Source organism: Neomonachus schauinslandi, chromosome 2, assembly GCF_002201575.2.
Source record: "Neomonachus schauinslandi chromosome 2, ASM220157v2, whole genome shotgun sequence".
Classification (NCBI taxonomy): Eukaryota; Metazoa; Chordata; class Mammalia; order Carnivora; family Phocidae; genus Neomonachus; species Neomonachus schauinslandi.
The window spans coordinates 132,617,911-132,689,999 of NC_058404.1; the positions used below are offsets into that span (position 1 = coordinate 132,617,911).

At 37.8% G+C, this 72,089-nt stretch overlaps 1 protein-coding gene and 1 pseudogene across 2 annotated transcripts; both read right to left on the minus strand.

Moving 5' to 3' along the window:
* Positions 1-20,824: 20,824 nt before the first annotated feature.
* LOC110591438 lies at positions 20,825-21,569 on the minus strand (annotated as a pseudogene).
* A 35,181-nt stretch (positions 21,570-56,750) lies between these two features.
* On the minus strand, positions 56,751-63,163 carry DMP1 (dentin matrix acidic phosphoprotein 1). Of its 2 annotated transcripts, XM_021702341.1 has the most exons (5): positions 63,106-63,163; positions 62,395-62,438; positions 60,220-60,252; positions 59,988-60,035; positions 56,751-58,124 (listed from the first exon to the last, which is right to left on the minus strand). In XM_021702341.1, exons 1-5 carry the CDS (start codon positions 63,161-63,163, stop codon positions 56,751-56,753), a joined length of 1,557 nt encoding a protein of 518 aa, XP_021558016.1. The 2 variants fall into 2 exon arrangements, with proteins under 2 accessions (XP_021558016.1, XP_021558017.1); XM_021702342.1 differs by lacking the exon at positions 59,988-60,035.
* Between the last annotated feature and the right edge of the window lie 8,926 nt (positions 63,164-72,089).

A 72,089-nucleotide genomic window follows, 5' to 3' on the forward strand; every position in this document is an offset into this window, starting at 1 on the left:
CGTGCTGGTCAGTGAGAAGCATTGAGTCTTTTGACTGGCAGTGGATTTTCAGCAGAGGCTCTTTTGAAGGAGGATTAGTGCTTCCTGCCCCTTCTAGCTTCCCCCAAGTATCTCTATTTCAAATACCAAAAAATCCCTCATTCTCTTCAATAATGCACTTACTATTTTTCAGATCTCAGTGAATTTGGTGCTTGCAGTCCAGCAAGGCTTTGATCATCTCAAGCTTTGCAAACTCTTATAACTAGCCTTAGACAGAAAATAGCTTTTCTTCACAAGGCTGTGCACTTAATCTGATGTCTCTTATCTGCTTTCCAACAGGCTCAGCTCCAAAGGAAGCTAATCTTCCTTTGTAGCTCTTGCTGAAGGCAACATTTCCTACAGCTTCTAAACACATGGGCTTCCTGCCAAATTGCCCTCAGGCCTCATTGCTCCAGCTTCATGGGCCTGAAGTCTTGAGTCCCAAGAGACAGCAGGATGGTGTAGCTGCCTGTTTTGCCCCCATACAATATCTTCAGTTTCTCATTCTGGCATAAGGGGCAGCAGAAATCTCAGTTCTTCTCACATGAACTATCAAGCTTCACATGCTAGGGTCTGTCTTTTGCAGCACCCGACTTCTTACATTAGTTTCTAATTCGTAATTTCTGTTTGCAAGTAAGTGAACCAAATCTAGCTAGCTTAAGTAAAAATGAGAAATTGATTGGAGGACATTAGTATAATTGATAAAACCCAATGACAGAAACGCTTCTGGGCTTCAGGAACAAACTAAAACCTGGAACTCAAAATTGTTAAAATTTTCTTCATCTCTCTTTTCTGTCCATTTCTGTAGGTTAGCTTCATTTGTCTTTCTCTCTCTCTCTGCATCCCAGTTTTGTTTCCCAATCTACATTTCAAAAAAAAAAAAATAGCCATTGACAGCTTTGAATTTTATAAGGTATAAAAGGTCTGACCACCTCTCTTCTGCCCCTGCAGGTGCTGCCCAGCAAAGGTCACATGACTCAATAAGCCAGTCAGTTATGGCCAAGGACCATAGTGCAGGAATGGGACAGCGGTCATGAATGGAGAGAGGCATGTAGGGAATGGTTCTGAGAAAAGAGATACTGAGTAGACAAAAAGAATATGTCCCTAGTTGTTGAGTTGTTGTAGTGATACTGTAGCCAGTGCTGTCAGAACAGGTAGAAGAATCTTACATAGATTCACCCTCTGTTTAACTCAGTCTGTTCAGTAGTGGTATAGCTTGTTATAATAATGTGTTTAGAATAGTGGTAGCAGGCAGACATGGTAATTCACAGAAACTTATTTAATGAATTGAAAAAAACCCACAGCAAATAGAGGTCTCCTTCAACTCAGAAGAAGACATTAATTTTAAAGCACTAGTACATTAGGTACTAAACCCCACTTAATTGGCAGAGACAAGAAGGATCTTAGGATTTGCTCAGAATTTCGTTCTTCCCAGAAACCACAGTTCTGAATTTGTATTCCAACATTTGGGAAACATGTATAGAGGTATTGTTCATCATAGTCATGGAATCCAAGGTACTTGTTGCTTTCTTGCTCTATCTGGCTCAGTCTCAAAACATCTATGCAAAGGAGAATCATGTTAAGCACTGATATAACTATTATTTCTGTAAGAAAATGAGGTAAGTTTTAGGTATTACAAACTGTATTAAGAAATCCCCTCACACACTAATGTGGTTAATATAAAAGGACAGTTGCTATTTATTAACAAAAGATGTTGACAAAAATTCTTACACCTATAAATTCAGGAATCTACTATGGCGTCCCTCACATTCCATACCTCCCCTTCTTCCACCCTGCTTTAAGAATGGGCGTGAAATTTCTCACCTGTTACGGACAAACACCTGGGAAGGAAATTCATTTTCAGCATGATTAGTAATATCAGGGAATTCTGTAGCTATTCAAAGTGAAAACGCTGCTCAGATTGGAGCTCAGCTACCCTATGACCCAGCAATTGCACTACTGGGTATTTACCCCAAAGATACAGTTGTAGTGAAAAGAAGGGCCATATGCACCCCAATGTTCATAGCAGCAGTGTCCACAATAGCCAAACTGTGGAAAGAGCCAAGATGCCCTTCAATAGATGAATGGATAAAGAAGATGTAGCCCATATATACAATCAGAAATATCACCATCAGAAAGGATGAATATCCAACTTTTGCACCAACATGGATGGGACTGGAGGAGGTTATGCTAAGTGAAGTAAGTCAGGCAGAGAAAGTCAATTACCATGAGGTTTCACTTATTTGTGGAACATAAGGAATAGCATGGAGGACATTAGGAGAAGGAAGGGGAAAATGAAGGGGGTGGGAAATCGGAGGGGGAGACGAACCATCAGAGACTGTGGACTCTGAAAACAAACTGAGGGTTTTAGAGGGGAGGGGTGTGGGGGGATGAGTTAGCCCGGTGATGGGTATTAAGGAGGGCATGTATTGCATGGAGCACTGGGTGTTATATTGCAAACAATGAATCATGGAACACTACATCAAAAACTAATGATGTACTATATGGTGACTAACATAACATAATAATAATAATAAAAAAGATCGGAGCTCAGCTAGAAGTCTGAGCTTTGCCTGGTTTGGCTATATGGTCCTTACTAAAGGTGCACTGATGCTCTATATGGGACTACCTAACATCAAGGAGAGATCCTTTGAAAGGAAAGTGGAGTGGATAAATTTTATATAATTGTGCCTTGATTTTTTAGTCATTTATTTTTTTAAAGAAACTCTTATATCTTAACAATCTCAAACTTGCAGACAGTTATGAAATGGTGCAAGAAAGACTGTTATACGCTGAACCATTTGAGAGTAAGTTTCTAAAATGCCCCATCACTCTTGAATACTTTAATGTGTAATTCCCACCAACAAGATTACTTTCCTATATAACTACAAAATACCATCAATATTAGGAAATTAGCATTGATATATGACAACGTCAAATCTCCAGAGTCCATTACAATTTTCCAGTTGTCCCAATAATGTCTGTATAAAGAAAGTATCCAGGCCAAAGTCCCATGTTACATTTAGTTATCGCATCTCTGTAGACACCTTCAATTTGGAACAGATCTTTATAGTTTTTCCTTGATTTTCATTACCTTGATACTTTTAAAGGTGACAGAGCAAGTTACTAACCTATTATAGAATGTACTTCAAGGTGACTTTCTCTAATGTTCCTTCAGGATTAGAGTAAGATCATAGAAGTGATGCTGTGTTCTCATTGTCAGTCAGGTAGCGTATAGTTTTGATTTATCTCTGTTGTATGAAACTCCAACAAAACTGGTGTGGGGTTTTTTTTTTAGTATTTTTTTTTTAATATTTATTTATTTGACAGAGAGAGAGAGCGCACAAGCAGGGGAATTGGCAGGCAGAGGGAGAAGCAGGCTTCCCGCCGAGCAGGGAGCCCAATGCAGGGCTCGATCCCAGGATCCTCAGATCACGACCTGAGCCGAAGGCAGCCGCTTAACTGACTGAGCCACCCAGGCACCCCTTTTTTAGTATTTTTTAACTGAAGTATAGTTGACACACAGTGATACTCAGTTTCAGGTATGCAATAGAGTGAAACCACTAGTCTGTACATTATGCCATGCTCACCAGAAGTATAGCTACCATCCATCACCATACAATGCTATTACAGTACTTTTGACTATATTCTCTATGCTGTACCTTTTATCCTAGTGACTTATTCATTCTATAATTGGAAGCCTGTATCTCCCACCCTCCTTCATCCATTTTGCCCATCTCCCTGCCTCCCCTGCTCTCTGGCAGCCATCAGTTTGTTCTTTCTATTTATGGGTCTGTTTCTGCTTTTTATTTGTTTTGTTTTTTAGATTCCACATGTAAGTGAAATCATATGGTATTTGTCTTTCTCAGTTTGACTTATTTCACTTAGCATAATACCCTCTAGGTCCACCTATGTTGTTGCAAATGGTAAGGTGTCATTCCTTTTCATGGCTAAGTCATAGTCCATTGCATACATATATATTACAGTTTCTTTATCCATTCACCCATCAATAGACCCTTGCATTGCTTCCATATCTTGGCTATTATAAATAATGCTGCAGTACACATAGGGGTGCATGTATCTTTCCAAGTTACTGTTTTTATTTTCTTTGGGTAAATACCTAGTAGTGGAATTACTGGATCATATGGTAATTCTATTTTTAATATTTTGAGGAACCTCTGTACTGTTTTCCACAGTGGCTGCACCAGTTTACATTTCTACCAACAGTGCATGAGAGTTCCTTTTTCTCCACATCCTTACCAACACTTGTTATTTCTTATCTTTTGATACAAGCCATGCTGATTTCTCATTGTGGCTTTGATTTACATTTTCCTGATGATGTGTGATGTTGAGCATATTTTCATGTGTCTATTAGCCATCTGTATATATTCTTTGGAAAAATGTCGATTTAGGTCCTTTAATTTTGGGGTGTGGTTTTTTTTTTTTTTTGGTGTTGAGTTGCATGAATTCATAAAGATTTTTTATTTATTTACTTTTGCGAGAGAGAGAGAGAACATGAGTCGGGGGGAGGGACAGAGGGAGAAGCAGACTCCCTGCTGAGCAGGGAGCCCGATGTGGGACTTAATCCCAGGATCCCAGGATCATGACCTGAGCTGAAGGCAGATGCTTAACCGACTGAGCCACCCAGGCTCCCATGAATTCTTTATATTTTGGATATTAACTCCCATCAGATATATCACTTGCAAATATCTTCTCCCATTCAGTATATTGCCTTTTTATTTTGTTGATGGTTTCCTTCGTTGTACAAAACTTTTTATTTTGATGTAGCCCCAGTAGTTTATTTTTGCTTTTGTTTCTCTTGCCTTAGGAAACATATCTAGAAAAAGGTTGCATTGGCTGATGTCAAAGAAATCACTGCCTATGTTTTCTAGGAATTTTATTGTTTTAGATCTCACATTTAGGTCTTTCCTCCATTTTGAGTTTATTTTTACATGGCATTAGAATGTGGTCCAGTAGTATGGGGTAGTATGGACATTTTTTTTAAGATTTATTTATGGCGCCTGGGTGGCTCAGTTGGTTAAGCGACTGCCTTCGGCTCAGGTCATGATCCTGGAGTCCCGGGATCGAGTCCCACATCGGGCTCCCTGCTCAGCGGGGAGTCTGCTCCTCCCTCTCCCACTCCCCTCTCTTGTGCTCTCTCTCTCTCACTCTCTCTCTCAAATAAATAAATAAAATCTTTAAAAAAAAAGATTTATTTATTTGAGCGGGGGACAGAGGGAGAGAATGTCAAGCAGACTCCCCACTGAGCATGGAGCCCAATGCAGGACTCAATCCCATGACCCATGAGATCATGACCTGAGCTGAAACCAAGAGTCAGATACTTAACCAACCAAGATACCCAGGTGCCCCGGGTAGTATGGACATTTTAACAATATTCAGTCTTCCAGTCCATGAGCATGAAATATCTTTTCATTTGTTTGTGTTGTCTTCAATTTCTTTCATCAATGTTTTTATAGTTTTCAGAGTACCAGTCTTTCACCTCCTTGGTTAAGTTTATTTCTAGGAATTTTATACTTTTTGGTACAGTTGTGGAACTGTTTTCTTAGTTTCTCTTTCTGCTCCTTCATTAGAAATGTATAGAAATGCAACAGATTTCTATATTTTAATTCTGTATCCTGCAACTTTACTCAAATCAGTTATTACTTCTAATAATTTTTTTGTGGTGTCCTGAGGGTTTCTCTGTCCTATATCAAGTCATCTGTAAATAGTGACAGTTTAACTTCTTCTTCTTTTTTTTTTAATCAATTTGGATGTGTTTTGCTTTTTTTATCTTCTTTGGGTAATAAGTTATTAGCATTCTGTGACAGACACTTATCTGCTTATAACCCATCAACTATTCCACTTCCTGTACAAGCCAAAGGCAATGCAGCTCTCTCTCTGAGGATCTTTTGGGCTACAGGAGCGTGGTGCCACCCTTACTCAGGGCAAGCTGTAATACTTGTTCCAGAGGGCAATCCTCAGTCAGTGAAGGATGAAAACTCATTGGTCACAGCCTCTGCCAGCTTCCTTGCTCCACAGGTTGGATAACTCTAAGCATGTTCCACACTGTCTCCCAGAGTTTTTCAATGGAACTGAGCCTAGTTACCTGTCTCAGTACATTGCTGGGTAACATACCCTTTATTATTGACTTCTTTCTTTTCTTGTTTGAATTTCCCACCCTTCTACCTCAGCTTCCTGGGATCACCTCCCCAAAAGCTACATTCACTCAAATCCTTTTCTCAAGATCTGCTTCTAGGGTGCTCATCCTAAGACATGTGATGAGTATATTATGCTAAGCGAAATAAGTCAGTCAGAGAAAGAGAAATGATTTCACTCATATGTGGAATTTAAGAAACAAACAGATGAATATATGGGAAGGAAAAAAAGGGAGGGGGGGAACAAACCGTAAGAGACTCTTAACTATAGGGAACAAACTGAGGATTGCTGGAGGGGAAGTGGTTGGGCGATGCGCTAAGTGGGTGACGGGCATTAAGGAGGGCACTTGTTGTGACGAGCACTGAGTATTATATGTAAGTAATAAATCACAATTCTGCTCCTGAAACCAACATCACACTATATGTTAACTAGAATTTAAATAAAATTTTGAAACAAACAAGACACATGTCATTCCTACACTACGAAAACTTTGAAGAGGGGTGCCTGGGTGGCTCAGTCATTAAGTGTCTGCCTTCGGTTCAGGTCCTGATCCCAGGATACTGGAATCGAGCCCCGCATCAGGCTCCCTGCTCAGCGGGAAGACTGCTTCTCCCTCTCCCACTCCCCCTGCTTGTGTCCCTCTCTCGCTGTGTCTCTCTCTGTCAAATAAATAAATAAAATCTTAAAAAAAAAAAACAAAACAAAACTTTGAAGAGATTTTGCTGTGTTTGCATCAAATTCATGATCTGATGATTTGGTTATTATTTAGTTATTCTTTCAAAACTTTGTTTTCTCTATATGAATGAAGGAGTACCTCCCCATAGTATCAGTTTCCCCACCAAAGTGTAGAGTCCAAACAGATGGACAGGATAAATCTGTTCTGTTAAAATGCTCTCTGACATCAGGCCAACCTTGTGTTTGCAAAACATTGTTAAAATAAGGTGTTCACATGCCATCTAGTCAGTCAACTCATTAAGGTTAGAATGCTGTGCAATTATTTTCTTATTCTTTTGTGTTTCCATGTTATGTTATAGTGAGTCCCTGAGTCTGACCAAAGCATCTGTTTCCCGTCCTCCACAGTGTGCTTCTACCGGGAATTACCATTTTTACTTCATAAAAGTAAATGCATACAGCGTGTGGCATTTTTTTTTTTTGAAGAGAGGGCTGAAAATAATAATAATATACTTGTTCTTGCTATTCTTAAACCCCCCTCAAAACCACTCAGTACAAACAACTTCTAGACCAACTCCGTCTGGGAAGAGCAGATTTAGAAAGAAGGGAGACACTATAGACAGTACCACATACAAGAAAGAAAATATAATGTCTCGGCCTGATACATTGTGGGATGCTGCAGGATGTTGACTCACTTTGCAACTATAGTCCTTCCTGAGCATAGAAAAAACTAGTCTTTTATGCAATGAGTTCAGCTCAAACAAGTCTGTCCTGACCCGCATTGCTACAGGAGTAGTCGTCACCAGTGTTAATATCTGTGTCAGACGCCCTTGTGTAATTGTTTTTCCAAAAGAGCAGACCAGTTTCTCAAGCAGAGAAAACTGTACACGCAGTACTTTTCTGTACAAGTAACAAGGATAGTCGGACAAATGAAAATAAGCACAAAATATTGATGACATTCAAAAAATAAACACATAGTTCCTCCCTAAAAAAGAATATATTTGCAAATAGCACAACCTGCTTGCTAACTTTTGCTGGCAAATGGGGTAGATCCAAACAGTCCATCAGCCTCTACCGAGGGAACTTTGAGTTTTCATGAAGTTCCATAGTTATAAATAAATGTTCCAAGCATCTCTATAATTACTTCTAGCTTGTAAAGTATTATCTGGGTGGAAATTCATTTTACCTAAAGCACATTCTTTAACTGACTGGTAGTAAGGAATTTCGTCCAAGAAAGGCACATTTTAATTTAGGTAGGAAAAATTATAAACATGCCATTCCCTTCTACAGGGTGGGGAGCATTTCCCTGAGTTCCACCTCTTCATTAGAGCCAGCAGAGGTTGACACATAGGACCACAAATCAAGTAAGTACCCTCTACACCATTCACGTCTCCACAGAGTCTGCAATTAAAGGACCCTTCCCACTCAAACAAAAGTGCCTTCCCCAAAGAAATGAGTTTGAAGAAACTAATACCCAAATCTTTTCCTCAGCTTCTCATTCTTGGCTTTGGGAATACGTCCGTAGTTCCAATGAGGGAATCCTGGGAGGAAATAGAAGAGGATTTTTTGTTTGTTTTCATGGTCTGAATAGCCTGGATGCTTCTACATTCATTCATACCAGGAATTCAGAGGGTGAATCGTTGGTTTTCCTGGGACTTTCTGGTTATAGCTAAACTGCCAGTTCTGATGATTTGGCTTTGTGAAAATATCCTCTCCCACAGATATCCTTTTTCCGTAACATTAAAAGCGAGTGTGTAAAATGACTGAATCACTTTTTTAATCTTTTTTTAAAGAAAGGAAAAATGACTTTTTAAGCAAAGGTTTTCTAGGTATTTGATAAAATTTCAGGAAAATATTTCTGTAAGCACAAATTTTTAAAATCTATCGTGGAAAAAAAATGAGGTTAATATAATAAATATTAAAGCCACATTTTATATGGAGGTCATCTATACCTTCTCTTATAATAAATATTTTTGAAGATGAAGTTAAGATCTGTAGAATTATCTTTAGACCAGTACTGATTCAGAGGAAAGGACTATTTTCCTAAATATCATGCCATCTAATTAGACTATACTTTGCAATGCGAAAAAAATAATTATAATTCAAATAAACAAGCAATTTGATAAATAGAAAAATATATAACAGAACCATTATATACAATTTGCTTATTTGCCACTTGGCTATTTATTAGATACTCTTTTTGTCCATGTTTATGCTGAGTTTTAGGAAATATGAAAGAATACAAAAACCTCAATGAACTTTCTGTGCAATTGGGGAAGGGATGCAAAGCACATTTCTGATTCTCTCACTTCAAAAGCTTCTTATGACATCATTACATTCTCCCACAGTTTTAAGGGCCTCCACCATGTACTTTACCCCCACATCTCTCCTCGACACACTCTGAAGTCCAGTCAAGACACAGCTTCTTGTTACTCCTTGACAGTGCCTCACCAAGCTCAGTGTCTCAGGCAGTGCCTTCCAGTTAGAATACCTTTTCTGTCAGTACCTTCTACCAGAATCTTCTACCTCAGTTCAATGGAATCATCTCTCCTCACTTCCTTCTAGATAGAAGTAATTCTTCCCTTGTCTGAATTGTTTTAGCTCTATTTCTCACAGTGCTTTTTTTATTCAACACAGTACTATAGGTATTTGTGTACATTTATTTGCCCTACTAAAATTACGTTTCAGATAGGTTATCTTTGTATCTCCATATACATTGCCTAACTCAGTGTCTAATTCATAATATGTATTCAATGATATAGTAGTTGAATAAATGAGTGAATGAGTGAGTACTTGAAACAATTAGGGAATAATTAAGAATAATAATTGTGTGGCAATGGATGCAGGGTAATGGGAGAGTAAAAGGAATTTGGAATAGGGAATAAAATAGCTTGAACGTGAGCTGGAATAGTCTAAGAAGGCTAAATGGAGGATTTAAACTTGATTTGCCCCTTTAGGGATGATCATGTCAAACAGTGGAGCCAGAGTTGCTAAAAACAACCAAGAGTAGGATTCTGGCTGACAGATTAGAAGAGGAGAAGGAATGAATCAAAAGGGAAGTTTGTAAGAGGAAAGTTTCAGGAAAGTTCCAGGCTGAGCAGGAAATATACAGACTACAAGATATGACCTTTTTAGCCGGAACCCTAGAAATTAAGCTCTGCTTCCAGGACGCGGATTTGCTTATTTGCCACTTGGCTATTTCTGTAAACATGCTAAAAAGTAATATGTTAAAAATAACATGTTCAGGGGCAAAAGATTGGGTTTTGAGTTAGGAAGGGCTGGGTTTCATTTCAGTTTCACTGTCTGTTGTTTTTGTTGGGCATGGGATTCTCTAATGCTCCATTTTCTTATCAATAAAATGGGAGTTATAATTCTTACCCAATTTGGTTGCAGTGGGGGTTAAAGAAGATAATATTTGCAAAGTGCTCGACACATAGAGCTCAGTAAATGGCAACTATCATTTTGCTCTGGCCTCAAATTTGAATACAGATCTTCCCTGATTTACAATGGGATTATATCCTGATAAACCCATCATAAATCGAAAATATCTTCACACTGATGATAATACTGTGCATTTCTGTCCTATGTTTGCTAGCTGGAATTTCCCCTCAGATAAAGCACATCTAAAGCAGAGATGCCCCATCATGACTTTATGGGCCATATTTATTCTATGAAGGCACCAATTCTTGCCTCAAATAGTGTGAACTCTGTCTTTTCTGGAAATGTTAATTTTTCTGGCCTATTATTGTGCTTCAATACTTGTTTTCTCAAATCAGTTGGAAAACAGATATGCCTATACCCACCTATTTGCGCACCCAAACACATGCAGCAAATACTTCCCCTAATGTCTTCATTAAGCAATCTATTTTCAGTGACCCCAGGCAGCTCTATACAGGCCTTTATTCTGTTCATCTGGGATTGAACTCTGTGTACCTTTTAGTCTGAACTCTCAGGACAATGCCCATTTGTTGTTTGGCTGGCACAGTTTCACGTATTTTGGAGGGGCATATATATCTATGGTGCTGGTCAAAGAGTTATAATAAAGGGTTTGATTTGGTCTTATGTTTGGTTAGAAAGTTGTTATCTAAAGTCAGCTGACAAGCATAATAGATCCAAACAGCTTAAGAACCTTTCTTTTTATAATGGAGATATTATGAATATTATGGTCATGCAAACTGTCCAGTGTGTGAGACAAATTTTAAATTTAGTAAAGCAAAGGATGGAATTTTCTTTGTCTAGTACAGTATGTTGACTCATAGAAAAAGTCACGTGACTTCATAGACTTCCTTTTACATAAATGATAATGGCCTAGAGCATTATTTTATTATATAAAAAATCTAATTTGGTGTTAAGAGCATATATTTACTAAAGACTGTACAACTCTTCTTCAACTTTCGATATAAACCCACTGCAAGTTGAAAATATGGTAGGTCAGTGGCACCTGGGTGGCACAGTTAAGCGTCAGACTCTTGGTTTCAGCTCAGGTCATGATCTCAGGGTTGTGAGATTGAGCGCCACATGGGGCTCTGTGCTCAGCGGGGAGTTTAAGATTCTCTGATTCTCTCCCCGCCCCCCACCCTCTTCTTCTTCACCCTGCTTGTTTTCTCTCTCTCTCTCATGAATAAATAAATCTTTAAAAAAAAAAAGAAAATACAGTAGGTCAAAGATGCATAATCATAGCGCTGCTTAGCCTACCTTAAACATCTCAGAATATTTACATTGGCCTGCAGTTGGGCAAAGCCTATTTTATAATAAAGTGTTGAATATCTCATTTAATGTATTGAATACTATACTGAAAATGAAAAACGGAATGGTTGAATGGGTACAGAATGGCTAAAAGCATATCAGTGTTTACCCTTGTGATCACGTGGCTGACTGGGTCTGTGACTTACTACCGCTGCTCAGCCTCACAGGAGTATTGTACCACATATCGCTAGTCCAGGAAAAGATCAAAATTCAAAATTTGAAGTATGGTTTCTAGTGAATGCATATCACTTTTGCATTGTCATAAAGTCAACAAATCCTAAGATGAACCATCTTAAGTCTGGGACCATCTGTTCTTGTTAGGTATGTTTGTCCCTAGGCCTGTTTGTGGCCAGAGGGTCTGAGACTTGAAGCCTGTTCCTAATCGCTTCAGAAGGACTTTTTCTGGAATTGAGATGGAGATCTTAATAGAAGTGATGAGGCCTATGATGATAACAGAACTTATAGCCTCTAATATTTATTGCGTGTGTATTATGTGCTAGGAACCGTGCTAATTGCCTCATACGAATTGCTGCGTTTAGTCCTAACAAAAATGCATACAGTAAATAAAACAGCTGGAACTGATATTTGGGGTTTTTAGCAGGAATATTCTTGAAACAAAATGTGTCTGGATCTCAGGAGTTCCAGTCACTGGGAATCAGAAGTCAGGGCAGCGTGGCCAGGGGCAGCAAAAAGGTATGCAGATGCTCAGGCTTGTCCTGACAATGGAATCCAGGATAGAGTAGTTAAAAGGTGTGATAGTTTCAGATCTAATCCAGGCAAGCCTGTATTCTAGGGACCCCAGCCCGGCAATATAGTCCAGGGTAAGGGGAATTTCAGGCAGTGGGCACTACTTAAAGCCAGACAGGTGATGGCACTGTGATTCTTAAAGACCCTTTTTGGTAGCAGGAAAATACAGGAGGCAAGATACAGCTTCCCTGGGGAAGGAGTGTGGCAAGAACTGGGCAGGTTATACACAATTCTCATGAATTACGGCGAGAATGGCAACATTTTCTTCTCTTGTACAATCTCTGAAAGGGCAAATGCTTAATTTGTGCTTAAGACCAGATCTAGGCTTATCAATAAAGAATATTGTAATCAGTTAGTGATGTCTCTCCTGAGCACTAAGGGAAGAAGTGGCAGCCAGACTGGTTGTGATTCTTGGGTTTAATGGAAGAACCAGGGCAGACTTGAAGAAAAAAGAAGAGGAGCTGTTACATAAAGGGACTATGCACGACTTTTAGGAGAGTGTGATTTGGGGCCTATCAGTTCTGCTCAGAACTACACAGAGAGGAGTATACCTATGGTAATTATACATACCTCCTTTCCCCAGTCTGTTGCCATCTTAGGAACTGAGTGTAGCATTCTAACACCTGTACTGCCTATGTCTCCCCAGAGTAAAGACTTGAAGTTAGGTGCCCCATGTTGACAATTTGCTGTCTGTAAAGATCCATGACCTTCTCAGAAAAACTTCAGTATGCATTCTCAGGAGATAATTATATAGAAAAATAAGTATTGATGGACAAGGAGAAATTAAACACATATTACATTTTTTATTATTTTCATAAAATTTGGTGCTGTTGTTATGAAATACATCAAAGAAACAAATGTATTTTGCTTAGAGTCCTCTTTGAGAACTGTATTTAAATTTCAATGTATTTTATATTTATTTATTTAAATAAGAAAGGGCACAGATGCCAGCAGAAGGAAGGAAACATCTTAAAATATTTCAATATATATTATAGCTAATTATTCTTTTTTTAAGTGAGGAACAGGGAGGTAGATATTTGAACATTTTTCCTTCATGAAACCGCATTCCTGTGGCATTACTCAAGTTAAATCTTTCAGTCATTGAAAGTGGAAAGAGAAAATGACTATATTAAAACCAAATAGAAAATGAATCTGGATCTTTTATTATATTTTTCTAGGTCTGTAACTTCCCAACCTGTTCTGTTTGTGAAAATATAAAAATATAACTCTCCACAAGAAGAAATAGCTGTCAGTCTTACAAGCCCTGTTTTTTAAAGTAGGCTTTATTTTGAGGGACTGAGAGCAAGGTGACTATATGTAGAAATGCTTATTTGAAAACCCCTGTTCTATTTGTGTGGTAGCCTCTCAGTTTATGTCTTACTTGAGGAGGGAGAAAGAGGGCCACATATGAAATAGACTTTTACTTTTTCAAATTTTTTTATTTGAGTATAGTTAACACACAATGTTATTATATTAGTTTCAGGTGTATAACATAGTGATTCAACATCTCTGTACATCATCATGCTGTGCTCAACACAAGTATGGCTACGCTCTGTCGTCATACAATGCTGTTACAATATCATTGATTATATTCCATGTGCTGTACCTTTTATTTCTATGACTCATTCATTCCATGACTGGATGCCTTTATCTCCCACTCTCATTTACCCATTTTGCCTATCTGCCCTCTGGTGTCCATCAGTTTGTTCTCTGTATTTATGGGTCTGATTCTGTTTTTTGTTTGTTCATTCATTTGTTTATTAGATTTCACATATGAGTGAAAACATACAGTATTTTTCTTTCTCACTGACTTATTTCACTTGGCATAATACCCTCTAGGTCCACCATGTTGTCACAAATGACAAGATCTCATCCTTTTTATGGCTGCATAATATTCCACTGTATACATACATATATACGCCATCTTCTTTATCCATACGTCTATCAGTGGACACTCTGGTTGCTTCCATATCTTGGCTATTGTAAATAATGCTGCAATAAACATGGGGGTGCATGTATTTTTCAAATCAGTGTTTTCATTTTCTTTGTATAAATACCCAGTGGTAGAATTATTGAATCATATGGTATTTTAAATCTTTTGGGGAACATCCATACTTTTTCCACAGTGGCTGCACCAATTTACATTCCCACCAACAGTACACAGGAGTTTCTTTTTCTCCACATCCTTGCCAACACTTGTTACTTCTTGTCTTTTTGATTCTAGCCATTCTGACAGGTGTGAGGTGGTAATCTCATTGTGGTTTTGATTTGCACTTCCCTGATGATTAGTGAATTTGAGCATCTTTTCATGTGTCTGTTGGCCATCTGTATGTCTTCTTGGAAAAATGTCTATGCAAGTCCTCTGTCCATTTTTTAATTGGATTGTTTCTGGTTTTGGTGTTGAGTTGTATAAGTTCCTTATATATTTTGGATATTAACTCCTTATCAGATATATAATTTGCAAATATGTTCTCCCATTCAATAGGTTGCCTTTTTGTTTTGTTGATGGCTTCTTTGGCTGAGCAAAAGTTTTTTATTTTGATGTGATTGCAGTGATTTAAATTTGCTTTTGTTTCCCTTGCCTTAGGAGACATATCTAGAAAAATGCTGCTATGGCTGATGTCAAAGAAATTACTGCCTATGTTTTCTTCTAGGAGTTTTATAGTTTCAGGTCTCACATTTAGGTCCTCAATTTGCTTTGAGTTTATTTTTGTGCATGGTGTTAGAAAGTGGTCCAGTTTTTATCCTTTTGCCTGTAGCTCTCTAGTTTTCCCAGCACCATTTATTAAAAAGTCAATCTTTTCCCCTTTGTATATTCTTGCCTCCTTTGTCATAGATTAATTGACCACATAATCATGGGTTTTCTTTCTGGGCTTTCTAGTCTGTTCCATTGATCTGTGTGTCCATTGGTCTGTTGTGCCAGTACCATAGTGTTTTGATTACTACAGCTTTGTAGTATATCCTGAAATACGGAGTTGTGATGCCTCCAGCTATGTTCTTTCTTAGGATTGCTTGGCTATCTGAGGTCTTTTGTAGTTCCATACATAAAATAAATTTAAAACATACTTTTTTGAAAAAAAAATTATGTCATAAAAGAAAGCAGTATAGTTATATAGATTATATAGATTTCCTAATTGTGGTCTTTTCATTTAACAACTTTAAGTTTTAAACTGCTGAATTATTTAACATAACAGAATTCTGTCAACATGCAAAAAGCAACAAGCATGATGTATTATTTACTATACAAATAGAGGGTAACAAAGATGTAAAAACAAAATATTTCTTGTCCTCATCTTTTGTGCATGCAGGTACATGTATTCACAGAGTTCATTTTTCCCCCTTGTATTCATTTTCTCATTCATTTTATTTTATTTTTTTAAAGATTTTATTTATTTATTTGACAGAGAGAGACACAGCAAGAGAGGGACACAAGCAGGGGGAGTGGGAGAGGGAGAAGCAGGCTCCCCGCTGAGCAGGGAGCCCAATGTGGGGCTTGATCCCAGTACCCCAAGATCATGACCCAAGCCCAAGGTGGACGCTTAACGACTGATCCACCCAGCGCCCCTTCTCATTCATTTTAAAAGCATTTTTAGTGATTGGAATTGTGGCCCCCACAAAAGATATATCCACCCAGAACCTATGAATGTGGCCTTATTTGGGAAAAGGTCTTTACTGATCATCTTGGGTTATCTGAGTTGCCCCTAAATCCAATGACAGGTGTCCTTTTAAGGCACAGAAGAGAAGACAGAGAAAGAAGAGGAGAAGGCTATATGAACAAGGAAGCAGAGATTAGAGTTACTCAAACACAAGCCAAGGAACTCCAGGAGCCACCAGAAGCTGAAAGAGGCAAACAAGGATTCTCTACTAGAGCCTTCAGAAGGAATGGCTTGATTGTAGGCTTCTGGCCTTTAGAACTGTGAAAAAGAATTTCCGTTGTTGTACCCAGTTTGTGGTAACTTGTTAGGGCAGCCCTAGGAATCTAGCACAGCATCTTTGAGCACCTTTCATGTGCAAAGTGTATTGTTAGGCAAGTATAATCTGTGAACAAGATATCATCTTATCCTGGAGAGAATCACATCTGGTGCATGAAACAGACATTTAACAATGTGTATTCTTTTTTTCTCTCTGAAAAAATTGTTTTAATTGAAGTATAGTTGACATACAATGCCCTATTTGTCTCATAGTGATTTGATATTCCTACCTTATGAAGTGATTCCCTACAGTAATTCTAGCTACCATCTATCACCATACAAAGTTATTACAGTCTTATTGACTATATTCCTCATGTTGTACATTACATCCCCATGACTTACTTATTTTATAACTAGAAGTTTGTATCTCTTAATCCCCTTCATGTATTTTGCCTGACCCCCAAGCCCCTCCTCACTCTGGTAACCAACAGTTTGCTTCCTGTATCTATGAGTCTGTTTCTGTTTTTGGTTTCCACATATAAGTGAAATAATACAGTATTTGTCTGTCTCTGTCTGACTTATTTCACTTTGCATAATACCCTTGAGGTCTTACCCATATTGTTGCAAAGGGCAAGATTCCATTCTTCTTTATGGCTGGGTAGGTTTCCATTGTATATATATACCACATCTTCTTTATTCATTCATCTATCCATGGACACTTAGGTTGCTTCCATATCTTGGCTATTGTAAATAAAGCTGTAGTAAACATAAGGCTGCATATATCTCTTTGAAGTGGTGGGGTTATTTTTCCTTTGGATAAATACCCAGAGAAAATGCTGAACTGAAGACAGAGCTCACAGGACTTGAGCACTCAGTTATGTGCAGGGCAGATTGTTTAGGAATAGAACAGCCATAGCATGGTTTTTAGGTTTGCTCTGGAGTTACAATTCTGGGTTCAACTTCTGGCTCAATCAATCATCGGACACAGATTCTTAGACAAGTCTTTGTTATACTCTAAGTTTTATTTTCTTACTTTCTAAAATGGAGTTAATAGGAATACCCATACTTAATTGATTTATTTGCAAAATTAAGTGAGAAAATGTACATAAAGCATGTCGTATAAGTCCTGGCATAAGAAACTGCTCAATAAATATATATTTTTGTGATGGAGGATATTGTCCAGTCACCAAATAACTGTGTTGGAGAACATTTAGTCATTTATTGAGCAGAAAATGAACTGAATTTTGAAAATCCCAACTTCTGGCTCTACCTATAATTGACCCAGGGAAATGGAGCCTGAACAGAGAACAGCCATATGAAATAGTTGGCCATATGAAACAGAGTGTGAAGTTTAGGACTACTGAAGCAGCTGGAATTTGCATATCAGGGTACCAGAAATAAGAAAGCTTAGCAGAAAGGAAGCCCCAGAAATCTACATAGGTGTCCTCTTGAGTCTTTGACTTAGTACCTGTACATGCATTTGGTCAAACTCAGAGAAGCCTAGTAAGGAGTAGTTACTTCAGGAATGTGAGCTGAGGGTAAGTACCAGAGAATACATAGTGCTGGGAGACAGTCCACTTCTGCAACAACCAGAAAAGTCATGATTTAGGAGGAGGATTATTCCAGCCTTAGCATAAGGGATACTCTGGACCCATTCTAACAAAGTTTAAAACCAAGCCTCAGGAGAAACATGTGGAGCTATCAGTAAATTAATTCTCTATCAGAATAAAGCCCAAAATTCTTTATAGGAAGACAAATTCAGAATCTAAACAATAGCACTCCATTGTCCATCATAAAAATTTAAAAATTAGGGGCACCTGGGTGGCTCAGTTGGTTAAGCAACTGCCTTCAGCTTAGGTCATGTTCCTGGAGTCCCAGGATTGAGTCCGCATCTGGCTTCTTGCTCAGCAGGGAGTCTCCTTCTCCCTCTGACCCTCACCCATCTCATGCTCTCTCTCTCTCATTCTCTCTCTCTCTCAAATAAATAAAATCTTTAAAAAATGTAAAAATTACTAGTCATCTGAAAAATCAGAAAATCTGACCAAAATAAGAGGGGGAAAACAACAGAAAAAGACTCAAGAGATGACAGACGTGTTGGAATTAGTAGGCAAAGACTTCAGGCAGCTATTATAAATATGGTCAAAAATCTAAGAATAAAGATGAATAAATGAGTGAACAGGTGGAGGAAACTCAGCAAATAAAAGGAAACGAGAGAGGAAAGCAAATGAAAGTTGTAGAACTAAAAAATGTCTGGAATTTTTTAAATTAGCAGAATTGAGCCTTAAAAGCTGTTTGTATACTGCAAAAGAAAAGTTCTGTAAGACAGGTAAATAGAAAACAGTGAAAGAAAAAAAGACTGGCAAAAAAAAAAAAAACGATCAGAGCTTCAATGACTGGTTGAGTATTATAAAGTCACACGTCTAACATACATGGAATAAAAATTCCAGAAGGAGAAGAGAGATTTTGACAGGAAAATAAATGTTAGAAGAAATAATAGCTAAAGAAGTCTCCAAATTTAATGAAAAATAACCCCCAGAGAACATTGTCTATTACCCAATAACTAATGTCCCCAAGGATATTTATATTCATCTCCTCAGCCAAGAAGTGAACATTTAAAAATTTGGCTTTGAAAATCCCAACTTCTAATTCTGGCCATGATGGAGGAATGAACCACAGCAAGATAAACACAAAGAAAACCACATCTGGGAATATTATAGCACAATTGCTTTAAACCAAATTAAAAATAAAAACCTCAAAACATCCATAAGAAAAAAACATACTATATATAGGAAAGGAACAATAGACTATCCACTGAATTCTCATCAGAAACAGTGTAAGCTAGAAAACAATGGAATGACAGGTTTTTAAAATTTTTATAACCTCTTATTTACTTAAATAGAATTCTAAGTGAAAAACTATTATTTTGCATAAAACCCTTGAACAATTGTGTGAGTGAGGCACACATGCTAGACTGTATTAGCCCCATTTTGCAGGTAAGAATGGAAACATTATTCCTATATTTAGTATAAAACAGATCTGGGATAGAAACCCTGGGCTATCACACTCACAACTGCTCTTTTCCTATACATCATTTTAAAGTACTTTGATTTCACAGTGTTTTAAATTATTAGAGTAAGCTCTAACATCTTTTCCTGGCAAGTTAACTCTTGAGCCAACCAACTTAATTAATCACCTCATAAGCTGGTACATTTTAAGGCATTGTTATACTTCTAACTCAACCTCACAGCTATGTTTGAGGGCCACATGAGCCAAAAGTGCAGCAAAGCTGATCTTAAGGGCCCAGGGGACACAATGGTTAAGTATGTTTTCAACTCTTAACCTATGCCTGGCACACCCTCACCAATTACTCAGATAGCAATTGAGGCAACAAAGTGACAGTAGCAGAGGAAGACCCACCTACGAAGGGGGGACACTGATGATAAACACAGGCAGGATCAGGTCCCCTTTTTAGGTCTAATGTCCCCAGGAGCCTTAGTGTTGGTCTAGTACGTCATTACCAGCAGGGTAGAGAGCAGTACTTTTGGAGTCTAGACTATGCAAGGAGAGAGTCCAATTAAGCCTGTCTGGGGCCTAAAAGACCTAAGAGTACTAACTTCATCCATGCCAAGCCAAGAAAATCCCATCTTGAACCCAGCAGAAATAAATGGTGGATATTTCCCTTAGTTAGATGGTTAGGAGAATCAGGAATCTACCACTGTGTTCCTAATAGGAAACACCCAGTTGGCTCCAAGGAAAAAAGCTATCTTGGTAAGCTTTGGTCTTCCACAGACATGGAACCACAGGAGACTAACAAGGTCAGGGCCCAGGTGACCAATCCTGATAGTGCAGGACTTCCTCACATAAGATACATGGGTCCCTGAGAAGAGTCTGTGAACATACAAACTTCCAAGTAAAAATTTGAGTGTATGCATTTTCCTGGGAAAAGGATTCTTCCCTTTTCGTAGACCCACGAATAGGTTAAAATCCTGAACTAGAGAAAAGAAGTAGTCCAACTGTGGGCTAGGATAAGGAAGCCACCAGATACACTTAAGAGTCAGCCAAGTCTGAGAACTCACAAAGCCATCCCTGAGAAGTTAGAACAGTGGACTCATAGCAGAGACAATTGAGCACTGTTTTGTGCTCTTCTTTGTAATTGTATTTCAAGTTCCTTCCAAAACAAGACCCAAGCAGCCCCCCAGGTTCAAGTATATCCCTGGGTTTGTTCCACTGCTGTCTTGTATTCATGCTTGGGTATTCATTCATCAACATTAATCCTCAGTGTAGAAAATGTGACATAGCAGGACTCCTTCTTCCATGGCATGAGTCCTCTGCTGATTTCAGAGGCGGTGGTGGCAGCCAACGTGGAAAACACACTGGAACTTTTCCTTGGAACAGGAAGTGCCGGTTATATAAAATGAGAAGTGCCTACCAGGAACATCATCATTTTTTTCCTGACCCTTCCCTCTAGTTACTGAAGATGTAACAGAAAATAATCTTCTCTGAAAATACTGGATAACAATTCCAAAAGACAAAACGCATGCTTCCAACACGCTGTGCTTTCAGATATTCTGGGTTTAGTTCAGCGGCCAAATGAGCTGATTGGTGCATTCACCTTCATAGCCAGGTAAGCCCACCTCCTTGAGGAAGCCCACTCTATTCTTGGTAGCATGAGAGATGGAAAGGGCATTAAGAACTCAGAGATCACCTGGAAATTCTTCCCTGGAAAGGCAATTTCATAAATGAGGTCTTCCAAGCAAATAACACCATACTTCCCCAGGTGCTCCTAAATCACTATGTCTGTCAAAAGGATGGTTTTATTCTTGATCTTGCCTTGTCCACATTTCAAGATGAGTCCCGAGACAGACTTCAGATTTGGAAATCCTCAGGTCATATAAGATTCCACTATATGGTCTGGGGGGTCACTTTGACAAAGACACCACTGAAAAATCTTCTTCAGGTGAACCTTGCAGTGGTCCTCTGCACCATTAAACTCACCCCGTTAATCCTTAGATGCATATAATAAAGACTAAGAAATGTTTATCTGGCACTTCCTAGTCGTGAGGTTTCACTTCTTTCTAGTGGCCTGAGGTGGGCCCTGTCATGTTGTCATAGCGAGGAATTGCTTAGGAACCATTCCAGTTGCTTAAACTTGAGTTATTTTCCTTTCTTTGGCTCCTTCTTATCCAAAAGTGCCTGCTTTGCTTGAGTGGCTTTGAGGGCCTGATAAGCCTTCCAATTTTGCAAAAGACTTTCTGGAACTGAAGAGATCTTTTTCCTTTGCTCTTGCTCCATCTTTCCAAAGCTGCAACTACTGCTCATGTGCAGCCCCACCACCTGAGGAAAAGAGAACCACTTTATGTTTGCTTGACAAGAGACATCACTTCTAGTTCACAGCTGGCAACCCAGACAGCCAGTGCCCAGTTAGCTATTGTGAAGAGCTGAGGTCTTGCTAACGCTGATTGCTGCCAAAAGTTGCACAAAGTTCCTTCGCACTGTTCCCTGCATTTTAGAGCCATGTCATCTTCTAAATCCCACCCTCTTTATTTACACCATGTTCATTTAATACTGGAGGCTGGGCTATAAACAAAGAAACGCTTCCCACAAGACACCTATGACTTCTGGTGTAGAATGGCAGTTTTAAGATGCTAAGAAATAAACTGAATTTAGAATTAAAATTAAGCAAAACTTTTCTTCAAAACTTAAACCCAATAAAATATCTTCAGATGACAGAAGTGATGACTTTCACTACAAGAAATGTTAAATAAACTTATTCAGGTTAAAGGGAAAAACTCAAATATAAATGAATAAAGAACACTAGATATTTTTCTACTTAATTTCTTTAAAAAGCAGTTGACTATTTGAAGTAAAAGTAACAATGTGACATAGAATTTATAATATGTAGAAGACACATGACAGCACAGAGGAGAAGGTAAATGGAAGTATATTTACATATGGTTTTTACATTATATGTGAAATGTTATACTATCAATTGAAGGTATACTATGATAGGTTAAAGATGTATAATGTGACCACCAAAGGAATCACTAAAGAAATAGAACAATGAAATAATAAGCCAAGAGAGGAGATATCATATAATCCTGAGAAATACGTAATTTAAAAGGAGACACAAAAAGATGGAAAAAGAAAAAGGATAGATGGGAAAAATGGAAAACCAATAGTATGATATGATAGTAGACTTTAAACCTAACCATATCAATAATTATATTAAATGTAAAAGCACAAGACAACCAATTAAAAGGCAGAGAAGATCTACTTATATGTTGTTTTCAAGATACATAGACATAGGTAAGTTAAAAATGAAAGGATAGAAAAATGATATACCATGACACACTAATTATAAGAAGCCTGGAATAACTGTATTAATATCAGACAAAGTATATCATTTGCAATAGCATCAAAAAGAATTAAATACTTGGGAATAAATTTAATCAAGGAGATGAAAGATTTAAACACTGAAAACTGTAAGAAACTGATGAAAAAATTGAAGAAGACACAAATAAATGGAAAGATATTCTGTGCTTATGGATTAGAAGAATTAATATTAAGTATCAGTACTGCTCAAAGAAACCTAGAGATTCAGTGTAATCCCTATCAAATTCAAATGGAATTTTCACAGAAATAGAACAAATAATTCTAAAATAGTATGGAACCACAAAAGACCCCGTTTAGCCAAAGCAATCTTTTTCAGAAAGAACAAAGCTGAAGGCATCATGCTTCCTGAGTTCAAACTATATAACAAAGCTATAGTAATAAAAACAGCATGGTATTAGCATAAAAACAGACACACAAATCAATGAAATAGAATAGAGAGCCCAGGAATAAACCCACACACACATACACAGTCAACTAATTTTCTACAAAGTTACCAAGAACACACAATGAAGAAAGGATAGTCTCTTCAGTAAATGGTGTTGGGAAAACTGTATATCCACATGGAAAAAAAAGAAAGAAACTGGACCCCTATCTCACACCACTCACAAAAATGAACTTGGAATCGATTAAAGACTTAAATGTAAGACCTGAAATCACTGGTTTCAAGTCTTACATTTAAGTCTTTAATCCATTCCTTTGGATCTTGTATTTTCTTTATAAATTCCCTATGGGAACATATATATATTCAATATAAAATATATATAATCATCATGTTATAATATACTATATATATCCAAGACATCTTCATTCATTGTTCTTTTATTTATTCAACCAGTGAATATTTTTGGGAGAAGGAAAGATGGCGGAGGAGTAGGGCACCCTATTTCAACTGGTCCCCGGAATTGAGCTGGATATCTACCAGACCACTCTGAGCACCCACGAAACCAGCCTGAGATGTAAGAAAATCTGGATCTCTACAAACAGAGTATCGCAGGCAGTTGGTTTTGAGGTACGAAGCGGGGAGCCCTGATCCCACGGGCAGATATCAGAGGATAAACAGCAGTGGGAGGGAGCCTGTCCGTGGGGATCCTACACCACCAGTGAGTGACAGCCTCGTGCGGTGGGGACGGGGCACATACTCGCTGACTGGTAGCTGCCAGGAAGGGACTTCAGAGCAGACCCTGGGGCGGAAACCCAGAGTGGTGGGGTGGTGCATGCGAACTGGGAGCGGCTGGCAGTTTTAGAAGCACAAAGGGCAGAGATGTGCCCCAACCTGGAGGCAGGACTGGAGGCGCTGCGGAGGGGCGCACAACCCAGGCCGCTGCAGTTTATAGCAGCACGGACAGAAACAGAGACAGTGTGGCCTGGAGAGCTCACTGAAAAACAGACTGCAGTCTCTCTGCTCTGAGACAGAGGGTTGGAAACAGTCTCTTCTGCTCTGACTTGCGGAAAAGATGCAGAAAGCCGCAAGAGAACAAGAGCCCCAAAAACTGGTTCCCGCTGAGCCGATCCACCGCCACAGGGGGCAGGGCAACTCCACCCAAACAGGGTTGCCTGAGTAACAGCGCACCAGGCCCCTCCCCCAGAAGACAGGCTGGGAAAACAAGAGGCCAGCAACCCTAAGGCCCCAAGAAAACAGGTGCATCTTGCTTGGGTTCTGGTCAATAATTTGGACTCTATACATTTCCTCAACCACCCATCAACAGAATGACTAGGAGGAGGAACCCCCCAAAATAGAAAAGACTCAGAGATTATGACTTATGCTGCAGATTTACAAATGGATGCAGATATAACCAAGATGCTGGAGATGGAATTCAGGCTAGCAATTGTGAAGACAATGGCTAGAATGGAGAAATCAATTAATGGCAACATAGAGTCTCTAAGGGCAGAAATGAAAGCTGAATTGGCAGAACTTAAAAATGCTATCAATGAGATCCAATCTAATCTAGATAATCTAACAGCTAGGGTAAGTGAGGCGGAAGAACGAATAAGCGACCTGGAAGACAATATAATAGATAAAAAGGGAAAAGAGGAGGCCAGGGAAAAACAACTCGGAATCCATGAAAATAGAATCAGAGAAATAAGTGACACCATGAAGCGTTCCAATGTCAGAATAATTGGAATCCCGGAGGGAGTGGAGAGAGAGAGAGGACTAGAAGATATATTTGAGCAAATTGTACCTGAGAACTTCCCTAATCTAGGGAATGAAACACACATTTGTGTCCTAGAGGCAGAGAGGACCCCTCCCAAGATCAAGGAAAACAGGCCAACACCCCGGCATGTAATAGTAAAACTTGCAAATCTTAAAACTAAGGAAACCATCTTAAGGGCAGTGAGGGGGAAGAGATTCCTTACGTACAGAGGGAGGAACATCAGAATAACGTCAGACCTATCCACAGAGACCTGGCAAGCCAGAAAGGCCTGGCAAGACATATTCAGGGTACTAAATGAGAAGAACATGCAGCCAAGAATACTTTATCTGGCAAGGCTGTCATTCAGAATGGATGGAGAGATGCAGAGCTTCCATGACCGGCAGAAACTGAAAGAATATGTGACCACTAAGCCAGCCCTGCAAGAAATATTAAGGGGGGGTTCTATAATAGGAGAAAGACCCCAAGAGTGATATATAACAGAAATTTACAGGGACAATCTATAAAAACAACATCTTCACAGGCAACATGATGACAATTATTTCATATCTTTCAATAATTACTCTCAACGTGAATGGCCTAAATGCTCCCATAAAACGGCACAGGGTTGCAGATTGGATAAAAAGACAGGACCCATCCATCTGCTGTCTACAAGAGACTCATTTTGAACCTAAAGACACATCCAGACTGAAAGTGAAGGGATAGAGATCCATCTTCCATGCCAGCGGACCTCAAAAGAAAGCTGGGGTAGCAATTCTTATATCAGAAATTAGATCTTAAACTAAAGTCTGTAATTAGAGACACAGAAGGACACTATATTATTCTTAAAGGATCTATTCAACAAGAAGATCTAACAACTGTAAATATCTGTGCCTCCAACATGGCAGCCATCTACATAAGCCAACTGGTAACCAAAATAAAGAGTCATATTGATAACAATACGTTAATTGTAGGAGACCTCTATACTCCACTCTCAGCAATGGACATATCATCTAAGCAGAAAATCAACAAGGGAACAAGAGCTTTGAATGATACACTGAACCAGATGGACCTCATAGATATTTACAGAACATTCCACCCTAAAACAACAGAATACTCATTCTTCTCGAGCGCACATGGAACTTTCTCCAGAATAGACCACATACTGGGTCACAAATCAGGTCTCAACCGATACCAAAAGATTGAGATTATTCCCTGCATATTCTCAGACCACAATGCTTTAAAACTGGAACTCAATCACAAGAAAAAATTTGGCAGAAATTCAAACACGTGGAAGCTAAAGACCACTCTGCTCAAGAATGTTTGGGTTAACCAGGATATCAAAGAAGAACTTAAACAATTCATGGAAATCAATGAGAACGAAAACACATTGGTCCAAAACCTATGGGATACTGCAAAGGCGGTCCTAAGGGGGAAATACATAGCCATCCAAGCCTCATTCAAAAAAATAGAAATATCCTGAATTCACCAACTAACTCTACACCTTAAAGAAATAGAGAAAAAGCAACAAACGATGCCTAAGCTACACATTAGAAGAGAAAAATTAAGATTAGAGCAGAGATCAATGAATTAGAAACCAGAAGCACAGTAGATCAGATCAACAAAACTAGAAGTTGGTTCTTTGAAAGAATTAATAAGATTGATAAACCACTGGCCAGACTTATCCAAAAGAAAAGAGAAAGGACCCAAATTAATAAAATTATGAATGAAAGGGGAGAGATCACGACTAACACCAAGGAAATAGAAACACTTATTAAAAATTATTATCAACAACTATATGCCAATAAACTGAGCAATCTGGATGAAATGGGGGCCTACCTGGAAACCTATAAGCTGCCAAGACTGAAACAGGAAGAAATTGACAACCTGAATAGGCCAATAACCAGTAACGAGATTGAAGCAGTGATCAAAAACCTCCCAAAAAACAAGAGTCCAGGGCTTGATGGATTCCCTGGAGAATTCTACCAAACATTCAAAAAGAAATAATACCCATTCTACTGAAGCTGTTTCAAAAAATAGAAACAGAAGGAAAACTTCCAAACTCATTCTATGAGGCCAGCATTACCTTAATCCCCAAACCAGGCAAAGACCCCATCAAAAAGGGGAATTTCAGACCGATATCCCTGATGAATATGGATTCCAAAATCCTCAACAAAATCCTAGCTAATAGGATCTAACAATACATTAAAAGGATCATCCACCACGACCAAGTGGGATTTATCCCCGGGATACAAGGGTGGTTCAACATTCGCAAATCAATCAATGTGATAGAACACATTAATAAGAGGAGGGAGAAGAACCATATGGTCCTCTCAATTGATGCAGAAAAAGCATTTGACAAAATACAATATCCTTTCCTGATTAAAAGCCTTCAGAGTATAGGGATAGAGGGAACATTCCTCAGGTTCATAAAATCCATCTATGAAAAATGCACAGTGAATATCATCCTCAGTGGGGAAAAGCTGAGAGCCTTTCCCTTAAGATCAGGAACACATCAAGGATGCCCACTCTCGCCACTATTGTTCAACATAGTACTAGAAGTCCTAGCAACAGCAATCAGACAACAAAAAGAAAGAAATGGTATTCAAATTGGCAAAGAAGAAGTCAAACTCTCTCTTTTCACAGACAACATGATACTTTATGTAGAAAACCCAAAAGACTCCACCCTCAAATTACTGGAACTCATACAGCAATTCAGTAATGTGGCAGGATACAAAATCAATGCACAGAAATCAGTTGCTTTCTTATACACTAACAACGCAACTGTAGAAAGAGAAATTAGAGAAACGATTCCATTTACAATAGCACCAAAAACCATAAGATACCTTGGAATAAACCTAACCAAAGAGGGAAAGGATCTATACTCTAAGAACTACAGAACACTCATGAAAGAAATTGAAGAAGACACAAAAAGATGGAAAAATATTCCATGCTCATGGATCAGAAGAATAAACATTGTTAAAATGTCTATGCTACCCAGAGCAATCTATACCTTCAATGCCATTCCGATCAAAATTCCAATGACATTTTTCAAAGTGCTGGAACAAAAAATCCTAAAATTTGTATGGAATCAGAAAAGACCCCAAATCACCAAGGAGATGTTGAAAACAAAAAACAAAGCTGGGGGCATCACGTTGCCCGATTTCAAGCTATATTACAAAGCTGTGATCACCAAGACAGCATGGTACTGGCACAAAAACAGACATATAGACCAATGGAACAGAATAGAGAACCCAGATATGGACCCTCAACTCTATGGTCAAATAATCTTTGACAAAGCAGGAAAAAACATGCAATGGAAAAAAGACAGTCTCTTCAATAAACGGTGCTGGGAAAACTGGACAGCCATATGCAGAAGAATGAAACTCGACCATTCTCTAACACCATTCACAAAGATAAACTCAAAGTGGATGAAAGACCTCAATGTCAGACAGGAATCCATCAAAATTCTAGAGGAGAACATAGGCAGTAACCTCTTTGACATCACCCACAGCAACTTCTTTCAAGATACATCTCCAAAAGCTAGTGAAACAAAAGCAAAAATGAACGTTTGGGACTTCATCAAGATAAAAAGCTTCTGCACAGCAAAGGAAACAGTCAACAAAACAAAGAGGCAACCCACAGAATGGGAGAAGATATTTGCAAATGACACTACAGATAAAGGGCTGGTTTCCAAGATCTATAAAGAACTTCTCAAACTCAACACCCAAAAAACAAATAAGTCAAAAAGTGGGCAGAGGATATGAAAAGACACTTCTCTGAAGAAGACATCCAAATGGCCAACAGACACATGAAAAAATGTTCATCATCATTAGCCATCAGGGAAATCCAAATCAAAACCACATTGAGATATCACCTTACACCAGTTAGAATGGCAAAAATGGACAGGGAAAGAAACAACAAATGTTGGAGAGGTTGTGGAGAAAGGGGAACCCTCTTACACTGTTGGTGCAAATGCAAGTTGGTACAGCCACTTTGGAAAACAGTGTGGAGGTTCCTCAAAAATTTACAAAGAGAGCTACCCTATGACCCAGCAATTGCACTCCTGGGTATTTACCCCAAAGACACAGATGTAGTGAAAAGAAGGGCCATATGCACCCAATGTTCATAGCAGCAATGTCCTCAATAGCCAAACTGTGGAAAGAGCCGAGGTGCCCTTCAACAGATGAATGGATAAAGAAGATGTGGTCCGTATATACAATGGAATATTACTCAGCCATCAGAAAGGATGAGTACCCAACTTTTACATCAACATGGATGGGACTGGAGGAGATTATGCTAAGTGAAATAAGTCAAGCAGAGAACGTCAATTATCATATGGTTTCGCTTATTTGTGGAACATAAGGAATACCATGGAGGACATTAGGAAAAGGAAGGGAAAAATGAAGGGGGGGAATTCGGAGGGGGAGATGAACCATGAGAGACTATGGACTCTGAGAAACAAACAGGGTTTTGGGGGGTAAGGGGGATGGGTTAGCCCGGTGATGGGTATTAAGGAGGGCACGTACTGCATGGAGCACTGGGTGTTATACGAAAACAATGGATCGTGGATCACCACATCAAAAACTAACAATGTATTGTATGGTGACTAACATAACATAATAAAATTTAAAAAAAAATGTGTGAATATTTTCTATTATCTTAGCTTTCAGATAATATATTGATAACAATAGAATGAAGAAGTAATTACATAGTTGATTTGGCAAGCCTATATTGCTGTTACTGAAATTATTAATTAAAAGAAGACTAAAGAGGGGCACCTGGTTGGCTCAGTCAGTTAAGTGTCTGCCTTCTGCTCAGGTCATGATCCCAGGGTCCTTGGATCGAGCCCCGCATCAGGCTCCCTGCTCAGCGGGAAGCCTGCTTCTCCCTCTCCCACTCCCCCTGCTCGTGTTCCCTTTCTCGATGTCTGTCTCTCTGTCAAATAAATAAATAAAACCTTAAAAAAAAAAAAAAAAGAAAAGAAGACTAAAGAAAAATAATCTTTGTATTTTCACTTCATTTATTATAAAAAATACTCTAAAAATTGGGATCATTTTTTTCACTTAAAAAATAATAGTAATAACTGTATGGTGACTAACATAACATAATAAAAAAAAGTAATAATAAAAATAATGTGTGAAACTTCATAAAAAAAACTTTTTGGCTAAAACGTATAAAACCTTGCTAACGAAATTAAAATTCTTAAAAATCAGGGAGCTATTCTATGTTTATGGATTACAAAATACAGATGTCAAGCAGATGCACAATGTTAGTGTCAAATCTCCCCAAATTAACCTATACACTCAATGCACTCCCAAAGTCCCAGCTGATTCTAAACTATATATGAAAATAAAAATGATATAGAATAGTTAAAAAAATCTTGTAATAGAAGAAAAAAATTAAGGACTTTTATTGCTTGATTTCAAGATTCATTCATCAAAAGATAGCATTAGCTGAGAGAAGAGATATGCAGAAGAATGGAACAGAGAAGAACTACAAAACAGGTAACAGAAAGGCAATATGTACATATCTATCAGTAATTACTTTGAATGTGAATGGACTAAACACTCCAATCAAAAGACAAAGTGATGGATAAAAAAAGCAAGATCCTTGGGGCACCTGGGTGGCTTAGTCCGTTAAGCATCCAACTCTTGATCTCAGCTCAGGTCTTGATCTCAGGGTTGTTTAAAAAAAAAAAAAGCAAGACCCATCTATATGCTGCCTACAAGAGACTCATTTCAAGCCTAAAGATACATGCACATTGAAAATGAAGGAATGGAAAAGCATTTATCGTGTAAATTGAAGTGAAAAGAAAGCTGGAGTAGCAATACTTATATTGAACAAAATAGACTTTAAAACAAAGATTGTAACAAGAGACAAAGAAGGACACTAATCATTAAGGGAATAATCCAACAAGATATAACAACTGTAAATATTTATGCACCTAACATGGGAACTCCCAAATACATAAAACAGCTAACAACAAACATAAAGGAAGTAATCAATAGTAATACAACAATAGTGGGGACTTTCACACCCACTTACATCACTGGATAGATCATCTAAACAGAAAATTAACAAGGGAACAGTGGCTTTGAATGACACATTGGACCAGATGTATCTAACAGATATATTCAGAATATTCCATCCTAAAACAGTGGAAATCACATTCTTCTCAAGCATATATGGAACATTCTCCAGAATAAATCACATATTAGGCAACAAAACAAATTCAAAAAGATGGAAGTCATACCATGCATCTTTTCCAGTCATGATGCATGAAACTAGAAATCAATCACAAGAAAAAAATCAGGAAAGAACACAAATACATAGAGGTTAAATAACATGCTATTAAGTAATGAATGGGTCAACTAAGAATTCAAAGAGGAAATAAAAACATACATGGAGACAAATGAAAACAAAAACACAGTGGTCCAAAATTTGGGGGATACAACAAAGCTGTCCTAAAAGGGAAGTTTATAGCAATACAGGACTACCTCAAGAAGCAAGAAAAATCTCAAACAACCTAACCTTACACCTAAGGGGGCTAGAAAAAGAACAAACAAAACCCAAAACCAGTAGAAAGAAGGAAATCATAAATATTAGAGCAGAAATAAATGAAATAGAAACTAAAAAAAAAAACATATTAATGAAATGAGGAGCTGATTCTTTGAAAAGATCAACAAAATTGATAAACTTTTAGTCACACTCATCAAAAAAAAAAAAGAGGGAGGACTCAAAATCAGAAACAAAAGAGGAGAAATAACAACCAACACCACAGAAATACGAAGGATTATAAGAATATTATGAAAAATTATATGCCAACAAATTGGACAGCCTAGAAGAAATGGATAAACTCCTAGAAATATGCAACCTCCCAAAACTGAATCAAGAATAAAAAATTTGAGGGGGCGCCTGGGTGGCTCAGTTGGTTAAGCGACTGCCTTCGGCTCAGGTCATGATCCTGGAGTCCCGGGATCGAGTCCCGCATCGGGCTCCCTGCTCAGCAGGGAGTCTGCTTCTCCCTCTGACCCTCCTCCCTCTCATGCTCTCTGTCTCTCATTCTCTCTCTCGCAAATAAATAAAAAAAAAAAATCTTAAAAAAAAAAAATCAGAATGTTTAAAAAAAAAAAAAAAGAATAAAAAATTTGAACAGATCAATTACCAGCAAAGAAATTGAATGTAATCAAAAGACTCCCAGCAAACAAAAGTCCCAGATCGGACAGCTTCACAGGTGAATTTTACCAAACATTTAAAGAGTTAATACCTATTTTTCTCAAACTATTCCAAAAAATAGAAGAGAAAGGAAAGCTTCCAGATTCCTTCTATGAGGCCAGTATCATCCTGATACAAAAACCAGATAAACATACTGTAAAAAAAGAGAACTACGGGTGAGTATCTCTGTTGAACATGAAAAATCCCCAACAAAATATGAGCAAACCAAATCCAACAATACATTAAAAAAATCATTCATCACGATCAAGTGGGATTTATTCCTAGGAAGCAAGGGTGGTTCAGTCTTTGCACATCAATGTGATACATCACATCTATAAGAGAAAGAATAAAAACCATTTCAATATATGAAGAAAAAGCATTTGACAGTGTGCAACATCCACTCATGATAAAAACCCTCAACAAAGTAGGTTTAGAGGGAACATACCACAACATAATAAAGTCTATATATGAAAAACCTACAGCTAATATTATACTCAGTGGTGAAAACCTGAGAGCTTTTCCTGTAAGATCAAGATTAAGAGAAGGATGTTCACTCTCACCACATACTGGAACTCCTAGCCACAACAATCAGACAATAAAAAAGAACTAACAGGCGCTCACAGTGCTAAGTAACAAATGAAACTATCACTATTTGCAGATGACATAATACTCTATATAGAAAACCTGAAAGATTCCACCAAAAAACTACTAGAGCTGACAAATTCAGTAATGTCACAGGATACAAAATCAATATACAGAAATCTGTTTCATTTCTATACACTAATGATGAAGCAGCAGAAAGAGAAATTAAGAAAACAATGACATTTACAATTGCACCAAAGATAATAAAATCCCTAGGAATAAACTTAACCAAGGAAGTGAAAGACCTGTCCTTTGAAAACTATAAAACATTAGTGAAAGAAATTGAAGATGACACAAACAAATGGAAAGATATTTCATGCTCATGGATTGGAGAGCTAATATTGTTAAAATATCCATGCTAACAAAAGCAATCTACAGATTTAATGCAATCCCTATCAAAATACCAGCAGCATTTTTCACAGAACGAGAACAAATAACCCTAAAAATTGTATGGAACCACAAAAGATACGCAAATGCCAAAACAATCTTAAAAGAAGAACAAAACTGGAGGTATTACAATTCCAGATTTCAAGATACACTACAAACCTGTAGTAATTAAAACAGTGTGGTACAGACACAAAAGCAGACACACAGATCAAAAGAACAGAATAGAGAACCCAGAAATAAACCCACAAATGTATGGCCAATTAATCTTCGATAAAGGAAGAAAGAATATACAATGGGAAAAGACAGTCTCTTCAACAAATGGTGTTGAGAAAACTGTTCAGCTACATGCAAAAGAATGAACCTGGACTGCTTTCTTACACTACACCATACACAAAAATAAACTCCAAATGGATTAAGAACCTAAATGTGAGACCCAAAACTATAAAAATCCTATGAGAGAGCTTAGGCAGCAATTTCTCTGACATCAGCCATAGAAACATTTTTTTAGAAATGCTTCCTGAGGCAAGGGAAACAAAAGCAAAAAAAAAAATTGGGACCAAGTCAAAATAAAAGGCTTCTGCACAACAAAGGAAAGAAATCAACAAAACTAAAAGATAACCTACTAAATGGGAGGACATACTTGCAGATGACATATCTGATCAAGGATTAGTATCTTAAATATATAAAGAACTTACAGAATTCAACGCCAAAGAACAGAAGCATTCCAATTTAAAAATGGGCAGGGGCACCTGGGTAACTTAGTCACTAAAGTGTCTGACTCTTGATTTCAGTTCAGGTCATGATCTCAAGGTTGTGAGATCAAGCCCTGCATTAGGCTCCCTGCATGGTGATTCTGAATCCCTGCTTGGGTGTCTCTCTCTCCCTTTCCCTCTGCCCATCCCCATGCATGCTCTCTCTTTTTTTCTCTCTCTAATAAATAAATATATCTTTAAAAAAATAAAATAAAATAAAAATGGCAGAAGACGTGAACAGACATTTCTCCAAAGAAGACATATAGATGGCTAACAAACACATGAAAAGATGTTCAACATCACTCACTATCAGGGAAATGCAAATCAAAACTACAATGAGATATCACCTCACACCTGTCAGAATGGCTAAAATCAAAAACTCAAAAAACAAGTTTTGGTGAAGATGTGGAGAAAAAGGAACTGTCATGTTGGTTCACACACATATATGTATATATATATATATATGAAATGGAATAGCACTTGGTCATAAAAAGGAATGAAATCTTGCCATTTACAAGAACATGGGTGGATCTAGAGAGTATAATGCTAAGTGAAATAAATCAAAGAAAGACAAATACCATATGATTTCATTCATATGTGGAATTTAAGAAACAAAACAAAGAGAAACTAAAAAAAAAAAAAAAAACAGACTCCTAACTATAGAGAACAAACTCTAATGGTTAGGAGAGGAGGTGGGTAGAGAGATGTGGGAAATAAGTGATGGGGATTAGCAGTACACTTACATGATGAACACTGTGTAATGTATAGAATTGTTGTATCACTATATTGTACACCCGAAACTAATGTAACACTGTATGTTAACTATACTGGAATTAAAAATTTTTTTAAAGAATTAAATGAAAAAAAGATAGTTTTAGAATATAAAAAAATAAGAAAGTATTCACAAGACATATATCTGATAATGATTTGTATCCAGAATATATGTGTCTTATAACTCAATGATATGAAACATCCAATAAAATTAATGAGTGAAAGACTTGAACAGAGAATTGCCAAAATGTGTATGGTGGCCAATATGCATAAAAAAGTATTCAACATAATAATAGTCCTTGGTAAAATGCAAATAAAACCATAATGAGATACCACTAAGCACCTGCTAGAATGACACCACCAAATGTTGGCAATGATGTGAAACAATTTAACTCTCATACATTGTTGGAGAAAGTGCAAAATGGTATGACCACTTTGAAAAACTATCAACTTATAGACTGGAACATATGACTCTGTAATTTCACTCCTACGTGTCTACCCCAAGGGGGCAAAAAAACATATTTAGTAAAATACGAGTAAATGTTTAGCCATCAGCTATAAAAGAAATTAATAAAAATTTTAAAAATTTAAAGCTCTGTTTTGTACCATATGCACTATGCACTACTTATGCATGCAAGAATATAGGTGAATTTCAAAGATATTATACTGAGAAAAAAAGACATAAAAGAGTTTACTGTATGATTCCATTAATTTGAAGTTCTAAATTTGGTTAAATTAATTTATGATAATAGAAATCAGAACAGCAGTTACCTCTTGTGGTGGGGTGGGCAATTGACAATTGACTGGCAAGGAGCACAAAAGAGATTTTCTGGGGTAACGGAAATATGTTCTATGTTAATAGCAGTATGGGTTATATATGTGTATATATTTGTCAAATTTCATCAAACTGTACACTTAAGATATGTGCATTTACTATATGTAAAGTGCACTTTAATAAAAATCTTTTTAAACTTTAGTTTTGCTTTTGTTATTATTTCTCAACCAAAATTTTCATTAAAAGTTGTAAAATTATGTCTGGTAAGATAATATGTGGAAATGTTTGTAAATATACTAAAAACATAAAGGACTGGCTTTGGATACGATGTTAGAAGTGGTAACTAGGCAGTTGGAATATGTGAAAATTTTAAATTTATTTGGAAATTTTAGGGTTTATTCTAAAGAAGGGGAGAAAGGGAGAACAGATTTGCTGGAGTTTCTAATACTACACATTTTTTAATGCTCAGTGTTTTTATTTTATGACTGGGTAAGACAATGTTACTATTTTAAGTAATGTCACAAATATTAAAACATTGAATGACAAAACAAAGTGTAATTTATGAGTTTCCCAATTGATCTATCCTTTAAATACACTTGATCTTAGCCAAAAGCCCGAGAAGCAATGATCTATCCTTTTAATAAACATTACTTTGTTAACAGGTGTAATTTTTATATTTATAAAGTGGAAGTACAAAGTGGAAATATACTCTCCTCATCTGTCTGAGATCCTTGGCTACCCCAGATGCACATTTTCTCTTTAATCTTTTCCAAATCAGTCTTTATCTCCACCTCATCAAAATGTATCTGTCAGTCAAGGTTAAGGAAAACAGCACAGGTCTGTATTTAGATGAGAGACTTAAAAGAGGTACTTGCAATAAGCTATTATAATTACTATTGTTACAAGTGGTTTTGTTGGATTACAGAGGGTGACCTTCTTGAAGTGTTTTTCAAACATGAATCAAATTCAAAACATGTTTTCTCCCAACTGGTATATCTTAACTCCCTTAAACATGTGAGCATTTTAAGTGCAATATGAAAGCTTTTCAAGTTATTTTATGTTCATTTATGCTTGTCAAAACGTAGTTTTCAAGTAATTGCTTATATGCAAATATTCTTCTAAGCTTTTCCCCTTAAGGAAGTAAAAGTAAAAAGGTCAAAGTTGTAGTCAGATTGTTTAATTCAGAGTTGTAACTTGAGCGAATCTCATTTTAAAATAGATATTCTCCTAGAGCTTTAGAGTATGTATTTCCTTTTTCCTATCTCTCTATTCTGTATTGTTCTTCAAGATTATATTAATCTATCAATATTGCAAATTTTTAACTAAAAAACTTTAATGGACTTTGATGAAAATATATCAGGTTTTGTAATTTGAGAGTGCACCTAAAATATGTTCCACATATATAATGGAAGTTTTTGCCTTAGGAAAATATTTCAAGTGGCCATATTCTCCATTTCATCTTACCTGAAAATGGAAGAGAGATGAATTGCCTATAACTGATAGTCTCTGTATCATCCTTGCTCTATTACCATCTGGTTTTGGCCAATGGGAAGGAGCATATCAGGAGATCAGACGGTGAGAGAAGAGAGAGGTCATGGTATTAATCTGCCTACTCCCTGTTTGTCTTGCTGTGGTTACCAAAACCTACCAGGCAACCCCTATCAGAGAGCCTCAGACAGTTCAATCTCTTCCCAGGTTTGGCAAACCTATTTCCTCCTCTCGACCTTTCAAGTCCATGAGTAACAACTTCTCACTGTTGCAAAAACCTGACTGCCTCACCATCCCTTCTATTTTACCTATGCCCACACCTCTGTAAAAAGTCTTTTCACTAAGTTCTTTTCAGTTGCATCTTTTTAAGGGTGCTGTTTCCTCCTTGACCACCAGCTGACATGGTGATTGGTACTAGGCATGACCCCAGGAAACAGACCCTCAAAGTAGAATCAAGTTTTGAGGAGAGAATCAGAATGCCTCTGTGATGTCTTTTTTTTAATCCTTGTCTCATGTAGCTATAAGAAAAACATGGCTAAGGATCTACCCAAGATCTAATTATATAGGCTGCAGAGGTGTAAAACCAGTTATATAAGCAGCTTTATCAAGTTATACTAAGGTAAGGGCCTTGGGTGTGAAGAAACGGATCTCTGAAACAATGGGAACTCAAAAAATCCCAAATCTCTCTGAATCTTCCTTGCCAATTGAAGCAGCTTTTCACTTTCTGTGAAGGAACAGACGTCCCCTGCATAAAATAATTCAAAGCATTTACACCCGTCATTTTCTTTCAAGAAGAGGTACTAATTCTCTTCAGGATCCTTCCTACCACCCCACCTTGCTTCCAGATCCATAGTAGAAATCAGCATAGTCCAAAGAGGGAAGATCTGCTCCAGGAGGAGATAGCACAAACACTGAAGACATTGTAGGGTCTTTTGTAAGAAGTTTGTAGGGTCTACTAATTCATGGTGGCAATTCCAAAGACCTTGCATGGAAGTGGATTCCTAGGATGTTAGAAAAGGAGAATGAAATATACATTGGATTGGACCAAATTTGTCAATATAGACACACATCTCTTGAGATTTGGAATTTAATGTGTTTCTTCAAGCATTTGGTAATGATGCCAGCAATTTTCTGTTGTTAAATGAAACCTTGTCTCAGTGGCTCTAGCTAATATGCCTGAGATGCCAGGATTTCTCTGACATACTTTAGAGAGAGGAGTGCAAGCCTTAAAGATGTAAGAATATTGGAATGTACCTATTATATTCAATCTGCTCACTCACTCTCTAGTGATACTCTCCAGAAGAACTGGTAGACCCTTCTGCACCAAGACATTCATTGGTGAAAGTAGCACTAGCATCTCTGAAGACCAGGTCTGGTTTGCCACTAGGACTGGAAGAGATCAAATGTCTGAGCCTGGCATACCAAGCAATTATGTAACCTTATCCTGATGTTATCTGTTCCACAAATCATAAAGTTGGACTTGTAGAGCATCATTCTATTATTACATGGAAATGGTATATGAGACCAGGTGTAAGCAAATCCATAAAGAACAAATAAATTACATAAGCAGGTGGCTCAGGATCTCACTGGGCTCTGCTAACAAAACTCTCTCCCTTGGGGCCTTCAGACCTAAGAATGACAATGATGTCCCACTGTTGCTAGTCCCTGCTAGACCTTACCATCCTTTTGGGATCCTTAACCCTGCCCGTACCTCTGTAGGTAATTTCTTTACTACATTCTTTTCAGTTAAATTCTTTTGAGTGAGTGAGCTATCTGCTACTTGCTGGGACTCTGACTGAGTCACTGCATAAAATACATTCACACATGTGGGCATATAAGTACACACACACACACACACACACACACGAGTATTCCCCTTATCCAGGATTATTAATGCCGGGAGGAGGAAAGGAGCCTGGATGAGTTGAGAGAAATAATGTGCTGTTGTGGGAAGGAGATGATCTCTGGAATTACATAATCTGAAACAAATCATTATCTGATTTTGAGTAAATTCCTTTCCTCTTTGCACCTCAATTTATTAATCTGTAATGAAGAAGATAATAGTATCTCATTGAGTCATTGTGATGATTAAATGAAAAAATGTGTGATAATATATGAAGCACCTAGAATACTGAGGGTGTAATAAATTTTATTTCATTAACTGTAGAAGTACAGTAAAGGATCATTTATCCAGGAATCTAAACACTGGAAACATTCAAACTATAGAATCTTTGTCAAAGCATTTGCTTTATGATCACTCACTTTTTAAAAAATCATACCAGTCTAATAACTGAAGAAAAGGTTGCTATGTCATCTCACATGGTAATGGTAATTTCTGCTAGATTGTAAAGAGCCATCCAGTGTTAACCTACACTATCCTCACAGCGTGGTGGAAATCACAGTGGATCAAATCAGTGACATCCTGGTTATCTGGCTGGTACAGCATGATTTATGAGAGAGTTTGTAAAGAACATGGTTGTTCTTTTACATGTTTTACTAAGTCATTTTTTGATCATTTTTCTTGGAGGTAAAATATCAAAATTCTGGCAATAACTAATTGGGAAGATTTTGGGTCCTTGGCATTCCAGATACCTCATGTGCTTTGCAATTTGCTTGCTGCTGATAAAGTCTATACTTGCTTTGAAGTATGTAGGGGATTATTTTCCCCCTAAAAGAACCACAAATGCCCAATAAGATAATTGTACTTATATTTAATTTAGTTTATCTCTGTCTTGATACTATAAAAGGATTTGACAGTTTACAAAAATACCAAATGGGGAAAAACTAAATAGAAAATGAATCTGAGTGAAGGGGAAGGGGTAGGAAAATAAAATAAATAAAATAAAGCCAAGGAAATGGTTAGTGCATTAAAAAATCTGTGTCATGGGGCAGGCACCTGGGTGTAAGCAGCCAACTATTGATTTTGGCTCAGGTCATGATCTCATGGTCTTGGGATCAGGCCCTGTTTCCGGCTCCGCACTCAGCAGGGAGTCTGCTTGAGATTCTCTCCTGTCCCTCTCCCATTGCCCCCCCCCCCACCAACAGGCTCTCTTTCTTTCTCTCTAAAATAAATAAATCTTTAAAAAATATGTCATAAATGATTATGCAGTTATTAACATTGGGCCCTAAGTATGTCTCTAAACTTTCTGGTAGCAGAGAAGGGAGAGAAGCATTACTGGTTACAGGATTCAAAATAAATCAGTTGCGGGACGCCTGGGTGGTTCAGTCGATTAAGCGTCTGCCTTCAGCTTAGGTCATGATCCCAGGACCCTGGGATCAAGTCCCGCATCGGGCTCCTTGCTCAGCAGGGAGTCTGCTTGTCCCTCTCCCTCTGTCTGCCACTCCCCCCGCTTGTGCGCTCTCGCTCTCTCTCTCTGACATATAAATAAAATCTTTAAAATCTTTAAAACACTTTTTAAAAATTAAAAAAAAATAAAATAAATCAGTTGCCCAGGAGATACAGCATTTCCTGGTAATGAAAACCAAGAGCAACTTCTTAATGTATCAACATAAGGAGGACTACAGGAAATTATCTTTCACAACATTCCTTAATATAAGGGTATCATTTCATGTAATTATTTCATGTAACTTTCCTATATGTATTTATTTAAAGTTATTCTATGAAGGTCAAATGATATAGTCAACATTCATAGGATATGTGTGGTCTTGTTTAGTAGGAGAGCAAAATTAGAACACCTAGAGAAAATTAATGTAATACATATCCACCCTTAAGAATTAGCAAAGAATTCAAGTTGGTATTCTTAGGATCTAATTTAACAACTTAGAGGGTAGACGTTTGATGTTGCTGAACTAAACCATATGCTTTGATTATCAATTAAATGGTGGCAAATGGGTTTTCCAGCATCTGTGAACTAAGTAAGCCCAACCAAGACATGTGGTTGGCCAATTGACCATCCTGTCTTTATAAGAGATAAACTGTGGATTTACAAGAGCCAAATTTAACACAAGAAATCTTTAATGACAGAATTACTACAAATATTCTATTGCTATTTTCCTTTATTTCCAATTTATACTCTTTTAAGAAGCTTTTTGAGTAGAGGCTGAACTGACACAATAGATTTCCAGAGTGTGCAGTATTTCCTTTCTTCTTTTTTTACTCTGACATTAATTAATCACCTATTATAAATTAAGCACTGTCTTGGGTAGTGGGAATATAATGATGAGGAAGACATAATTAGTGCCCAAAAAGCCTAGATATACAGACATATATGTAAACAGTTCTTCCAGTATAGTCTATGATACTATACAAGTCAACAAAGACAGCATTTTTCTTGCAAAAGAAATTCAGGTAAAACTTCATAGAAAAAGAATGACTAAGATGAATTTTGAAAGATAGTTGAGAGTTTGCTGAACAAAGAGGAAGGAGTACAGAGTATAGAAAATAGCCCATGGAAAAGCACAGAGTGAGAATACAGTGCTTCAAACATAGAACATATTGTGGAAAGGCACAAAATTGAGAAATGCATGGCAAATTTGGGCAATAGCAGCTAATTAAGCAAAGAGAATGTACAAGGACAGGTAAGGAAATAATGAGGACTGAGAGCTGCCTCCAGCCAGTAGCCGGCAAGGAACTAAGAACTGCAGAGCAACAACCTGTGAGGGACTGAATCTTACCCATAAGCACATGAGTGAGCTTGGAAGCAGATCCCTTCAGACTTGAGGTGACTGCAGCACACCTTTATCATGGCATGTGAGAGCCCCTAAAGCAGAGGACTCAGCTAAGCCAAGCCTAGGTTCCTGACCCACAGAAACTGTGAGATTATAACTGTTTTTGTTGTAAGCCTCTACATTGTGGGTGATTTGTTACTCAGCAATAGATAACACTCAGAGGTTTTAAATTCGTTTCTGAGTCTAGGGGCTCCTTCAAATAATAAAAAATTACCCATGTTCCCAAGGATTTTCTGTGGTGACAACAAAATAAATACATTGTTTAGGATGGTCAAGGACAGGGTGGAAAATGGAAGAGCAGTTTAAAGGAAAACTGAGTGGTATAAATCAGTAATCTCACCTCCATGGGAACCAATATAGGATATAAAATAACCCCTAGGAGCAAAAGAGAAAAGGAGAAAAATAGGAGGGTTTTGATCAAAAGAAATATAGGCATGATGGGACCAAACCCTCCCTAACTTGCTAGGTACTCAATGCTTTTTGAAAGAAGGGCTGAGTAAGTAATGCTTGCCATATATCAGGCAAGATTCCACAATGTATACTGTTTGATTTTTATGGACTGTGAAATGGCAAATTGTGATGTAGAAGCAAATCAGTTGCTCAAGATTGCTTAGTGCCTTTCTACTGGAATAGAGCACTGAATTAAGTTCTTTAGGTTTAGTGCCTTTGCTCTGCTAAACAACAAGATCTTTTAGTGCAACAGGAACAATATCATCAATTCTTTCAACTTTAATAGAATATATAGGGCATTTAGTATACCTACACATTGCATATAGTTATGATTCCTTTCCATCTTTTATTGCTTAGTCTGAGTAATATTGGTAATGTTTCTTGCTTTTCCTTTTTTTCCCTTTTATTTCAGTTTTATTGATAAATAATTTACATATATTGCTGCATAAGTTTAAGGCGTACAGCATGATAGTTTGATTTGCAAATATTGTAAAATGATTACCACAATAGGTTTAGTTAACATCCATCATATCATATAGATGCAATAAAAAGAAAAAAATCTCCTTGTGATGAGAACTCTGAGGATCTACTCTCTTAACTTTCCTATATATCCTGCAGTAGTGTTAGCTGTAGCCATCATGGTGTACATTACATTTCTACTACTTATTTATAACTGGAAGAAACTGGAAGTTTCTGCCTTTTGACCACCTTTCTCCAGTTGTCCCTCCTCCTATCTCCTGCCTCTTGCTTCTGGTAACCACTAATCCAATCTCTTTTTCTGTGAGTTGGGTGTTTTGTTCTGTTTTTTAGATTCCACATATAAGTAAGATCATACAGCATTTGTCTTTCTCTGACTTATTTCATTTAATGTAATTTCTTCAAGATCCATCCATATTGTTACAGATGGTAGGGTTTCCTTGTTTTTTATGGCTGAGTAATATTTCATTATATATATATATACCACAACTTCTTTATCCATTCATCTATCAAGGCAATGTTTCTTAAATAAATACAGAGGTTTAGAGTTCAGTGGAGCCAAATTAGACTTGAATCAAGAACTCCTTGATTTGGTCCTCCATGCTGTCTGTATTTATGCAAGTAAAAGGACTTACTTTGGACTGAAATCCTGACTTCATTATATTTTCAATATTTAAAGGGGCCCTATTAGTCTCCCTTCTGAGTGTTAATTATCTTTATGATTTATTTTATGGTTTGTGGCATTCGGTTTGGGAAAAAATGCCTATTAGAAATAGAACTAATGCTCCTGGAAAGAAAATTGCCACTCTTCGGTTCTTTTTAAGGTTATATGATTCACTGTGGTGCTTCTTTCAGTTCATATCTGGCTTTAAGAAAATTAAGTTTCAAAATTTAAAGCAATTTCCCAAATTATTAATCTGAATAAAACTAAATTTAAATCCTTCTTGACCTATTTTCTAATCTGCCACAACAATCCTAGTGGACTTTCCAAGCCGGTTAAAATGGTCTGCGTCACTATCATGATCACCATCTTCCCCCATACCTCCCACTTCTCTATTTTCTTGTGTGGACTTGGAGGTTTTTTTGATGCTTTCTTTCACCTTCTATCTAATCATTCTCCATGTTGCACAGATTATTCCTCATCTATTACCCCTATTCATTATTCCCTCAACATTACCATGGTTACATTCTACCATTACCTTATACGTAGGCCTCACTATGTACTAGATGCATTATTAAGTCTGTGCATCCCAACCACCATCTTCCAGAAACTGACCTGCTTCTCTTGTGTGCATGGCTAGGGCACATCCATTTTGCACAATTTGATCCTATTCCACTGGGCACAGGTACTTGGTCTAGCCTAGGCCAATAAATCTTTCCCTATGGCTGACAAAAAGTCCATTTTGGTGGTGGCAGAAAATGTAGGGTCAGGCTATCCTTCTCCCACATATACCAAAGAAAGAGAGAGCCCCTATCTTCAAGTGGGAGACATAGAATCAAATACACAGGCAGAAGCAGAGACAAAAGTCAGAGGCAGAAATCTGGTAGTGGCCACCTTCCTGGTTTACATAGTTCCTTAGGCCTGCAGGAGGAGGCCTAATTAAAACTGTGGGAGTCCCCTAATTATTTTCCCTGAGTCCTGTTCTTATCCATCCCACATACCACTGACAGACAAAGGGAACCATTGTGCAGTTGCAGGGGAGAGGTGACGGGGGCGGGGAGGAATTACATTTTTCAGGGGTAAAGCTAACTGCAGTATAAGAAATACTTGGAAAGTTATTAGTGGCAAACAAGGGAGTGTATCTCTGTAAGGCAAGAGCGGCCCACATTTCTGATATTGACTTGTGTTCTGATTTCCACTCGTCCAGCTACGCAGGGGCCACAACAACAAGCAACATTGCCACCTGCTGGGAGTTAGAGAAATTACAGAGCTCTGTTATCTATTCAAAAATTCTTCAACTCCAGGGTTTGAAACTATCTTACAGAACCCTAGTTTTTTGGGGTTTTTTAAATATAAACATAAATTCTCGTTGTGTTTAATTATAATTCTTATCTTCTAGTTCATAATCCTATTGTTCAGTTATGACTCTCAGATCTGAACTCTGGAAAGGCTGCAATTTAGAAATTGTTGTTCTTGTTGAGTAATTTACATTTTTACTCTAGTTGGTGCTATTAAATTACAAACATTAAATCAAGCAACTCCTAGTTATATGTATATGGCAAAAAGACACGTCCATTCAGACTGGGTGGAAGAATATATATAGTTAAAAGGCATTTAGCCAAAAAGATTTTTTCACTGCTGCTGTTGGTAAAGATTGGTCTTTTCTGTAGTAAATTGAGAGTAGATAATCTAAGGTTGATAAGTAGCAAAATAATATTTGCATAAACTTGTTCGGTGCTTCATTTCCATTAATAAAAGGCAAAAAGAAGAAAGGAAGATGTATAAGTAGGTAATTAATGATAACTTGAAAACTGTAAAACATTAAAAATATGTAAGTTAAGTGAGAAAAATTAAGAGTCGCTATAATTGTAACTATGGAAAAATATGCATGCTTACAGAGTGGTGACAAGGAGGTCAGGCTATGTACCCACTGATGGAACTCATCATGTCAAGTCATGTTAGGGTGAGCTAGTAAACATTTGCATCTTCTCTGTGGTACTGCTGTTCTGTATCAGATTCTGAACCACATGAATATAGTTTTGGCCAAGGTATGAAGTATTCTGTACCACTTTATTAAATACAACATTTCCTTGGCCTGTGACCTTGTATGTATTGGACTTCAATTTGCCATAATCCCTCAGAATTGCTGCAGTCCCCTTACTCCTCTCCTAATATTTGAAAAGTCAGGAAGGTACAGTCTACTCTCAGAGAGAAAATCTTAACATTGCCCCTTCAAGTACACAAGCGATTTCTAGGAGACAGTGAAAATTTACTTTGCCCTTCAGGATAATTATCAACCCATATGGAATCCAATTCTCATGGACATAAAGGGGGCCTTTCTCTCTGGTCTCCCTTCTCCGTCCTCCTCTTTCTTCTCTTCTCTTCTTTTATTCCTGCCATTATTTTAGCCCTTTTTTATACCTTGGGGTCATTTGATTCCTTCAAGCTTTCCCTTTAGTGAAGCTGGAGCTAAGATAAGTGGAGAGAGTAATTCATATTCTTTAAGTCCTGTGTAGGGCAGGATAAAGGACAAATACTTTGAGGTTCATCCTCAGAGTGAAACATCTAAAGGACAAACAAAACTTTCTTTTACTAAAATTGTCACCATTTTAAAGTATAGCAGAGTTTATCCTTTATCTACCTGTGTGAACGCTTATTTATTACCCTAGCTTGGTATCAACTTGGGGAGAGGGAGGGTGGGGTAGGGAAACAACCACCCCAGGAAGGAGAAGAGTGGGCTTTGAAGTTCTATTTGAGGTGAACCCAATAATATCCCAATAACCCAATAATATCCCAGTCAGACTTCCTGCACCCTCCCTTCTGCTGGTTTTCTTCTTCCCTATGGGGGGGCTTCTAGACAATCTGCTACACCTACAATTTATAAAGGATGGCTTGTGTTACAGAAAAGAAGGGTAATGGTCTCTTTCATATCAATTACAAAGTAGTCTTTCACTAAACACTACATTTATATTCAATTGCTTAAAATAATAGTTATAATCTGTGCCAAAAAGTGAAAGCCAAGATTTCTGTTTTGTGTGTCTCACCATGAGATCTACAGTCTGTAGATATTTCTCCTGCTATAATTTCTTCCATCTGTTATATCTGTTATATTGCAGTGCAAGCACAGACGGAAACCATTTATGAGCTTAAGCAAGATTTATTTTAATGACAAGACACATGCTGATAGAAAGCCAACGAAAGTAAAACTCAAGAGATATTATATTCTGACTGACCTTGGGATGGGCAGTTGCCCAAAAAGCAAAAATATCCTTACATTTTTTTATGATAACTGGTTGTCTTAACTAGTTACCATCTGGGAGTTGATGATAACTATATGCTCCAGTTACTCAAATGTTGGGCCTATTTATGTGTTGACAGAGGAAGCAGAGAAGCCTCTGTAACTGATGTAAGAATTCAACTCATTGTGTAAAATAGGGTTGAAGTTTGTTTAGTGTTTTATTTCCAAAATTAGACCTACAACTGGGACCCAAGAATGGCCCAAAGTTTCCAGAATTAACTATTATATTATTGCAGGAGTTCTCAATGTTGGTTACACTTTAGAATTACTTTGGACTTGGGGCGCCTGGGTGGCTCAGTCTTTAAGCGTCTGCCTTCGGCTCGGGTCATGGTCCCAGGGTCCTGGGATCGAGCCCCGCATCGGGCTCCCTGCTCGGCGGGAAGCCTCCTTCTCCCTCTCCCACTCCCCCTGCTTGTGTTCCCTTTCTCGCTCTGTCTCTCTCTGTCAAATAAATAAAATCTTTTAAAAAAAATATAGAATTACCTTGGACTTTAAAAAACTACCAGTCCCAAAGCCCAAACATAGACTAATTAAGTCAGAATAGACTGACTAGACTGGGATTGAGCCTGGGCAGAGAATTTCTTTTTGAATGCCTCAGGTAATGTGCAGCCAGGGTTGAGAACCAGTACTATTAGTTTACAACGGAATAGAAGCAGGTCTACATCCTTATCTCATTTTTATTACACTCATCCATAATGGCCAGGTTTGAAAATTGTACTTGAATAATCAATATCTCAAAACGAAACTTTGACCAATAGTTTTAGTCCTTGTTGTAGACCAACTGTATCTAGCAGTTTCATGAAACATTGGTATAACTACCATTTATTCACGAGGAATAGTTTATATGCTGGAGCATCTTCTTCATTACCCATTTTGGCAAGGCTAAATATTTCATTTATTTTAACTGACTTCATTGTGTATTTTTTCTGTACCACATTAATAATTTATAGTCTAAAAATTAATTTCATTTAAATAATACTAAAGCCTATGGAGTACACAAAAAATATTATGAGAGCACAAATGAAGAATATGTTTTTTTCAGTTATTAAGTAAAGGAAAGTTACCCAATGTTTCCGGTAAGAAATCTAAAATATTATGCAATTAAAATTATTTTCACATAGTCCCTGAATATACACATTTATACATGTGTTAGTGAGAATATGGATTAAGCTGCTGTAATAGGGAGGCCCCCAAATACAGTGGATTAAATAAGATTGAACTTTATTTCTTTCTCATGAAACAACCAAGATGAGGGCACCTTTTGTTACAAAGAGGCTATTTCAATAGTTGCCAGTTTCTAGCCAGTGGGAAGAGAGGAAAGGAAAGAGGCAGAGCGCACTACTTCTGTTCATTTTCCATTGGCCAGAACTTAGCCACATGTGCATGCCTAGCTTCAAGGAGGCTGAGAAGGAAAGGAGTCTTCTGAGCAGCTATGTACCCAACTGAAAACCAAAGATTTCTGTTACTAACACAAAGAGGAGGAGAATGGACACTGGGACAATTCTCAATCTCTACAATATCTACATATAACACAGAATCTAAATATACTGGGAATACAAAGGAACCTTATGGTTTAAAATTTTATTTTGAGAATATTTATTTTTATTATGTATCCTATTAACATTTTAGAAATTTAAAATTTGTATTCCTTTGAGGGAAGGCAGTCCAAGATGGTGGCATAGGAAGATCCTGAGACACCTCCTCCCACAGACACACCAAATTTACAGCTACATATGGAACAGTTCGCTCTGAAAAAGACCTGAAAAGTAGCTGCAGACTCCTTCACAACAAACAATAAAAGGGCCACATTGAGATGGGTAGGAGAGGCAAAGATACAGTCTCACCAAAAATCCACCTCTGATCCCAATTAGGAGGGATCACACAAACCAGAGCTTCTCGCTGAGGAGTGTGGGGTTCGTTCATGCCCCACATCAGGCACCCAGTCCTTGGGACCTGCACCAGAAAGACATGAGGGTTTGAAAAGCAATGAAGCTTATGTCTAGGAGACCCAGAGAGCTCTAGGGCACTGAGATACTGTTCTTAAAGGGCTTGCATTGAAGATTCACTTGCCCTGGGGTCCAGTGCAAAAGCAGCAATTTGAAAAGTACTTAGGTGAGGGAGCTTTGAAATTCTGTTTGAAAAGCACCTAGACTATATGTGAAGGAGATTGATTTGCAAAACTTAAAATGTCTATGGACAGGCAGGGGCCTGTTGGGACTCTCTCCGGGGACATAGGTGCTGGTGAGCACCATTTTTGCATTGTTACTTCTCTCTTGTTGGCACTTGTGGACATGAACAGTCACTGCATTCTCCTGCTACTCTGCGAAAGTAGAGGGGGAGCACCCCGGCTCTATGCTCTTCTACTTCCTCACTAAAGCTGGCAGACACACATAGTCCACATGGAGGACAATCTTTAATCACCTTGCTCTGGTTGCCCAGTTAGTGGAAGGAAGGAAATAATAGAGATCAGAGCGGAAATAGATTATATATGGACTAAAAAGACATTAGAAAAGATCAATGAAACTAGAGCTGGTTCTTTGAAAAATTGATAAACCTTCAGCTAGACTCATCAAGAAAAAAAAGAGAGGACTCAAAATGAGAAAAGAAAGAGAAGTTATAACTGATACCACAGAAATACAAAGGATCACAAGAGACTACTATGAACAATTATACACCAACAAACTGTACAGCCTAGAAGAAATGGATAAATTTGTAGAAACATACAATCTTCTAAGAGTGAGTCATGAAGAAACAGAAAATCTGAATAGATTGATTGCTCGTAAGAAAATTGAATCAGTAATCAAAAATCTCCCGTCAAACAAAAGCCCAGAGGCGCCTGGGTGGCTCAGTCGTTAAGCATCTGCCTTCGGCTCAGGTCATGATCCCAGGGTCCTGGGATGGAGCTCCGCATCAGGCTCCCTGCTCAGCGGGGGGCCTGCTTCTCCCTCTCCCACTCTCCCTGCTTGTGTTCCCTCTCTCGCTGTGTCTCTCTCTGTCAAGTAAATAAAATCTTTAAAAAAAAAAAAAAAGCCCAGGACCAGATGGCTTCACTGATAAATTCCACTAAACATTCAAAGAAGCTGTAATACCGGGGCGCCTGGGTGGCTCAGTCGTTGGGCGTCTGCCTTCGGCTCAGGTCATGATCCCAGGACCCTGGAATCGACCCCCACATCAGGCTCCCTGCTCAGCGGGGGGCCTGCTTCTTCCTCTCCCGCTCCCCCTGCTCATGTTCCCTATCTCATTCTTGCTCTCTCTGTGAAATAAATAAAAATTTAAAAATCTTTAAAAAAAAAAAAAAAAAGAAGCTGTAATACCTATCCTTCTCAAACTTCCAAATAATTGAAGAGGAGGGAATACTTCCAAACTCTTTTCATGAGGCCAGCATTGCCCTAATACCAAAACTGGACAAGGATACCACAAAAAAGAGAAAATTACAGGTCAATGTCCCTGATGAACATAGATGCAAAAATCCTCAACAAAATATTAGCAAACCAAATTCAACAATACATTAAAAGGATCGTATACTATAATAAAGTGGGATTTATTCCAAGGATGCAAGGATGGTTCAACATCTGCAAATCAATCAACATGATACACCACATTAACAAAATGAAAGATAAAAATCATATGGTCATTCCAGTGCATACAGAAAAAGCGTTTGTCAAAATTCAACATCCATTTATGATAAAAACCCTCAACAAAGTGGGTATAGAGGGAGTGCACTGCAACATAATAAAGGCCATATATGACAAGCCTACAGCTAACATCATACTCAATAGGTGAAAAGCTGAAAGCTTTTCCTCTAAGATCAGGAACTAGACAAGGATGCCCACTCAGGCCACTTTTATTAAACATAGTATTGGAAGTCCTAGCCAGAGAAATTGGCATGAAAAAGAAATAAAAATCACCCAAATTAGGAAGAAGTTAAACTGTTACTATTTGTAGATGACTTGATTTTATGTACAGAAAACCCTAAAGACTTCACCAAAAAACTGTTAGAACTAATAAATGAATTCAGTAAAATTTCAGGGCACAAAATCATTATACAAAATTCTGTTGTGTTTTTATATATACTAACAGCAAACTATAAGAGAAATTAAGAAAACGATTTCATTTACAATTGCATCAAAAAGAATAAAATACCTAGGAATAAATTTAATCAGGGAGGTGAAAGACCTGTACCCTGAAAATTATAAGACACTGATGAAAGAAATTGAAAAAGATATAAATAAGGGGCTCCTGGGTGGCTCAGTTGTTAAGCATCTGCCTTCAGCTCAGGTCATGATCCCAGGGTCCTGGGATCGATGCCGCATCAAGCTCCCTGCTCAGCGGGACGCCTGCTTCTCCCTCTCCCGCTCCCTCTCGTGTTCCCTCTCTCGCTGTCTCTCTCTCTGTCAAATAAATAAATAAAATCTTAAAAAAAAAGATATAAATAAATGGAAAGATAGTCTATATTCATGGATTGGAAGAATTAATGTTAAAATGTCCGTATTACCCAAAGCAATGTACAGATTCAGACAATCTCTATTAAAATATCAATGGCATTTTTCAGAGAAATAGAACAAAAAATCTTAAAATTTGTATGGAACCATGAAAGATCCTGAATAACCAAAGCAAATTTGAGAAATGCATCCTGATGTATCATGTATCCTGATTTCAAACTATGTTACAAAGCTATAGCAATCAAAACAGTATGGCATTGGCATAAAATATAGATCAATGAAACAGAATAGAGAGCCTAGAAATAAACCCAGGCATAGATGGTCAATTACTTTATGACAGAAAAGCAATAATATACAATGGGGAAAGGACAGTCTGTTCAATAACTGGTGTTGGGAAACTGGACAGCCACATGCAAAAGAATGAAACTAGACTACTGTGTTACACCATATACAAAATTAACTCAAAATGAATTAAAGACTTGAAGGTAGGACCTAAAACCATAAAACTCCTAGAAGAAAACATAAGAGTAAGCTCCTTGACATGGTTCTTGACAATGAGTTTTTGAATCTGACTCTTAATAGCAAAGGCAACAAAAGCAAAAATAAACAAGTGGGACTACATCAAACTAAAAAAGTTCCTGCACAGCAAAGGAAACCAACAAGAAAGTGAAAAAGCAACTTAACTGAATGGGAGAAAATATTTGCAAGTGATGTATTTAGTAAGGGGTTAATATCAAAAATACATAAAGAACTCTTACAACTCAATAACAAACAAACAAGTAATTTGATTAATGCGCAGAGGATCTGAACAGACACTCTTGCCAAGGAAGACATATGTATGGCCAGCAGGCACATTAAAAAAGATGCTCAATATCCCTAATCATTAGGGAAATGCAAATCAAAACCACAGTGAGATATCACCTCATATCAGTTAGAATGGCTGTTATCAATAAGACAAGAAATTACAAGTGTTGACAAGAATATGGGAAAAGGGAATCCTCATACACTGCTTGTGGGAATGTAAATTAGTACAGCCACTATGGAAAACAGTATGGAAGTTCCTCAAAAAATTAAAAATATAACTGCCATATGATCCAGCAATTCTACTGCTGGGTATTTATCTGAAGAAAATGAAAACACTAATTCAAAAAGATATATGCGGGGTGCCTGGGTGGCTCAGATGGTTAAGCGTCTGCCTTCAGCTCAGGTCATGATCCCAGGGTCCTGGGATCGAGCCCTACATCCAACTCCTGGCTCAGCGGGGAGCCCGCTTCTCCCTCTCCCTCTGCCTCTCCCCCTGCTCATGCTCTCTCTCTCTCTCTGTATCTCTGTGTCTTGAATGAATAAATAAAATCTTTTTAAAAATTTTGTAAATAAAAAAAAATATATATGCATCCCTACACTCATCACAGCATTATTTATATTAGCCTAAATATTGAAACAAGTCTCCATCAATGGATGAGTGGATTAAGAAGATGTGGTATATATATACAATGGAATACTACTCGGGCATAAAGAAAAGAATGAAATCTTGCCATATGCGACAACATAGGTGGACCTAGAGGATTAAGTTAAATGAAATAAGTCAGAGAAAGATACCATATGATTTTACTTATATGTGGAATCTAAACAAAACAAAACAAAATCCATAAACAGAGAATAGAATGGTGGTTACCAGAGGGGGTGGGCTTGTGGAGTGGGCAAAATAGGTGAAGAGGGGTCAAGAGGTACAGACTTTTAGTTTTAAAATAAATAAATCCTGTGATGTAATAAACAGCATGGTGACTACAGTCAGTAGTATTGTAGTGCACATTTGAAAGTTGCCAAAACTTTCAGTGGCTCATCATTGAACAGAAATGGAATCAGACTGTGCTATTTCTCGGATTATGGAGTAGGATGCTTAACTTAGCTTTTCTGTGTTTTCATTTGCCATTCTTTATTTGTTATATATTTTTAAAGGGGGTAGAGAATTTACAATATCTATGTCAAAGGTGTTTATGATATATATATCATATATGAAAACCTAGCTCCAGGAAGGTACTCACTAATAGTGAAGGCTATTCTGAATCTGGCATTCAGAGACCTTCACATATCACTTCCCCTTTCTCTTCCTCTCTTCCCAATGCTTTGGTAACACCAGATGTTTTTTATCATACATTAACATGCCATATACAATTTACACATTTACTTCTCCATTCCCTATGCTTGGAGTGTGCTTCTCCCCTGTTTTCTTATTCACTTCCCAAGGTTTATATCGGTTGTCCCAATAGCTCTTCAACTCTCTAAACAGGTTAATTACTCCCTCCCATGTATACCCATGGAAATTTAATGAGAGCCCTATAGCTGCTCTAACCATCTATCACAATGCATACACTTTTGTCTCTGCCATAGATGATGGGCTTCTTAAAGGCAGAAATCATATCTCACTCATCCTTCTATAGATCATAAGATGTGCTCCATAAATGTTTGAATGAGTCAGTGGGTAAATGGGAAAGATTAGAAACCATCAATTTTTATTTATTTTGGAGTCACAGAGAGTGTCCACACCACATCAGGAACTAGGAGCAGTAAATTAAGATTGTTTAGTTTAGGAACTAAATTTTTAGACCTACATAAATATGCAAGATCATCTGAAGAAGACAGAATGGCTCCAGGCCAGCAGGACTCCACAGAAACCAACTTGACTGTACTAATAATGTATTTAAAGAAAGAATGGGCCATTTAAAGAAGAGTGGATTAACCCTAGTAAGCTTAGAAAATAAGGGTCACTGTGGCAAGACTTGATCGTGGCTCTTTGGAGTACTTTCCAGGAAAGAGTCAGCTTTCTAGTTTGAGTCCCAACTGTAAGGTTTTTCATGGAGCACCATAGGTAACATCATCTTATTTTAGCCCAGTGCTGTTAAGCATTCGTGCCATGTAGCTCTCATTTGTGTTCTCATTTATGCTCATCTCATAGCCTTTAAATCTTATTCTTCCCATTATAAACTAAAAATTGATTTCTGATTGTGATTTGGCTTCTCAAGTGGACTCATCCATTATAGACTTCAGTGAGGAACTCCACGAGAAAACTTACACACCTTCAAAGCTAAAGCCCCAGTCCAGTCAGCTTTCCTTTGGATAATATTTTTATACCACTTTTGATTGCAAAATAGACCAGTGTCTATACCTAGTACCTAAAATGAGTCGATGAGAACTTAAAACTCGTGGTTGGTGATTTCTATCACCAACATAGCTAAAATTCTTATCATTATTCTTCCTTCTAAAAGTCCTGTTAGTTAACTTGGTAAAGGGATTATATGACCTAGGAACACTGCTAAACTTAAAACCTAAGGTTATGAGTTTGAGTTGATTAGGCATTTTGTTTGCAAGTCACAAAGACTGACTCAGTTTGTCTCAACAAAGGTGAGTGTATTGGAAGGATACAAGTGGCACTTAAAAAGAAGGAACATCATAGGAATCCAAGAAGGCCTAGTGGGCAATAGAAGAGTCAAGATCCAAGCATGAGAGCAAGAGGATTATGGTTTTGCCTCTCAGCATTGAGAACTCAATAATTTTCAGTTTTGTGCTTCACCATTAATGGACTCTCTCTAATGGCTATTTCTGGCTCTCTGTGTATTCCCTTCTGTTTTTGTTTTGATTACTTGTTGACATCTGTCTTCATAAATATTCAAATATTCACAGAGGGAAATTCATATTAGACCTCAAGCCACTGTCATTTATGTTCAGGCAGAGCCTTTGCAACATGTCTCATCTGAGGCTGCTAGCCAGCCTATAGGCAAGTGCCCTGGGGTCAGGTTCTCACCAGTACAATCACCTGTCGTGAGGCAGGGCAGTTGAATGGTTAGAAGCTGATCACCTATGCCTCAGACACCCAGGAGGTCCAAACATGGGGTAGTTCTCATAAGAAGCTGTGGGTTGGCAGGAACCTATAGGTTAATAAAGCCAGATAAGTAATCCATAGAGCCAGAGAACTCAAATGTAAGTATGTGGATGGGCTACATCAGAATCTCCTGGGATCCTTCTAAAAATGGAGAATTCTGGGTTTCACTCTAGCCCTACTAAATTAAAATCTCAAGGGATGGGATTAGAGAATATATATTTATTCTCTAAGTGACCACAGCTTTGACATTGTGAGGGAATGGAACTATGTGAAGGATGGGAAGGATCAAACTGAAGGTTAGAAAGTCTTCCTGGGGGCACCTGGGTGGCTCAATCCATTAAGCGTCTTGACTCTTGATTTCAGTTGGGGTCATGATCTCAGGGTTGTGATACAGCGCCCTACGTTGGGCTCTGCACTGGGCATGGAGTGTGCTTGGGATTCTCTCTCTCCCTCTACCCCTCCCCACCTCACGCATGCACGCATGCGCACTCTCTCAAAAAAATTGAATGAATGAATGAATGAATAAAAGAAAGTCTTCCTGATTCTCTTAATAAATTTGTAGGGGAATTCTAATGTACTATAGTGGAATTGTGGCTAAAAACACATCTGAAAAGTAAAAGTGCTGAGGTGTGATAATTTCTTACAAAGAATTTTAAATTGTAAGGAGTATGTTTCCCTGTAGATTCTAGAGTTTACACAAATGACAGTCTGAGAGACCAACAAAAACTAATGTTAAACTCAACCACCATGAACCTTTGGGATGGCCTTAAGCAATGTTGAGAGCTTGCTTCATTTTCTTTTTTCCTTATCTATAACAGGTATATGTGGTAAAATATCATAAGCAGCATATAAAGGAATTTTTTCAAAATGCTACCTGAATTATAAATAAAATTTTCATGAAATAATTTAAGAAAATCTTTTATTTTAATGGAAGAAAGGAAACTATTCTTTAATGCTTTAAAGGAAGAGTGATTTAATACAGATATTTCCTAATAATATTACTATAAAAATAAACACATACTTCTTCTAGATATTATCTTTATTACAAAACATATTTTATGTTGAGGTAACATTTCAAAGGATATTTGGCAAAAATCAATTGAATTCTATATACACAATTTCATTATGTGCAACATATGTAAAGGACTCAAGAGAATAATTTTTTCTAGCATTGCACATAGACTGATTTTAGAAAAAAAATAAAGCTAAAAGTTATCTATTTAAAGAGGGATTTCTTTCTGTTATTCTCTTCCACCCAGTCTTCCATATCATATCACCAGTGGTGAGTGAGGCACTGTTCATGAGAGTTCCACAAAAAGCATCAAAAAGGGTAAGTTACTTGAAAACAAAGTTTTGTTTATCCAGAATACCTCACTGTGCCATAATTTGAAAGTGCTTTCAAAAACTAAATACTGAATCATATAGGATTCACTATTGCTTATCCCAAGAATGAACAGAATTCTCTTGTCTTCAATGGGGAAATCTTATGCAGTGCTCCAACTCTAGTGTCTTTTCTGCTGTGAAGCCCTCCTGGATTTTCCAAGGCAAAGTTGGGCCCATCTTCTGTGCTCCCATATATTTTGTTCATACCTCCTACAGCACTTACCACACTGCATTGTAATAATTCTTGTTTCTCTCATATGTATCCCTGTTTAGCTTTTTAAGTTTATTTATCCCTCTATAAGCTCCTCAGGAGCAAGAAACAAGCCTTAAGCTTCTTTATATCCCAGCACCTAGCACAGTGCATGGTACGTAATAGAACCTCAATAACTGTTACGTTAATGAGTTAGCAACTATTTCAGGTGTGAAGCTATAATGCACATCTTTCCTTGCTTCCAGTCTCATTGAGTGTGTTCTGGTGTCCTCTGACAGTATTTAAACCCCTATAAATTGGTGACACCCTAGAAACAAATATATCCAGCATTTCCTTTCAGAAAGAAATGGCCTCTGTTTGTCCTTCTGATAAAAAAAAACAATAAATTATTGTTATAATGATTTCCCTGTTCTCCAACTCCGAAGCTGAGAGCCACTTCTTGGGGAAGTTGTTGCTAATAGCCATCTTGGCAGTCATTGTCATCTTGATCCCCAATGGGTTTGTTGTGATAAGTATCAACTGTTAATTTTCTGCTTTCTATCTCAGTGTTTTTTGAGTGGCCATCTTCTTCACTGCTTGATTTGCTCTCAGTAGAGTTGCTGTCTTCTTTTGATTTGCTGCTGTCCTGAGAATCCCTGGCATCATCTTCCTCAGACTGGCTGTCCTGCTCAGACTGGCTTTCTTCACTCTGGCTCTCTGCTGAGGCACTGTGAGACTGGAGGCCCTCCTGGCTAGAACTGTTCTCCTCCTCAGTGGACTCTGGGCTCTCCTCTGAATCTTTGAGGCTTTCATTGGATTCACTGTCAGCTTGCTCCTCTGTGGATTCACTTTCTGAACTGGACGGTTTATTCAAGCTATTCTCTTCACTGGAGTCACTATCTTCCTGATCTTCTGAGTGACTGGTGGTGTTATCTGGGTTGTCACCCCTGGACTCACTCACTGCCTCTTCCTGAGATTCACTACTATTTTCCTGAGATGGCAGATCAACCTCTTGACTGGACTCACTACTGGGGTCTTGTACATTTTGACTATCTTCTTGAGACTGAGTCTCCTCACTCTCTTCTAGAGATTCACTCTCGCTGTTTTCCCTGGATTGGCTGAGGCCAGCTTCTTTGGAGTTGGTGTTTTCTGTTGAGTCACTCTTGATTTCTTCCATTGTGTTGCTATCATCAAGCTCACCTATATCGTCTTCCTCAGAAATACGGGACTTTCTGAAAATTTTCCTCCTGAGATACTCCAATGATTGGCTGTCAACTGAATCCTCAGTGCTTGCTTGCTCATCACTGTTTCCTTTCAATTCTTCTGATTTGACACTAGCACTGTTCATTCTGGAGTTGCCTCTGTCACTCCTGATAATGTCTGGATCATCATTCTGCATTTCTTCATCACCAAACTCAGAGCCATCCCCATGGCTACTATCCCCTTCACTGCCTCCTCCCACCCAGTGCTCCTCACTCTCACTCTCTTGAGCAGAGTCACCTCTCTCAGGCCTGCTGTTCACCTCATCCTCATTGTCAAGGTTCCTGCTCTCACTGGTGGTATCTTGGGTACTGTCTTCTCCTTGCAGGGCACTATCTTCCCTGGATTGTGTGATGTCGGCTGAGTCCTCATTACTTTTGAGTCTGGAGTTTCCTCCTTGTCTCTCTTCAGGTCCTGGGCCATTATCATCATCACCAAAAGTGTCATCTCCACTGTCATCTTCATCATCATCTTTATCATCTCCTTCTTTTCCTCCACTCCTAGAGAGGCCATCAGCTGCCCTGTGCATATTTTGATGATCATCAAGGCCCTCCTCTGATTCAGCACTGTCACTGGGGTCTTCATTTGCCTAAAGTTTGGGTTAACAAACATGGTCAGTACTCCAGGAGCTGATATAGAGGGTATTATCTATTCTCCTCCTGCTTTTTTTTTTATGTCCCTCCTTCTAATCCATGGTCAGTTTTCCTGCTCAATAACATGTCTACCAGAGGTTAAAGAGGAAAGTAGAGGAGTTGAAACTCAAGTCATTCCATTTTATATAGGCACAATTCACTCAGTGCTACAGAAACTTTCGTAAAAAGCTCTATAGAAATCACATTCATGAAACTCAAATCATATTGTAAGTCTGATTCCTGGAAGAAACTCTCAGAGAATTTTTTTTTTTTTTGTACATTAAAGAGATGTTTGAAATACTCATCAAATTGTTTGGCTTAAAACAGTTTTTAAAATCTTTAAAACAGATTTTAAAATGACCCAAATATTTTTTTCTTATCAACTCTGGGGGGGCGGAATGTACTAAGGCAGTAGAATGAAACTTTTAGCTAAAATGAAAGTAAAATATTGTGGTAAGATATACATTTCACCCATACCATATTTATACTTCATTCACACTGGCAGAGGGTTGCCTGTAGAAAGAAGGCTTAGCTAGGAGACTGCAACTAGTGGGACCACCAGGAAGGCTTAGTTCTAAGTGTGAGCTCAGAGAGATTATCCCCGTAAGTCAAATAATTGGAAACACTACACAGATAAGGAAGGATAGTGAGTCTTCATTCATTATGCTATGGAAAAATCTGCTCTCTTTACTATACCCCATAGCAGAGCATTCTTGCTGACTTTGTTTTTATTTTTCCACTTGTCCCTACTGATCAATATCTGATTTTGCAGTTGGGAGTACCTAATGATGACATCTCCTCCCGTTGCTAGAGTTTACACTGGTATGCTGGAACTAAGCATCTTTTTAGCTCCCCATACCTCAAAAGGCACATATTGCACCCTTCTCAAGCAGGTACTATTATTCTCATTTGAGAGCTCGGAGAATATTAAAGCAATAAATCATAACATCTCCAGAAAACATCCCCAATTCTATGCTTATAAATTCCTAGAATGTTCCTCAGACAAACCTTTAGTAAACAGTGGTAAAAGACTAATAATTCATCTTCCAATTGGTTGAGTACAGAATACAACATGGATCAAAGCTTCAAGGAGAAACCTGGTTCCTGGAATCTCTGGAGCCCCACGGGTTTGAGTTTCATCAAAATGATAGGACAGCCAAGAAAGTAATGACATTTAGTCTTGGGAAAATGAAAAAAAAAAAAAAAAGAGTGCACACAAAAGAGAAAGAAAACCAATTTTTTTCTTAAAGGATTATAATTATAAGTCAGCTTTTCTTATTACGAGGGTCACCACTGAGACTGTTTTAAAGACAAATCATTACTAAAAAAGCTGTTTCACTAAAGTTTCTTCAGGGCTTTCCTACTCTCTGCTCCAACAAGATCCTTGACATGGAGGAGATCTCTAGGCCCAGCAGGTACTTCATGTTAGCCAGGAAGCTTTCTCTGTCTGATCTGAACTGCTCCAATTGTAAAAGCAGTATTTTAGAGTGATAAATGAGCTATTACTTGTCTAACATAGTCTAGGACCATTTGTGTGTGTGTGTGTGAGTGTGTGTGTGTGTGTGTGTTCTTTTTAACTAGAGGACATCTGGGGCCACAATGTCTATAATCTGGCCCCAGTGATAAATATGGAATGAACAGCATGTCCACATCTGAATTCTCCCACTCATTTTTCTCTTCTTACTTTATGGGATGATTTAGCTAGCATAACCAATGGTTAGAAAATATTACATTTAGAATGGTTGCAGGTAATTTAATCTAACATCATTTCCTTCGATTCCTAAGTAGCCTGAAAAGTTAAGAAAGGTCTGTTTAATTACCTGTTCCTCGGAGCTAACTTTACTGTCTTCTGATGACTCACTGCTCTCCTAAAAGGAAAAAAAAAAGTTGTTTATTTTTCCTTTTAGCAATTCCCAAGGAAAGAAAAATATGATACACATAAATTGCTTGCAGTTTGGATTTACTGCTGTCCAAATGGCCTAAGGTGATGAGAAGAGTGTTAAAGTAAATTTACTGTATGAGGTGTTTATAAAAAAAAATTGAGATAGTTACCAAAGGTGGTGTTGGTGTCTGTGCCAAATGACCCTGTAAAAAAAGGAAGGAAAACAAGTTACTCCTTTAGAGACGGATCATGTCTTGCAGATATTTAAAATAATTTTAGTTGATTTTTTTTAGTTTCTTGATACAGAGTTTACGTTTACATGAGTAATAATGACATTTTATGGTGAAATGGCTAAAAAGAGGATGTGAGATGGCCTGATGGCCTAGAAAGATCTTGTGATCTAAAAGACGTAGAAGATTGTTGTTTCTGATATTCACTTAGAGAAAAATATACTTTCTTTGAAGTTGGTCGTTTGTACAACCTAGATAAAATGTAACATAGGAAAAAAAAAAAAGACAGCATTGGAATTTAGAACCCAGATTTAAGTCTCAATTAGCTCCTTGGTTTTGGTTTTAGCCCTGAAAACCAACTGTCTTGGTTTTAGTGCTGAAATTCACATGTTCCAGGAAACCCCGAAGTCTTGGATAAACTGTGATGTTTGGTCACTCTGTGCGAATCTGGGCAATTCACTTCACCTTTCCAACATCAATTTCTTCCTCATAAATTAAGAATATTAGCAACCACTGTGCATACTCCATAGAGTTACTGTGAGGACGAAATTGGAAGCATCTTGAGAACTATTTAATATGATATAAACTAAAGAAATAATCCATTTTGAGAATATCACATTATAAAATTCAGTGATAGATAAAACTGAATTGAGAAAGCCATTAAACCTTTCTCGAATCGCATACGATCACACACACACACACAAAACTAAGTCTGAAACTTAATTAGGCATCGTTCTGATTTATTTCACTTTTTTTTGATCTTATAAGAACTCTTAAGATTGCCTGTGCCACCTCTAGTGCCTTCTCCGCATCTACACTCCCCCTTCCCCAGAAGCACAGCAAGATCCCAAAATCCCTTTTGGTTCAAAGCTGCTGAGCCATGAGTGTGAAGACCTGAGGTGCAGAGAAAAGCAGGGAGGAGCTGCTATCAGCGTGTCTTCAACAAGCCTCCCAGCATGCGAGGCAGGGGTATCTCCCCAGAGGAAGGAGCTCTGATCACTTAGTCTTTGCCCTGTGACACTGAAAGCAGGCACAATGGCAGACTCTCAGAGAGAACTCCATCAGTTATCATTTGGAATTAAGGGCTAGGAGGGAGCGAGACATTGGTATTTTTCTCATACCAAAGCTAGACTTGAGAACCTAACGTGTTTGTGGTACTCTTAGAGTCTTCGGTTGAATGAGAGAGAGGATCTATAGTGGCTGCTTTTCAACCAGCCGAAGGACATCTCTGATGAGAGTTCATCTGAGAAATGCTGCAATGCCAATTCCAATCTCAGGCAGGGACAGAACCCCATCTCAAGCCTCTGACATTATCTGGCAACTGCTAATAATGTTGTGCCCAAGCTGCAGTGTATGCAAAAGCCAGCAGGTAACAAGGTCATGAACAAAACACTCTGACCTAGCATAAGATTTTAAGCCTTCCTTGTAGTTTCAATCTTGAGAACCTGTTGCCCTCCTAGACTTGGCCCCTTCCTGAGAGGGATATAACACCCTAATAGAGAATGTGGATTCTGGAGCCAGAGTGACCTAGGTTTAAAGTCTGGCTCTAACACTTATCACGTAACCGAAACAGACTAGGTTACTCTCTGTGTCTCAGTGTTCTCTTGTAAAGCACATAAAACAGCCTAGCAATGGTTCTTGAGTTCTTGAGAATTAGTAACTGTTGGGTTATTCAGAGTTAACACTCAATCAACATTAGCTATTATTCCAGAGACTCTAGTATCCTCTCATTCTTCTGTCTTTTCTCACTTTCCAGGACTTGACCTCCTGCCTGCCAGACATCTCCTGGTAAACAGATTTCTAGTCCTAATCCTTTAAAAGCAGCCTTGGTTCACTGTCATCCCTTCCCTTCCACTACTGCGGACATCATTATGAAAATAAAGCTAAAGGGAAAAAAAAAGCCTCCTCACTAAATTATACTACTAAGTTGAAGTTGAAGCATTATATGAACTAAATTTTTTCACATGAACTAGAAATTATAGCCCTTACTACCTATATCTTAGGTTATTAAGGTATTCCTTAAATCATTAGCAGTTTCAATATTTGTGGTGGAGTTAATATATTTAATAATATATTAAATTAAAAATATTTTTTAAAAACCTTATTTCTACTCACCTTCCATTCTTCAGAGCTCTCAGATTCAGTATTTTGATACCTGGCTACCTAGAAAATTTAGTACACAAGGTTAACTCACAGAGAAATTTCCAAGGCAGTAGCTAGTAACACTTTACATATGTAGGAGCAGTGATGGTCAAATTTCAGCATGAATTAGAATCAGCTGGAGGCCTTTTAAACCACAGATTGCCCCATCCCTAGAGAGTCCGGCTCAGTAGGTCTGAGGTAGGACCCAAGAATTTACATTTCTAACAAAATTCTAGTTGATGCTGATGCTGCTGGTTGGAGGATGACACTTTGAGAACCACTGCTGATGAAGAAAAATGAGAATCATAGCTATATGATTGAACAGAATAAGGAATAACTCAGATAACTTTTTTTTTGAAGATTTTATTTATTTGACAGAGAGATAGCAAGAGCAGGAACACAAGCAAGGAGAGTGGGAGAGGGAGAAGCAGGCTTCCCGCGGAGCAGGGAGCCCGATGCGGGGCTCGATCCCAGGACCCTGGGATCATGACATGAGCCAAAGGCAGACGCTTAATGACTGAGCCATCCAGGTGCCCTTCGGATAATATTTTAAAGCAAACAGCTTCCTAAGAAACTACTGTTTTCATCTGACTAGAACTTACACAGGCACGTTGGCTTATAGCCAATTAACATTGTGGAATTTTAGGTATAAAAGGTTTATTTCATATATCCCTACCCTGATACTTACTGGAAGAGCACAGGACAACCCCCAAAGGAACATAAGCAGGATGCTGGTCTTCATAGCTGGGTGTGACACCTCTACCTGTGATAAGGACAGAAGATGTTTTCCTCTATGCTAAAGAAATATAGAAGTTTTAACTTTTTAACAGTTTCTTCCTATTAAAAAACACAACTTGTCCTAATGTCCATCAAGTGATGAATAGATAAATAAAAGGTACTGCATTCATACAATGGAATATTATTCAGCCATAAAAAAGAATGAAGTACTGATACATGCTACAAAGTAGAGGAACCTTGAAAACATTATACTGAGTGAAAGAAGCCAGACACAAAAGACCACATATTGTTTGACTACAGTTATATAAATTGTCCAAAATAGGTAAATCTATAGAGACAGAAAGTAGGTAAGTGTTTTGCCCAGGGTTGGAAGAGATGGGAGTTTGGGAATGACAGTTAAGGGGTGAATTTTGGAGGTGATGAAAGTGTTCTAAAATTGATTTTGGTGAAGGTTGCACAACTCTGTGCAATGGCTAAAAATTATTGAACTGTACACTTCAAGTTTGTAAAGTGTATATTGAATTATACCTCAATAAACAGGTTAAAAAGAAACTTTACTTCTAAGAGATAAATTGGAAACATTTCAATGAGGAGGTCTATAAACACTTCTTCCCTAACACATAAAATATGATAAATGGAACAAGTAAAGAGGAATAGAGAAATTTCTGACCAATCACTTTTATGGTAATTACGCACCTTAGTGTGGCACAGCAACCTGGCAAATATACACATAACACAAAATTTAGTGATACCATTGATAGGTCATCTACATTTGTCTACACACACACACACACACAGAGACACAAAGTGCTTCTCATTCACATTTATAACTTCATAATATTTAGACAAAATAGAATGGTTTTGCGCTTTTTTTTCTTGATCTGAAGTATGGCAGGCTTCATATTACAACTCCAGAAAGCTCTTAATATCTACTGTGCTACAGTTGGTCATACATTATACATAGATTGTGCTAAATTCTTTTAAATGTCACTCATGTTACTGAAGGATCTCGGGAAGATAAGACGTTTGGGATATACTTGTGAATCATGCTGAGTAAAACCTACCAAATCAAACTGTATTTTCCTGGATGGTGGCTTCATTTCACACTTCAAGAACTGGTGATTTGGAAAACAACTTGTTCTGTATCTAAAATAGATGTACTACATGCTAATGTAAAAAGTTACTGAAATGATTTAAAGGGAAGATAATTTGCCCTGCACTTGTAAGCCCTGTGGCTGCCCTAACCAGTTTGTCAGATGGACTTCCAGACATTTTGTGAAAAATGTTGCAAGTTTATTTCAGACTTCAGTTTTGTTTTTAAGGTGCTGCAAATGATTTTAACCTCTGATCTAGAAAATAAGAATACACTGCTCACTAATGTCTGAATATGCTGAACAGTGCCTGTAACATGGCTCCAGAAGTCATTTGATCTTATTTTTTTAATTTATTCAAGAAAACAGTAGAAATCCTAAGAAGACTGAGAATGGTCCTCATTTCTACTTTCGTACAGCCCAAATGACCCAATAGATTTCTCATTTTATGTCATGAACATTATCGTACTTCAACATAGTTATTTTTCATTCATATTATTTTCTTTATTCTGATTCAACATAGTTCATATTAGTCCTTGTATTTTGATATTTTTATTTCTTTTTCAAATCTTCTGCCTAATATTAACAGGAAAAACATAAAAATGCTCAACTGCATCTAAAACAAGCCTAATTTAAAAAGATATTATTTCTGAAAGAAACCAGAATATTTTACATCCTAAAATATGCCTTGACATAATTATTTTGAGCTGAAGGCCCTTGAGAAACAGCAGATGCAAGAAAGATGCTCTGATCCTCCTTTTTATTCCTGAAAGCAGGAAACTCGCATGTGAAAGGTGGCTTCCCTGTACCCAGAGGAGGGAAGACATTCTCATCCTCAGAGATAAGGGGTCAAGGCTGAGAGAAATCTGTACAAACAAACCTTGTTAAACTAATCCTATCTTCCCAATCACTTCCCTACAATTTACTGCCCCGGCCCAAACCCTTTTGTCTTGTCAGTTCTTCACAGAAGTATTGTTTCTTTATCTAAAAGGTAAAAAAAGTGGGGCGCCTGGGTGGCTCAGTCGGTTAAGCGGCTGCCTTCAGGTCAGGTCATGATCTCAGGGTCCTGGAATCGAGTCCTGCATCAGGCTCCTTGCTCAGTGGGGAGCCTGCTTCTCCCTCTGCCTGCAGCTCTCCCTTCTCGTGCCCTCTCTCTCTCTCTCTCTCTCTGACAAATAAAAATCTTAAAAAAAAAATAAATTTTGGGCGCCTGGGTGGCTCAGACGGTTAAGCGTCTGCCTTCGGCTCAGGTCATGATCCCAGGGTCCTGGGATCGAGTCCCGCATTGGGCTCCCTGCTCTTTGGGAGCCTGCTTCTCCCTCTGCTTCTCTCTCTCTCTGTCTCTCTCTCTGTCTCTCATGAATAAATAAATAAAATCTTTAAAAATAAATAAATAAATTTTAAAAAATAAAAGGTAGAAAAGCTTTCTACTCTGGTCACTCCTTCAGGTCTTCATTCTCTTATGAAGGCTATCATCTGCATGTAAAAATTTTAATAAAACTTAAGTGCTTTTCTCCTGTTAATCTGACTTATGTCAGTTTAATTCTTAGGCCCAGTGAAGACGCTGCGAGAGTAGAGGAAAATTTTTCCTCGCCTCTATTTCTCCTTAGTTCCCACAATCAAAACTTTTCGTTTTTTTAAGTTCTTAGGTCCGTTTCTTAAGGAAAGCAGAGTTTCCTCTAAATATGATACTCTCAACTGCATGCCAGTGGTTTTGTCATCACAGGTCAAATGAAAATTAGGCTGTTCACCATTTTAATTTTCAAACTGAAACTTGAATAAGGTGGTAATCTCATGATGTTCTGAAAGCTAGCAGTATTTCAGACTTGATACAAGGCCAGTAAATACTGAGTTCTCCTCTTGTTTTTTTGTTTTTTGTTTTTTTGCTTCTCTTTTATCTAAATAGCAAAAAAAAAAAAAATTAGGTGATACACTACACTAAAGAACGTTGGGCTTTTTACAAAGGAAATGTGTGCTTCCAGCATTCAAGTTTCTTAGGGATGGAATATTATGAAACATAAAAGAAATGCAGTAACTTGTTTGTGCTTCTAAAAATACCATTTAGCGCCCTAAGTGGTGCTAAATGGATACAGCAGTAATTTCCCAAACTAAAATAAAAGACACCCTGGGGTCCTAAAAGAGCTGAAGTTGCCTCTCATAGAATATAGTCGGCCATTGAGCATTAAAGGAAGTCAGATCTTAAACCCTATATTAGGCTTTCAATTAGTATTTTTAGAAGAAGAATTATGCTTTTGTGAAGTGTATTCCAAATGAAAGCTGCAAACGTTTATAAACTTTGTAACTACCATCCTGAAAAGGGTAGAAGCAGATATGCGGTAGCCCATATGCGGTAGCCCTATTCTGAATACTAAATTAGCAAAATAGCTACAGGCCTTCTTGAAAGAGATCAGTCCAGAACCCCAGGTTCTTTTTTGGTGATTGGTAAATGTAATTTCTACATTGTACATGCTGTCATTCTACAGTGAAAGCATGTGACAAAAAGAAATCAGTAACCTCAACTTGTGTTCCACCTGCTTGAAGGGCAGTGGATATAAAAGATTTTCAACTTTTCTCATTTTTTCCCCAGAGTTGAAAAGACTCAAAATATTTAAGATCTGAAGTAGGGAATTGCAGTCTCTCTCTGGCTACTCTCAAATATAGCCAGAAATTCTTTGTGCTTTCAAGAAAGGAGACTTGTTCTGAAATTTCCTCCAAGTTAAGGTTCACTTGTAAAGTATATATCTTCTTTTATGTAAACTGAAATGAAAGCAGTAAGCCAAAAGAAGGAAATAAAAGCTTGAAAAATCATAGGCTCATTTTATTATGTTTGATTTGCTTATTCATTATGTTGATTAAACAACTTAGTGTTGTTATCTTCAATAATACAAATGAACAATATATCCATCCATTAGCAGTCAACAAATATTGAGAATATCCTATGAGCCAGGCACTGTTCTAGGTGCTGAGTGTACAGTAGTGTGTAATAATGATAATTAGCTGGTCCTACAAAAGTAAAATTATCCAAACCCAACTAACCAGAACCTCCATTAGCTAGGACTTGTTCCATTACTACTCTTTGAAAATAAAATGGAATTTGGCCAGGATATGAATTCTATCAGGAATTCAGAACACCAAACAAATAAGGCAATAAAAATATCTAATCCTTCCAATTGTAATTGTCTTAAGTCAGTTATAATCAATCCCACATCATATGCCTTCAACCATAGTAAAATAACTCCAAGGTGCCCTAAAATTCAACATAGATTTGGAAGGCCTTTAAGCATCTGAGGCACATTGGTCCACATTACCATTTTGGGGTAGGTAAGTGGACTGATGCTTTTAGGAAATTGTTTGTTCACACATTTTAACCAACCACATCAAAGTAGGGTAGTCTATTTGACCCTCAGGTACACAGAAAGCATGGTTCACTAGAAGTTACTGTTCCTAAAGAAGACTGGTTGCTTGAAGTATTGCTATTACATGTGGGATTTTCTAGATGTAATAGAGAAAGCATTACCTGACCACAATGCCCATTTTCCATTATGGAAGACACACTTATGATATAGATGAAGTGGAATAAATGCAGCAAATAAAAATATGGATTGGAGTATGTATATTCTTAGTCTTCTACATTAGAAAGTGTTTTTAAAAGACAGTTATATTCAACATCTTATTGAATTCTGACTGCGAGGCATCATGGTAACATGAATGCCTATGTAAACAATACAAAAGCATTGTAATTATCACATCCTTGGTTTATTTCAGTGGTCTTAGCATCTTCTTTTAGTTACTCAGTGCATAATGGGTATTTTGGGGTACTATCTAGATGAATAGCATTAAATGGTTTTTAATTTAAAAGACCATATATTGGGAGTCCTGCCAGTCTAGTTTAGGTTCTTTCATAATATTTTGTAGGCCACGAACAACACTACATCCATGAAACCTAAATGTAAAAGTTTTATTTGTTTTGCTAATTAAAGCTAACCTTCAAAATTACTTTCCATCTGTCTCCTGTTCAGTAAACTCTTCCTTTCAGAAGTACTATACAGAGATCTAATTAAAGTAGTACAGAGAAAACATCTGGCTCTGTTGACTTAACATGTCATTTTCATATCAATATTTGCTGTGGCATAAACAACAGGCACAAAAATGGGAATCATTTTAACCCAAGGCTCAGCTCTCTCCATCTTTCTCTGCATGGCATAATGCCTCTCAACATGTGTACATGTTTAATATTTTCCAAACATAGCAAAAATCATTTAAAAAGTTTTTTAAAAAATGAAAATTTCTTACCCTCTTCAGTTCACAAAGACTTTTCCCCAAAAGTCTCAACAATGAGGCTGAAGTTCTCACAGAAGAAATTAATGCCCAGTGAAGCCACTCTTGTGTCAATGTTCTGATGTTCACTTCTCTAATGGTGCAGGAATTTAAACTCTACTTCAGCTCTTCATAGCCAATCAACCTCAGGCTGGGGGTGACTGACATCACAAGGTGTCACCGGGACTCCAGTACACCCACACTTCCTCCAACTTGCAGAGGCAGATTTTCCCTAAAAAGCTCTTGTGGTTCCCAAATGACTAGACTAGTTTCCATTAAATTGAAGATCTTCCGAAAGCTTTATTTTGATTTCTAAATATATGTCATTCACATCCATGCAGGCTTATGAGCATTATAAACAATGACAATGTCTTCCACCCACTGATAGATCCCAGCAGACACATGGATGGGAAAAGGAGAGTCAAGGAGTGGGTAGCAAGTTTCCTGTTAATGTACATTTCCAGGTTGGACATGAAGAACCTCCTAAAATACTAGATTTGCCTAAATTGTTGGTGTTGAGAATATATGAGAATAATATGAGAATATTAATATGAGAATATTATCCTTTCCCTTCTCATCTTTTAACAACCGCTACTACTTCTCTCCTTTTCCCCTCATCTCCCTACCCCCATATACACACAAAGGTCTAAAATTCTTAGTAATCTAATGAAGTGTTACAGAATTCTGTGGTGATTAGAAATGTTAAAGCACGACTCTAAGTAACTTACGTTTTTAACCAAAAATAATTTAAATCTAACACTGCATTATTCCCTCCAACTGCTTGCCACATTTTGGATTTAACTCCAGTGACTCTTTGAAATCAGAATCGGATTAAGGGGAAGCCTAGTTGGGTGGCATACAGAGAAACCAATTTCCAAGAGACTCTCTGCCATCACTGAAAATGTAATGAAACAGATAAAATAGTATTTACCAGGGCTCTTCAGGGGGTGTACTGAAGATTGGTGTAGGGAGCAGGAAGTGAGTTAGCACCTTCCAAGGAGCATGCTCAAGTAACAATAGAATGACCACTGAACAACTGTTAAAAGAATATATTACCAGGGGCACCTGGGTGGATCAGTTGGTTAAGCATCCAACTCTTGATTTTGGCTCAGGTCATGATCTCAGGGTCATGAAATCGAGCCCCATATTGGGCTCCACGTTGGGCTCCATGCTAGGCATGGAACCATGCTGAGGATTCTCTCTCTCTCTTCCTCTCCTTTTACCCCTCCCCCCTCTAAAAAAATAAAAGAAAGAAAGAAAGAAAGAAAGAATATGTTACCAGAATTTAACTTCCTCAAGAAGTGGGGATGTTTGCTTTGTTTACTAGTGTATACCCAGGGCCCTAATACCTAGGTTCCTGAGTCATAATAAGCACTCAGTAAATACTTTTATGAATGACTGAATAGATTGACTTTAAAACGGGCCAATTTATTAGTTTGTGCAGAACCCATATGACTCACTCTAACTTTTCTGAATGTGTTAATGATTGTTGGAATTTTTAATTGATACCCCTACCAACCTGATTCTAGAGAATTGGGGTATCCAACTTTATCGAGAAAACTAATACCAAATAATTGGACTTTTAATTTATTCAATGTGAACTGCAATGAGGTGGGAGGGGGCAAAAAAATGAGGAGAAAGGAGCCTACTTTTATAAAAGGTTGATTAGAAGACCAGAATTCATATGAGAAAGCTATAAATTTCCAATGTTGGGTCGCCTGGGTGGCTCAGTCGTTAAGCATCTGCCTTCGGCTCAGGTCATGATCCCAGGGTCCTGGGATCGAGCCCCGCATCGGGCTCCCTGCTCGACAGGAAGCCTGCTTCTCCCTCTCCCACTCCCCCTGCTTGTGTTCCCTCTGTCGCTGTCTCTCTCTGTCAAATAAATAAATAAAATCTTTTAAAATAAATAAATAAATAAATAAATAAATAAATTTCCAATGTTCCGTTCTGGCTCTCAATTACACTGCCAGGTGGTTTTATAGGTCTTAACTGAGGTCTATCATAAAATAACCTTTTAATCTTATGTCAGAGTGGATTCTGGGAAGATTTTGGTGGAGGATGTTACAGGACATTATTTTAGAATCTCTCTAAATCCCTCCATAAATATAGTGCAACTTGGGGTGCCTGGGTGGCTCAGTCGGTTAAGCATCCAACTCTTGATTTCGGCTCAGGTCACGATCTCAGGGTCCTGAGATGGAGCCCCATGTGGGCTCCACGCTCAACGGGGAGTCTGCTTGAGACTCTCTCTCCCTCCCTCTTTGCCCCTCCCCCCACTCTCGTACATGCTCTATGCTCTGTCTCTCTCAAGTAAATAAATAAATCTTTTTTAAAAAAGTGCAACTAGAGGGGTAGACGAACCATGAGAGATGATGGACTCTGAAAAAAACAGGGTTCTAGAGGGGAGGGGGGTGGGAGGATGGGTTAGCCTGGTGGTGGGTATTGAGGAGGGCACATTCTGCATGGAGCACTGGGTGTTATGCACAAACAATGAATCATGGAACACTTCATCTGAAACTAATGATGTAATGTATGGGGATTAACATAAGAATAAAAAAAATAAATAAAAATAAATAAAAAAAATTAAAAGTGCAACTAGATAATACAACAAAAAACAATGAACAACATTTACAGCAAATATAAATGTTGTAGTTACCCATTGTTACATTAAAAACCATTCCAATAGTTTGTATCTTAAAAAATACATTTTATTATAGTTGTTGGGGCTGCAGTAATCTGGGGACTCAATTGGAATAGAATATTCAAGACAGCTGTCTTATATGGTTGTTGTCTGGGAGTTCAGCTGATACTGTTATTCTGAACACTTCAGTTCTTTATTTGGCCTCTTTTTGTGGCTTGGCCTTCTCACGTGGTGGCTGGGGTCCAAGAGCTGCCCCAAATGTCACTGTCTACATTCTATGGTCAGATCAGTCACAGGGCCATCCCAGACTCAGAAGGAGAAAAAGTCTGTGCCTATTGATGTGAGGATCAGAATGAATGTACACAGGAAACACAGGAAATGTGAAGCCATTTTGGAGACTGGTTACAACACTACATGACAGGTTATACCCACAAACTCCAAACAGAGTGGCTAAAGAAAAACTGCCAACTGCCACAAGACCTACATCATCTATGCAGGAGTAAGCAGAGGGAAGCATTCATAATGATACCAAAACCAAAACAATACCAAAAAAACCCCTAATTGCCAACATTGGAAGATGCTAACAATTCATTATTTTTTAATTGAAGTGTAGTTGACATAAAATATTATATTAGTGTACAAACATAGTGTGTACAACATAGTTGTTGATGATTCAGCATTTATATACATCACGAAGTCATCACCATAATCTAGCTACCTCTGGTCCCCATACAAAATTGTTACATATTATTAACTATATTCCTTATGCTGTACATTGTATCTCCATGTCTTATTTATTTTATAACTGGAAGTGTGTACCTTTTAATCTCCTTCCTCTATTTTGTCCCTAAAACCCATTCCCCCCGGCAACCTCTAGATTGTTC

What these genes read in the sequence shown, in the direction of transcription:
- DMP1 (XM_021702341.1), bottom strand. Translation starts at nt 63,163, where the DNA reads ATGAAGACCAGCATCCTGCTTATGTTCCTTTGGGGGTTGTCCTGTGCT. An exon ending in GTCCTGTGCTCTTCCAGTAA is followed by an intron (nt 62,439 to 63,105) that starts GTATCAGGGTAG and finishes TTTTCTAGGTAG; the next exon opens with CCAGGTATCAAAATACTGAA. An exon ending in AGACACCAACACCACCTTTG is followed by an intron (nt 60,036 to 60,219) that starts GTAACTATCTCA and finishes TTTTCCTTTTAG; the next exon opens with GAGAGCAGTGAGTCATCAGA.